At 39.9% G+C, this 72089-nt stretch overlaps 2 protein-coding genes and 1 long non-coding RNA gene across 7 annotated transcripts; all 3 read left to right on the forward strand.

Moving 5' to 3' along the window:
* Positions 1 to 318: 318 nt before the first annotated feature.
* Positions 319 to 22338, forward strand: LOC119733454 (PIH1 domain-containing protein 2-like). Its single transcript, XM_038207016.1, has 4 exons — positions 319 to 523; positions 4099 to 4279; positions 5059 to 5190; positions 22166 to 22338. The coding sequence occupies exons 2-4, from the start codon at positions 4100 to 4102 to the stop codon at positions 22238 to 22240; spliced, it is 387 nt and encodes a 128-aa protein (XP_038062944.1). The 5' UTR covers positions 319 to 523; position 4099; the 3' UTR covers positions 22241 to 22338.
* Positions 22339 to 24024: 1686 nt separating this feature from the next.
* On the forward strand, positions 24025 to 48652 carry LOC119732802. Its single transcript, XM_038206406.1, has 16 exons — positions 24025 to 24203; positions 24848 to 24883; positions 26153 to 26188; positions 26531 to 26767; positions 29556 to 29792; positions 30907 to 31161; positions 39308 to 39343; positions 39522 to 39569; positions 40038 to 40823; positions 41743 to 42120; positions 42218 to 42364; positions 42677 to 42913; positions 43850 to 44104; positions 44318 to 44785; positions 48005 to 48247; positions 48438 to 48652. Exons 1-16 carry the CDS (start codon positions 24038 to 24040, stop codon positions 48650 to 48652), a joined length of 3780 nt encoding a protein of 1259 aa, XP_038062334.1. The 5' UTR covers positions 24025 to 24037.
* A 15034-nt stretch (positions 48653 to 63686) lies between these two features.
* Positions 63687 to 68198, forward strand: LOC119733398. 5 transcript variants are annotated; one of them, XR_005271812.1, is made up of 8 exons: positions 63687 to 63876; positions 64411 to 64504; positions 64811 to 64907; positions 65253 to 65326; positions 65818 to 65962; positions 66851 to 67116; positions 67665 to 67737; positions 68034 to 68198. It is a non-coding gene; the product is annotated as an uncharacterized LOC119733398 (long non-coding RNA). The 5 variants fall into 5 exon arrangements; XR_005271810.1 differs by having other exon boundaries at positions 65249 to 65326; positions 67661 to 67737; positions 68034 to 68197; XR_005271809.1 differs by having other exon boundaries at positions 65249 to 65326; positions 68034 to 68197.
* Positions 68199 to 72089: the final 3891 nt, after the last annotated feature.

Below are 72089 nucleotides of genomic sequence, written 5' to 3' on the forward strand. Positions count from 1 at the left end.
CGGCACTCTAAAAATTTCTAAATGGGCGTTGCGGGGGGGGGGGGAGGGGCAGTTATCGCTTGATGAAAAAAAATTGCACCTGTACAAATTTGCATATACATTCCACAAGGGCTATACCAAATTAATGAAGGGAACTCAGTTCAAAATAAAATTTCTTTTTAGCAAACTATTGAATTTTAAGACGATCTTTTCCGAGATACAGGTCTCCAATATTGTTTTATATAAAAATTGTGAGAATTGAAAAAGATGGTATGCAAACATTGTGAATTAGAATAAAAACGACTTTTCCCCAAGCTAAAAAACCTGAAACTACCCCAGCACAAAATGTGCCTGGTAGTTTTCATTGGTGAGTAAGGCGCCGCAGAAATAACTGGTTCGCACTTCCCAATGCTTTTTGAAATCATTGCAATAGTACAGGGACCAGGGATTTGTTCACAAACCAATCTCACGTGGTTCGTTGCGCGTTCTTAAATTGGCGGGGCACGACGTGGAGGACTTGCGAAAAAACGTCACAACAGTGAAAGTAAGTTTGCCAATTTTGGCCTGAAAAGTTAACCATTTGGCTTTGGAAAGCTAGGTGGAAGTGATTGACCTACTGTAGATTCTTCTGAAGTTATAATTTTTTTTTGCGTATGGAGAACTTTTCCACCCATATGTGCAGAAAATCAAAGCCCTGCATGCTCTGCGGTCACGCACAACGGTGCATTTACCCGGCGACCTGCACAACCCACTGCGTAGACCGGACTATACATAACTCATAAGCAGCCGGTCGATCCTCAGAACAAAAGCGATGTCTGATTTGACAAGAAAAGTGCCCCTTGTTCTTCTCAACCAATCAAAACGTTTGTTACATGAATGGAATGCTTATTGTGTTATTTTTCAGAAGCCGTGTGAGCAGAGGCGTAGCCAGTCATTTTTTCAGTGGGGGGCGCGGGGGGGGGGGGCTGGGACATTTCATGGGGGGGCGTCATGTTGATCAATGATAATTTTTTTAGAAACTCAAAATCTCAGTGGAGGGGGGGGGGCGAATGGGGGGGGCGACAAGGTTTTATGGGGGGCTGTTGCCCCCCCCCCCCCCCCCGGATTCACACTTGTGTGACTGGGTTCACACTTGTGCTGTTCGAAAAAGTAAACCCGCACCCTCAAAAATCGGGGAATTGTGCTGTGACCTCCATAGGAAACCCAAAATTTCCACTGAGTTACCCATTTTTCAATTAAAAAGTGCACATAATTATTCGCCTTTAATCATGAAGAAGTTATATTCATGTGAAAGAGGAAAATCTGTATTTTGTGATGCGATACAAGGAAGTAAGTTTAACAAACATACTTTCTGGATATTAATGAATTAGTTTGCTCAGAGCGCCCAGTCTTCCCACGTAGACAGAGCTTCACTAGTGGCGAGTGAGCAAATGCTCCATTGTTCTCCATATGGGTGTCACAGTGGGGGGGGGGGGGGGGGAGGGGGGGGTTGACTTATATTTTAGGAATTTGTATGACAATTTTTTTGGGGGGGGGGCAGAGCTAGCTGGGGGGGGTGGTTGTCCCCCACACCCCCCCCCCCCCCTGGATCCACGCCTGCATTTACAATGCATGCTGGGCATGGATAAAAACATGAATTTTAATCAGACTGTCTTTTTCATTGACATTCAAATTTGGCAGTTGGAGTATATTTAGCCGGCACCGGCTTTCTTTAAGCGAACGATATTTTGCCGAATAGGCACTGAACATCATGCGCAGTGACATATAACATAGTACCTTCGCTTGTACCCCCACCCCCCTTCCTGCAAACAGAACGCTTGTCAGGGCTGACGTCATTTGAGCTCTCATTGGATAGATTTGCGTGACCTGTGACGTACATGTAGAACGCGTCACACAAACTAACTTCCGGTGCCCATCATGCGTAGTGCGTGCTAGCTGCATGTGAAGGTTAGTCCCATAAATGTGACAGTAATACTGGACTTCCTACTCTGATTAATAGGGAGGTAGACCAGTACACCGTCACATTTATGGGACTAATAAATTACAAAGTCTAAATGTGAACAATAGAAACTAGACAAAGTTTTACAATGTCAGGTACATGTACCAAGTGTGGCCTTTATTTACGGAGGTAGTCCGGTAAATTGGCCACATTTATGGGGCCAGACATTTGAGCAGCTATGAGGGATGACACCTTCTTGAATGTTTTGTTTATTATTTTGTGGAAAGAGGGCATGATGTCTTTGATTTATTGGGGAAATTATGGAGTCGATGACGAAGACAACCAGAAAACAGGCTCAAAAACCAAGGTGGTCACAGTGAAACTCGATGCAATGAAGGCTCGCTGCTGAATATGCTGATTGGCTGGATAAAAATTGATATTTTTTTAAAGATGTTATGAGCCAATCAGTATCGGGCTTTCATTCTGTCTGGCTTGCACACGTGTTGTGAGAAGTACAACGTGCACTTCGTCTCTGATTGCAAAAAATGGGGAAAGTCACATTTTCTTTGAAAGTGGGTTTCAAAATTACAACAAATGTGAGTAATACGAAGACAAAAGACTGCCCTGCAAAAGTCACTTTGGTACTGAACAGTCATTGCAAAAGTCAGTTTTAATTAACCGGAACATAATGAAAAGTTTTGGACATTTGCTCATCCCAACACTGCGTGTACAGGCTCAGTATATGTGCGCGTGCGTTGTTGAGAGACCAAAACAGGCACATCTTTAAAACCGGGCAACGTACAAATCTGGGGTGATCAGAACATGAAAGAAGACATCTTCAGCTTTCTATAGGGATGAAATTTGTCAATGACAGTGCTCGGCACATAACGACCATTTTAGTTTGAAAAAACACATCCACGCTTTGTGCTCCTATTCAAAAGTGCACATCCACGAAGCGTAAACTAGTTTTTTAGCACGCATGTCAGGGTGTTTTTTACCACAGCGTCAACACGGAAAGTTCAACCTTGGGATGACGACATTCATAAAGTTGATAAACTTCTCTAAATGCTGATATAAGAAACATGCTAATTGGACAATAAATTCCAACTACCATTTTGGCTTGAAAAAAAATAGCCCGTCAGTGTTTTGATTAGTTAGCCCATGCATGGTTAGCCCACAGTTAGCCACCCACACGCACGCGCGCGTGTGGATATTGTATATAAATGTGCGTGCCTATTGTGTAACGTGTGTTCTGTAGAGTGTGTATGCAGCGCCCCGCGTATTTGAGCTTATGTCCGTTTGCCTATATCAACTTTCGATTATGTTGTTAAAAATAGAGGTGTCCTGAAGATAACGATTACCCAAGTCTCAGTACACAATATTAGCCCTATCGGAGTTACAACTGCGTGTTTGCACATCACATGATAACAATGGTCTGTGGATAAACAAAGTGGAAAGACTTCCATGCCCCACCTGGACATCACTTGACACCCTGTGCACAAACCCTATGAGACTGTTTTGAAGAATTCCAAGTGTTTTCTCAGTAAATGCTTCAATGTTTTTCCTGCAAACTTTGACTTTTTAGGACGTGTTATTGGAAAAATGAGTGATGTCCATATATATGTACCGGTATGTATGATGGAATTCTTTCCTAGTTATAGTAAAAAAAAAGAAGATGAAAACCCTTGTTGGCAGAAAAGTTGGAGTATACACATGATCAATGCAAAACATCTTACACCATGGTGCCGTTAACAAACAAGCAACATTTCGCATCTACTTCAAAACAAAAACTTTCTTTGATTTCTGTGGTACACCGCTATGATTTTGCATGCGTATGGTCAACTGTTCATCCATAGACCCTAATCGTTGTCATGTGATGTGCGCACATGCAGTTGTACGAAGGACATTTACTAGGTCAGGGAGCCAGACGATGCTGTAACGATAGCAATTGCCACAACAGTAGCCCCTCCATTATTTTTAACATTTGGACATGATCTGGCGGTAGTACTTACATGGCGTTTCAAATAATTAACAACCTAACAATTTGCCAACAAAAACATCAGATTTTACCCTCAAAACGGCCACAAAATTACTACATATGCCACCTGAGATACAATTACATTGCGAATATCGTGCAGACGCCATTTTCAAAATTGTCCTGCTGTCTTTTCCAATTTTAGTATGGTGACAGGCGTCCAACATGACCTGATGAAGCAGACACAGTACTTTTGGTCAATGCTGGATGAACTTGCAGAGACCGATGAAGATGCATACAGGAAGTTCATGGCCACAAACCTCCAAAGAGGACAGCAAGAATTGACACCGGCCAAGCCATGGATGTGTGTCAAGACCCGTATCATGGTAGGTTCATATAGGTCCAAAATATCAACAATTATCCAGGTTGGTAGGCAAAAAATTATTTTTGTTTGTAACTTTCTTTTTTATGTTTGCTTGTCAGTCTGTTATACTTTGACTTTGTTTATTCTAGGGTACATTGCACCTTCACCACAGACACACAATCAAGGAATCATTGGAAAGAGGACACATTGGCATTTCACATGATCTTGAACTTATTTCAAATATTTATTAGATTTTTTATAATTTACATTTACATCTGGGTTTCCTTGTTTTGATACACCCTGTATTGAGCAGAGCAACACGAACAGCATCAAAGTTTCAACTATCAATTCTGAGACAATGGGAATTTGTCCCATCCAATAATGTATACTGTGGTGACTAGCAAGCTCAGACTCTAAGGCCGTTGGATTGATTTGGTTAGACTTACATGTAGCAGGCGTGGCACATTGACAAGCACCTGTTGTGTGTTGTTTAATTGAGCAGTTGAGCAGGGTGTTAGCCAAAGTACTGGAACTGGTCATAAGGTTAAGGTGTTACACCAAGAATTAACTAATATCCCATGTCTGGTTTTGCCGTACTGAATAATCCAGTACTGTACAGCCAAGCCACTACTTCAGTAGACCTCATGCTGAGCGGCCATCTTAGAGGACAATGCAAATGTACTGCTTGGATAGGCATGACAACTAGACCTCTTTATGTGGCCAATCTGCCTGTACACCATTCAACAACATTTGTAGGCCTCTGTAGGTTTTGTTTTTTAAAATGTATTTTTTTTTGTATAGGAAGAATTGACTGTTCTAGTCACAGACAATACGAGTTACGTCTGCCACTACCAGAGATTATACAAGAAGACGTATCCACAGCCAATTCAGCAGACAACGTCATCACCCACTGTTGCCATGCCAACCAGGATGGTAAGTTAATACTTTCACACTTTTTATATCTGAATGCTGCAGATGAAGTTGCACATGTAGCCAGTCTCTGGCAAGTTGGATCAAGGACCAATGGTTAACTAGTGGTTAGTTTGTGCCGTACCTAGCGCATGCGCAGTGAAGATAACGTAGTGAACGTATCAATGACTCTAGTCGAACTAAGTCATGTCAACGACCGTGAGAAAATGGCGGTTGCACAATTTTTCAACACTTGACGTTTCTGTTTATATGTGCACAAATTGTAGTAATTGTGTACTTGATACAAAAGTGACAGAATCGTAAAGTTACACGGAAAAACTATGACATGAAAATGAAATTATCAGCTCTCATAGTTTCCATTTTCCCGCCATTTTTGTTGATAGTAGGTCCCCTCTGCACTATGCTATGAAAATTGCTATTGATAACCAGTTATATCATGGCACGACCAGCCGCAGTAGGTTGGTCCTGAATAGTGGACTAGACTAGTCGTCCACTAGTGCGTTTGACCAGAGTTAGTCGAACTATGGTTAACTACATGTATGGTCAAACTTGCCTCTTGCAGAGAATATTTTTCTGATTTTAATCGAAAAACCGACTTTTGGAATTTTCCAACAAAATCTCCAATTTGTTAACAATTTGTTCCCACAAAATTTGATTTGTTTTACGATTTTTCCACAATATGTGACTTTATTTAAATTATAATTTCAAAGAAAAGTCGACGAAAAAGTCAATGACAATGGCACATAAAAATTATCGCGAGCGTAGTTTTACTCTCTTTCACCAGTCGTAAATGGAGTGTTTCTACGGTAGAAACACCCAGGTCAACACTGATCGGAACCCTTTCCCGGCTGGATTAAAGGTGAAATATTGACGTTTGACATGGAAAAATCACTGCGTCAGTGCGTTACACTAAGTGTGGAGCGTGCTTGCACAATGTAATATGTCTTCATGCCACTTGATTGAGCCGCATGAGATCCCAACCTCACCATGTGTAAAACTGGGAACCGACCTCTTCATGCCACTTGATTGAGCCACATGAGATCCCAACCTAACCATGGGTAAAACTGGGAACCAACCTCTTCATGCCACTTGATTGAGCCTCATGAGATCCCAACCTCACCATGGGTAAAACTGGCAACCAACCTCGTCATGCCACTTGATTGAGCCTCATGAGATCCCAACCTCACCATGGGTAAAAGTGGGAACCGACCTCTTCATGCCACTTGATTGAGCCACATGAGATCCCAACCTCACCATGGGTAAAACTGGGAACCGACCTCTTCATGCCATTTGATTGAGCCTCATGAGATCCCAACCTCACCATGGGTAAAACTGGGAACCGACCTCTTCATGCCACTTGATTGAGCCTCATGAGATCCCAACCTCACAATGGGTAAAACTGGGAACCGACCTCTTCATGCCACTTGATTGAACCTCATGAGATCCCAACCTCACCATGGGTAAAACTGGGGACCGACCTCTTCATGCCACTTGATTGAACCTCATGAGATCCCAACCTCACAATGGGTAAAACTGGGAACCGACCTCTTCATGCCACTTGATTGAGCCTCATGAGATCCCAACCTCACCATGGGTAAAACTGGGAACCGACCTCTTCATGCCACTTGATTGAGCCACATGAGATCCCAACCTCACCATGGGTAAAACTGGGAACCAGCCTCTTCAATGCCCGGAAACGAACCATCGGGCCATGTCTTGCACTTTCCTGAGGTGACTGATATCTTTAATTTGGTCTTTACGCATCCAAGGAAAAGATCAGATGACTTCCTAGTACCACTGGAGGCCATTGCTTTAAGAGATCAGTAATTTTTAAACTTCAGAGATTGCGACATGATACCAAGGCCATTGTGATGCGCCCCCTCTTTAGTTTCGGTCAAGTTGTTAGAATCAAGAGAGTTATTTTCATCATAAACAACTTCTTTATCTGAAACTAACTTCTCTTAAATCTAACAATAATATATTTTGAAAAGTATCTTTCACAAAAAATAAAACTGTCCTTTATCCATGAATCCTTTGTTGCCTTTAAATGTCGCTTAATAGTTTGGTAAGTTCAATCAAACGTGTGTAACTACACAATAGCAAAAAAAAAAAAAAGACTGCTCACAAAATTGTTATAATCTGCCTTGCAGTGAAAAATATTTGGCCTATTATCTTTTCAGTGTTGTTTTGCACTTAAAGGGATGTTTCTCCCAACAATTTAAGAGCTAGCTAACAGCATGCAGTTTTCATCTTTCTTCAGATCTAATGTCCAACTTTTGGTTTCCAGTATTGTGTCCTTACACATACATGTGTACATGTATGGTTAGTGGATAGGCTGTGAGTGATATGAATGCTATACACAGTGGTATTGTGACTGTAAATGGATTAGGAACTTATCCACGGCTGCCCTGGAAATGCTTCACCTTATTTCTATACGGAAACATTTCCAAAATAAACTGTTTAAGTTGTAATTTTGAGGCTTCATGCGGCTATATGCTTATGCACTTTTTTAAAGGGTGTCCATGGATAATTTGAAGTGTTTTGTTTTGTTTATTTTGGTTGTCATAGTAGGGGCTAATATTAGTTCTTTTAGATTACAGACTACAGACAATGGCAGCCTTTTTAGACAGATTGATAATATGCAGACGGTTAAAATTCATTGCTTGGCATGGGGTCTTGGATCTTGGATAGGTTGGCTTGCTTTTAAGAGTGTCCATGGATAATTTGAAGTGTTTTGTTTTGTTGATTTTGGTTGTCATAGTAGGGGCTAATATTAGTTGTTTTAGATTACAGACTACAGACAATGGCAGCCTATTTAGACTGATTGATAATATGCAGACGGTTAAAATTCATTGCTTGGCATGGGGTCTTGGATCTTGCATAGGTTGGCTTGCTTTTAAGAGTGTCCATGGATAATTTGAAGTGTTTTGTTTTGTTGATTTTGGTTGTCATACTAGGGGCTAATATTAGTTGTTTTAGATTACAGACTACAGACAATGGCGGCCTATTTAGACTGATTGATAATATGCAGACAGTTAAATTTCATTGCTTGGCATGGGGTCTTGGATCTTGGATAGGTTGGCTTGCTTTTAAGAGTGTCCATGGATAATTTGAAGTGTTTTGTTATTTTAGTTACGTCTCACTGGTTCAAAGTATGAATTGTAGGGATCTGTTTTGTTATTCTGTGTGTTTGTTTATTTTGGGTTTCCTAGGGGCTGATATCAGTTCATATAGATTACAGACTACAGACAATGGTGGCTTATAAAGAGATGCAGGATGATTGATGATGCAGACGGTTCAAATGTCATTGCTGAGTGGTTTTTGGCACGCTATGGGGTCTTGGATTTTTGAAACGTTCACCTCCAAATACTCCTGTATTTTAGCTGCTTTAACTCGCTGTGCTGGCCTTGCATTGAGTAAACGTAAAATGTCCTCACTGAGACTTTCAGGTCCAACCCAACTGGACAAGCTTAGTCTTGAAGCAATAACTTGTACCTGGGACAGGTATTGGTATATATCCATTGGACTGGTTCAGGAGTTACATATCAAATAGAAGGCAGTTCATTTCTTACAATTCTTGCAATCCCCTGAGCAGCTTATGACAGTGTACATGTGGAATCCCTGGAGGCAGTTTTCTCGGTCACCTGTTGTCTATTATTTAAATGAAGAGTGCTGTTGTTTTGACGATGGTTTTTACAATTTTTAAAATGTTAAGAATTACTATGCGATGATATCTAGGGCTATATTTTAATTGTTGTTTTGACCTTTTTCCCCCCATTTGGCGTTGGAACTTTGTCAAGGTCAATTATGTCAGAATGTACCAACATTTATATCAAAGTTTATGTTAAATGAGACTTTAAGGGTTAGCATGGTGGGCATGATCAATGAATGGGAGGTTGCAGTAACACCATGTGATGTCTTTGTGAGTTGTGTAGTTCTAAGAAGATCGAACCAGTTTGTTTAGGCCTAACTTGCCATTTTGAACAGCATGCTCTGTTTGTCATCAGGAGACTGCTGACGAACAGAGCGTACTGTTTGAAATGTCGAGTTTAACCAACTGGTTCTTCTCAGAACCACACAACTCACGAAAGATATCATTCATCACACTGGTGTTACTGCAAACCTCCCATTCATTGAAAGTTATGTTTCTTCGTTCCTGTTCGTTATTACAATATTGAAACAGCAAAAAAACTTAATGGTAACAAAATAGACCCGAAAAGATAAAATCCTCTTGAATGAAACTAACAAAATACTGACGTACAATCACGTAATGTTATCCTATCACTTTTGGACGGCTTTACAGGGTCACTGCTTTTTAAGCATACGTGCATTCTGGTCGGGGTACAACTTGCCATGTGACCTGCCAATGGAACCACGTCACATGACACAGTCCCTGGGAATCAAACTTATGTGTCATCCACCAAGAGTGTTCTTGGTGTCACCTACATGTAGAACGATCCAACATCCCTGGGAGTGACGTACGTGCCGTTTAAATTGATGGGTTCCTGGTACATGTATCACGTGACTGGTGAACTTTGCAATATCCCTGGGAATGAGCTCACGTGCCGTTTAAATTGATGGGTTCCCGGTGTCATGTGACTGGTGAACTTTGCAATATCCCTAGGTATGAGCTCACGTGCCGTTGATGTGCTGAATGGATTCCTTAATTGAGTCAAGTACATTTGTGTAATTGTTGACCGATGCCACATCCAGGGAGTGAGAGAATGCGCCGTCCAATTGGGGACCACGGTCCCTGGGTATCACGCAATAGGTTGATAATAAGATTCTTTTAAATTAACAATGACCTAGAAATATCTGTCAGTTTCATTGGTGGATATTGAGTGCACATGTACACAAAGAGATCACATCCAAAGAGATAATGTGCAAATGTCGATACCAAAGCCGTCCTATATAAGATTTTGCATGCGAGGTTTTCATCAGATTGAGGACATCGCATTCAGCCTTTGCATGCCTTTGCTGGGAGTGTGTGGCCTAGTGGTTAGGGTTTGTGACTCATGATCAGAGGGTCCGGGGTTCGAATCCAGCTGCTGGTCATATACTGTGTCCTTGGGCAAGCCACCTCACCCCCACTTGCCCCTCTCCACCCAGGAGTATAAATGGGTACCGGCATTAACTGGGGAGTAACCTGCGATGGACTAGCATCCCATCCAGGGGGAGTAGAATTATTCTCAGTCGTTTCGTGCTATTGAAACCGGAGATAAACGCCGGCCTGATGAGCCACATTGGCTCGCGACAGACTTTACTATGCCTTCATTTATGAAGTCTACTCGCAAACATTGAGCTGTACTTGGACTGGAGTTTTTGCATTCTTGAGAGTGTAGCCTTTCGTTCTGCCCAGAAAGGTAAGAGTTTAAGCTGCTTTATCCGATGAGAAATTCAAATATTGTGGTTCGTTAGTTTCATGTACACAATTCTGAACTTGTATTTGGAATGTCTTCTTCACAGTTTGGCATCAGAGCATGGAGCTGTAATCAGAGTGATCGTAGACATTCACGTACTCGCGTAATTGCCAGAGAGACTTTGGTGGTACGATAGATTGTTCCTCCCATCAAAAGTAAAGCGAGAATCTGTACGGGCAGCTTGCAAGAATATAACCCTTTGAGGCAGAGTAAGAGAGCAATGGTTTTGTTTCACTAGGATAGACATGAGTAAACCTATTGTGCTTTCATAAGGGAATTAATAGGTGCTTTGCCGGTTTTTAAACACTATGTTTAAGACTGGTTTGGAGTCTGGATGCTGATAATGACCTGAGCCGAAGGCAAGGGTAATTAGACACCTCCTATATGGCGAATGGCCTTGGGGGTACTGCGCAGAATGCAACTGTGCTGGTGTAGTGTGAATTTTGGACTACATGTATGATGTACAGACTCACTGATAGTGTTGCGTATGCCTTACTGAGGATTGTGAACGTTCAACCAATAAAAGGGTAAAAGGGATCGGTGTTTAAGACCGGCCAGTCAGTGTTTTATCAACCGTTTAAGATGGCCGCATGACGAGCTATCATCAACCAATAGAAATGGGTAAACTGTCTAAGGTGTTTTTTAATTGTTAATAAATTGCGAGTAAGACTTGTAACCGTCTTGAGACACCCACGTTGTAGACATATAAGAAATCTACACAGCTTGATATTTGAGAACCAAAATTTGTACCTTGGAATTCCTTCTCAAAATAATTACATAACCATCATTTTTAATAGTAGTAATAATGTTTATAAATACTTTTACAGCATTATAAGTATCATGATTTTGAGGGGGGGGGGGGAATGTTTTAAAGTACGCGAGAGAGCGCATTCCAAATGAAAGTTTCTCTAACTTTGGACAATTTGGATGATTGCAGTATGACTAAAGTGGTAAAATAGCTTTTGGGGCACGTGATACTCCTGTTATGTCAGCTTTAAGTTACTCAAGTAAGGCTATACTACATGTAAACATTTCAAGAAAATGTACAACATTTACTTTTGCTGCAAATTTCAGAAATAAATGGATTTGGAGGATTAGTATGTTATAGCAGTGCGTGAAATTACAGTCGGACATCGGACATTTTCCGACCACTTTCATGGTTTGTCCGACCAAATGCAGATGTGCTCGGACAAAATGTCCGAGCGATGTATGTATTCTTTGTGGAGTTGTCTTTTTCAGAAATAAACGCTTGCACTCAAAAGTATTTTGTTGTTTATTTCCGATGATCCGGTCTGTAATACTTACCGTACGCTGAGCGGCTGCTAACTACATGTACGTGTTGTCTTATATTCACGCAATAGATGCAACGCGTTTACACCCCAATCATTACACAGTCTAGTACAGCGGCGTGCACAGCGATAGATTGGCATTCGTACGTACGTGCCGTTTGCCAAAAAATAGACGTGAAATCAAGTCGATAAATTGTGTTTCGATCAGCAGTCTTCGTGTTTCTTCTACAAATCAGTTAATACAACTTTTTGTACTTTTCAAGACATTTTATGGAAATGAGCAGTGGCCGTTTGTGGAATTCCCAGTTAATTTCTATTGGGCAAAAGTGTTAAATTGGACCTGATTCAACCTCTATTCCTTGCTATAATAATTCGATCGAGCCTCTTTGGACATTCAGAACTGCAATTTCACCCAGTTTAAGTTATGTGTTCTGCAGACTTGAATCGAGTCTGTATAGTGACGAGTCGAAATATAGAGTATTATAAGGACATTGATGCGCATACATGTAATGAGAATTTAGCAAGATCAAAGTACGTTGTGTTGCGCGGTATGCTTTAAGTGCGTGATTGTTACTAAATTCTCACAGCGTGGCTTACTACAGAAACGAGCGGGTGAATCAAATTTGGAACGCTAAATGGCAGATCAAAACTTGACAATGGCAGAACACTTTTGATTGTGCTCGGACATTTTGTCTGATCACTTTTTTTGTCTAATTTCACGCACTGTTATAGTAAATATTGTTACACAGACTTGTTTCACGTTTTGGATTTGTACATGTAGGTGCTGGAAAAAACCACGAAATCGAAAACCAATCATATTCTTGAAGTCTGGTTCCCTGACCCCCTTAAGATGAAACAGAGCAATTTATAGACTTAAGGTAATTGTTAGATCAGAGAATCAGTGTAGCAGGCTTGTACCTCTTCACGGGTGTGTAATCAATTGCAAAGAAAATGCGGACGAACTAAATCTGAAAAACTAGGAGCGCTTTTTGAAGAAAGCCTGTTTTTCCCAACACTGGTCGGCCGACCAGCATTGGAAATATACCATTTTTCTTGAAAATGTCAGCACACCAGGAGCCACAACTTTACAGGATGCTTTAGACTGTCATTTTCTAACAGTAAGACATTTCATGATAATTTGAACCATTGTTTTTTGATGTTTGCAAATGTTGTATCTTCCCTTTAAAGCCCGAGTCCATCATTTGCAGCTATCCAAAAAAGTAACTGGCGTAATTATTGTTGAAAAACATACTGGTTGAAAGATAGTAAGGGAACTAAACTCCCTGTGAAGTTATCCTTTCTGGCAAGCTCTCATTTTGAAGAAATCAACGAAAGAAGGCATTTCCAACGGTGAGTCTTAAGAGGCACCGTAGGAAAATTTCAATTAGTAGTTCGTTTTGTTATTCGGCGCAGCGCGCACAAGCATTGGAACGACGCACAGGCGCGTGCGGTTGCTATAATTCGTCGGATCAGTGCGCGACATCGCGTAAAGCTGCAATTCAAAACAATTCGAAACATGATTTAGTAACTTTTGATTTGAAATTGAGATCCTAGAATGCTGTTTTTCTCGGAATATAAAGCTGAAGCTGAGCTGAAACTTCATCAAGTAAGTTGTTCAGTATCCTTCATTAGATTTTGAACACTTTTGTTGCTTCAAACGAACAAAATGCACTAATTACAAATGATGGACTATAGCTTTAAGAGTCATTTCGTGTAAATAATTCATTTTGAGTGTCCACGCTCAAAAAATATTTTGAGGCTGCAAAAATTCATTTTTTGCATTATTTTCAAAGGCCATCATGCCAAAACGCAAAGTAATGTCACAAAAGTAACTATATCACAACAAAGTATCATCCTTACCCTCACAAGAAAAAATTAGAAACACTTTTGAAAAATCATCTTTTTTTAGGCACTTCAATACAGCATGTTTTTACAAAAGTTTTACCTCATTTTCACCCTCCAAAATTGCACTTGCCTGGGCACTCAGAATAATTTCCCTCTGGGTATGGTTAGTTCAGACATTGGTATTTTCATATCTGATGAGAAAATCTTGGGTTATTGTATTGTGCAGTAGTGCTCCAAAAATGGTAGTTTTCACAAAAAACCTTAAAAGGTGTATTTTCAGTTTTGCCCTTTGTTTTGAGTAATATTGGAATTGTTCCTGAATCTAGCACATTTTCACAAACAGAATCACACTGCGTATTATTATTAGACTTGTGGATGAATAGTAGGTCGTATAGTTCCCCCCCCCCCACACACACACACCTGGCTAGGCCCTGCCCACTCCCCCTTTGCCACCAAATTTAGATCTTGCGTGTTGATTGCATAACAAAACAAATGTAACTAAATAATTTGCAGGTGAACACTTTAGGAATTACACAGCTTCCTTTTCACAGCCTCCCCTTCTCCCACCCCCGGGGGCATTGCTTGGGGTTGAGGGTGGGGTGTGACCACCCACCAATAACTTGGGTTTATTGGAAAATTATTGTCACATCGGCAAACATCATGTGTTTGCAAGCTACAATGAATAATAATAGCCCTATCCATTTTCCTCTGATTGAAATGCATCCATTATTTAAATGATGTCCAGTCCTCCCCACCCAGCTAGGCCCCGCTTCTTCCCTTGCCACCTAAATTGTAATTCAGATTTTGATTGCTGTATGTATTTGCCCAAATAGATATCAATTTGCAAGTGCACCTGTCAAAATTTACACCAACAGCTGTCTCACAGCCCCCCCCCCACCACCCCCTTCCTTCTCTACCTCCCCCTCCGCCCCCACCCCCACCCCTCCCCCCCCCAAGAAAATTTACAGGTATTATCATTGTTAAGGTTGCATATACATTGTACATGTATTGCCTTAGGGAAAGTGCACATTTTTATATGTACTATATGTAGGTGTGGTTATTTTTTCTTTTACAACATGGGAGTTGTTTGGAATATCTTTAAAGCGAGGGGGGGGGGGTGGTAAATATGGACACATGCAGACATGTTCACAGTACATAATGCTGTAAGTTATTGAACACAATGGCATTTATTTCATTATTTTCAATACAGGGAAGTGATCAGGTGATTTAGATAGCCTGGTCATTTTTTGATATTGAAATAATGTATGTACATGTACTTTAACACATCAGGTAGTGAAAAATTGATTAATTTAATTGTCTTGGCCTTACATGTAGTTACGGTCAGATCGATAACATATTAATAAATACCTTGGAGGGTCTATTAATGTGGAGGGTCTATTAACGGTGATATAAAGACCGGCTTCAAAGAACAAGCGAAAAAAATGGCCCCTGAACCAGCATTGATCCAGCGCCATGGAAGGCAATGATTGACCAAATTTACAACAGTCATACGGCAGCTTGTAACAATACAGCACTGCACATGCGCTCAACCACCTACGCGTGAGACTGACGCGCGCGTACGCAACACAGTTGCTATGGGTGTGCGCGCGTAAGGAAGTTTTAAAACGACATCGTACAGCTGTTCAGTATACTGAGGATGTTATTGACGAAAGCGTAGATCTACGATATATTTTCTTTAAACACTTCGCCCATCGACATATTTACCTTTTCTAAACCAAGCAGGTAAAAATATAAAAACATTGTTGTAATTTGTTTCGCTACAGCAGCAGAAGTCCAAACCCTGGATGTCGTACGCGTACGCAATGAAGACGTTGTCCAGCGCAGCCTGGGCCCGGCTGTGGTGTATATAACAACGCTTATTGAAGAGACAGGGTACCACCCATAAGTTAAAATATGGCCCATGAACATGAACACAAAAAAGTCTGGAAATAACGCCGAAAGAAGTCACAAATTTGGAGCATTTTAATTGTTTATTTCGTAAAAAGGTATTTACATGTATTAATGGGAATAACAGTGTGAGGATCCGGTCTTCACTTCGTCTCGGTCCATTAACAGCGGTCACCCCCAAACCCGGTCATTAACACGCAGTCAAGACCGGCTCCTCACACTGTTATTCCCTTATTATAATTCATAATAATGAATGACTTGATATGTACTGAATAACGTGTTCAATAACTTACATCATGTTTTTTCAGCAAAGCAAAAACAATTCCCATGCATTCCTATGAGAATTGTTTTCCTTTTGCTGAAAGAACACTTTTTTGTGATCCATGGACAGAACTTTAAAACAGTGTTTATGTTCAAAATTCCGTAACTGAAAAGTAAATGAGTGATCTGAATGATTCTTGTACTAAAAGAAGGCTTATGAATTGGGCTTTCATATCGTAGATTTTGAAAGTGCTACAGGCAAAACTTCATTCAAAATTGGTCCTGCCATTTGGGATGCATTGTTTTACTCACCCTGTAGTTCCTTTCTGTAATAAAGTAACTGCCGAAGCTTACCGAAGTTTGGGAAAAACAAACATACATTGTACTACTGTACATGGACTAACTATTGTTAAACACAACGTCAGTGAGTGGAATGCTGTGATTTTGTCTGACTCCATGTTGCAATGTAACTTTCAAAAATAGTAATTGTAATAAATGGGTTTTGTTCTAATGCAATATTGTCCCCAAATTTCGTCCTAATTTTGATAGGCTTATTTTTTACTGGCTAGTTGTTTAGGTCACAGCCTCGACTCCATGGGCGTCGCTAACCCCTTGCTGTGAGGAATACATAACGGGCATTTTTTTTTTTTTACGAAATCATCAATCAATCAATCAATCAACATATATTTCCATAATGCCAAAAAGAAAACAAGACAATGTTACAAAATAAATTAATAAGTAATATAATTAAAGTAATATTATTCTAAATATACAGTCGACTCTCGTTAGTACAAACTCTGTTAATACAAAATTCTGGTTATAACAAAGATAAAGCCTTGGTCCCAACTGTGCATTTATGTGCACAATGAATGGGACTGATGTTCCTCTTAATACAAAATTCTGATATAACAAACAATTTGGCTAGGTCCGAACTAGTTTGTTATAACGAGACTCGACTGTACATGGAAATATCTAAGCAAGAAAGGACCATAAAAAAAGGCAATTATGGGGGCATCTTCTGAAGCCGGGGGCTTATATGGCGATTCCATGACAAAACAAAACCGAAATGACAACTTGACAAATACAGAGCCATACAAACAATCGGACAAACGCAAATATAATACACATGGGATTAAAACATACTGGATATAATTATATATGGATGCAACAAAAACGATAATGCCATATTCAAATTTTCGTGCAACTACATGCAGTCAAAATCAAAACTATTCAAAAACGTTCAGGTAAACACAAGAAAGTGAACAAAAATGAATTGATCACGAAACAAAAAGAACAAACAAGTAGGCAGCCAAATCAAAATGTTCTTACGAAAGATAAACAAGATGAACAATCAAATGGCGAAAGAGAATTACACAAAGAAAATAAACTGTTAAGAGACATTCAAGCAATAGTGAACATATAAACATGCCAGTAAACAAAAAAAAAGTAGACATGAAAACAGTATACCTTAAAGAATAACGAGCATATCACATAAAGTAATTATTGCAAGGGGACTATAGAAGTAGTATAATAGAAGAAGAAAAGAAATAATTGTAAGTAGGAGGGAGACTATGATAGGTAGCGGGAGATGAGATATTCTTTGTACCCTGATTTGAATCCGCCCACAGAGGACTTTGTTCTCAAGGCTGTATCTAAGCTGTTCCAAAGACGAGGGCCATGGAAACGAGGAGTGTTCATGTAAAGTTGTGCGAGAGAATGGGACATAGAGATTATTTCTGGAACGTGTGTTATATTCATGAATGTCATGCACAGAAGTGAAAAAAGGTGGAAAAAACTTGAGGTAAAATTTTGTTAGTGTACTTAAACATGAAAATTCCTGTTTGAAGTTTGTTAATATCCGTGAGCGTTAGTGTGCGAAGTTTTGCAAATAGAGGTGCAGTATGATCTCGTGGTTGTGAGAGGGTGCAGAGTCTGATGGCCCGCTTCTGCATGACAATAAGGGAGTGGAGTTGGTTAGTACTGGATCGTGCCCACACAATATTACAGTAATTAAGGTACGGAAGAATGAGTGTATTGTAAAGAGTGAAAAGAGTTGTTGATGGAAGAAAGGTGCGAAGCTTGGAAAGAACACCTGTATTGCGGGAAACGATTTTGGTAATTGTGGAAATGTGGTCACTCCAGGTAAGGTGATCATTAATCACAACACCTAAGAATTTGGTACTGTGAGCGACCGATATTGGCATACCATCGATGTAAATGGATGGAAAAGAATCGGGAGAAGAACTTGCTTTATGAAAGAACAAACATTTTGTTTTGCTTGCATTCAGAGACAGTTTGTTGGCTTTAAACCACGAAGACACCTTGATAAGTTCTGCATTGAGGATATGTATTAGAGATTCAAAATTAGGATTAGAATAGGTGACAGGGTGTCGTCTGCGAACAACAGAAAAGAATGTAAAGAAGAAGAATTATTCAGATCATTAATATACAGCAGAAAGAGAAGGGGGCCAAGTATGGACCCTTGAGGTACTCCATGCGTAATGTCGCTTCAGCTGGAAGATGCTTTATGGACCACAGCAGCCTGTCAAGTAGCTCTCAAACCAGTCAAGAGTATGTCCTCTAATTCCATAGTAGTTGAGTTTGGAAAGAAGAATGCCGTGATCGATTGTGTCAAATGCCTTAGAAAGGTCGATGAAGATACCTGCGGTTGAAAGTTTGTTGGATAAAGAACTAGAAATAATGTCAGTAAGATGAATCAGAGCCATGTCCATGGAATGTTGTGGGCGGAAGCCGAATTGCTGATTGAAAAGAATGTTGGAGTAAGACAGAAATTTTGCCAAGCGATTATAAACAATTCGCTCAAGAATTTTAGAGAAGGACGGTAGAACAGAAATAGGGCGATAGTTATGAATGTCCTCAGAATTGCCAGATTTGTACACAGGTGTAATTTTGGCAATCTTCAGATTCGAAGGGACAGAAGCGGAGGATAGAGACAGATTGAATATGCGAGCAAGAGGTTCAGCTATATACATGTACCGTGTACGTAATGACCGATTTAACAATAGAGGAACGAATGTCATCAAACCCGCAGCTGGTGTCACTCCTGAGTGATTTGCCGATTTCAACGATTTCAGCGGAAGTGGTCGGGCTAAGAAAAAAAGAAGAAGAGTTAGGTTCGTGAAGATAATCATTGAATTGTGAGTTAGTGGATGGAATTTTGTTAGCAAGTGTAGTGCCAATATTAGTAAAGTAGGAATTAAATGAGATGGCATTGTCAGCGGGATTGGAGAACACCTGTTGTCCATCTGAACATTTCTCCGGAAGACCTATATTTTTGCCTTTTCCAAGGATTTTATTTATCTCTCGCCAGCATTAACCGGCTATTCAAAGCGTACTGCGTGTGTATACATGTATTTCGAAAACTGCACGCCCTGTGTGTAAGCGCTTGGGCGTTATCTCCTGCACGTCACGTCACATACAAACATTTTTCAAAACTGCGCGATGCCTGTATGATATGGATAAAGGACGCCTCGTTTTTAACCTCAGAAAACCTGTATCTTATGATGTAAAGTGACGACGAAGGTACGTCAAATCGAAATCTCATGTTTGAAAGGATTGATCCTAAAAAAAAACCCTTTCAAAATGTTAACCACTGCGTCGTGCGTTAGATACATCAACTGCAGTCCTAATTATTTGGCACATTTAGGGTGCATTCTAGAGTGTTACTCTTGCTGCTCCCGAGTGCAGGAAAGGGGTTGTTGCTTGCACATTACTCTCGGTGCAGGAGTATACTCCCGGTATGACGGAGAGCATACTCTTGCTAATTAACCTGCGGGTCGCACTCCTGCCATTCGTGCGCTTAGGAGTATACTTTTGTTGGCACGAGTAGCTCGCTTGAACGCACCCTAGATTACACAATTCCATGGGTTAAGATCACACAAGGTATATTGGGAACCAACATGGCGCAGCAAGATCGTACCTATTGAAAGGAGGGTGTTAAGGTCATGCAGAGAGACAATCTAAATCTGGCACAATAAACTTCAAGAAGGATCAACTCTTTAGCAGTCGTAATGTTAATTGATTTAGTAATCAATGCAGCTACATGTAGAAATAATTTGGGCCTACTAAATCTTGCATGATGTTGGCCTTTCCTTGGTTGGCCTTTCCTTAGTTTTAGGTCATACTTATGTGTTGCGTAGTGAGGGGGCGGGGCATCACTGTACAGTGCATTTGCCCTATTTCTTTCGATTTGGTTCAAAGATAAAATCTTGAAGTACTTTGTTTATTTCTGTAGTGTATTTATTCTGGGCATGTTTCGATTTTGAAGAAAAACTGACACATTACACACAAAATTACAGATAATGACACTTTACAAAGAGATAAACAATAATATAAATGACCCAAATTGTCAGGGTGTGTGATTTCTGTGTGAAATCCGTGTGATTTCCTGTAGTTTCCTCAAAGATTTTAACCTTGCGAGACCAAGATACGAGTCACAGAGGCATGCCGCGAGCGGCTCGCTAACCCATCTGTACACATACTTAATATGGTACAGGAACATTAGTTGGGAAAATTGGTCATGGCTAGGCTCTGACTGATACGATTGCTATATACGGTCATATGCTTATATGGACTAGTAAAATTATCAAACAACTGCACTGGAATCTGTCCATTTTATTTCTTAAAGAGAAGATAAAAAATGATATTTTTATCAACGGACTCTTAAAGTTGGCTTCATGCAGGTAAATAATTGTAATTACTGTACATGTATTTGAAGAGTGTCAAAAGGATGGTTTGAAGTGTTCTGTTTGTTTACTTTTTGTCTGGCTGGTCCAAAGTATGATTTTCAGTGATATGATTTGTATATTATTTGTGTTGTGGATTGTGGGTGGATACTTGGACCGATATCAGTTCCAATAGTTGACAGAATACAGACCACCGACACCGGTGGCCTTCATAATAAAGAGATGTAGGGTGATAATTGCAGACAGTTCAAATGTCATTGCTGAGTGGTGTTTGCTTACACTGCATCAGTGATGTGAATCTCATCACTACACTTACTGCAGGCACTCATTGATGGTTTGACAAGATTGGATATTTGCTCATCACGTACTACGTGCATTTGACGGTATTTGTGTCCTCAAAGTGAAACGATGGAAGTGGGGTTGGATGGGAGTTGAATCCTTTGATGCTCGGGGGTTGGGGAGACACAATGAAGATCCCTTCCAGACAGTCTCTTATGTTAAATGTACGATCAGCAAATAATGACTATTGACATTGAGGCACTGATACGGAGCATGAGGATAAATGAGGAGAGGGAAAACATGGGCGGGGCATGCCACTCCTTCCACACACTGCTGTTCTGGATGTTTTTAGAAATGCTGCACTACAACGAAGGAAGTTGCCAAAACCTAACATCACTTTTTCATGCATCAAGTATTCTGTCATTATATCCAAACAGTAACAGACTTGTGATCAACATCACTGCACTGTCGGCCACAGAGCAGATTGGCATACGGCATACACCTTTCGTGGTTCTAGATGAGTGAACTATGTGGCGGAGCTGTATGATTTTTTCATTGGTTCTCCTTGTGAGACTTTTAAATTCTATCTTCCAAAGTCTTTAGCCTACTGGTATTTCAACTCCCATTTGGACAGGATCTTCCTTGACCTAAAGTCTATTTCGTGTGGTCATGTTGAGGGTCAAAGGTCACATTGTGGTCACTAGTGGTAATTTTATTGAAAGTTACTTAATGCTTTTCCTACAGTCTTCAACTAAAGCTAGCCCAGGTTTGACGCCATCTTCTCTTTCCATTACAACCCCGAAGCAAGGGTCATGGGGCTTCGTGCTTTGGTATCATATCAAAAATATTGCAAAAGACAGTATCCACACCACAAAAAAAATGATCACGGTACTCAATTCAATCCAGAAATTACAGTTCAAAGTATTTTTCAAGTTTAAATCACTTTTTATAAGTACCCAATGACATCACGATGACGTTGCTCATAAGTTCAGTCAGTCATGGTGCCTACCGCTTGCCAGCAGGGGGGCTATCAGACAACCTTGTCTGTTTTGCGCTGCTCTCACACATCCCTCATACGTCTTGCCTCTCCACTCCAAGATGTCTGTTGTACACTTGCGTCTGGGGCATCCTCTCTTCCACGTTCCTTTCACCTTTCCCTCTATGAGCTGCCTCTGGTGACAATCAGCTCGGATTATGTGTGCCAAATATTGTAGCTTTCTCTCCTTTATGTCATGTATTAGTGTTTTTTTTTCCTGTTTACTCTTTCCAGAACCTCTGCATTTGTGATTGTGTCCTTGTAGGAGGTTTTCAGCATTTTCCCGGCACGGTAAAACCACATTTCTAGCACTTCCAGCCTCTTTATGGAGTCTTGTTGTAAAGTCCAGGTTTCTGCCACATACACCAGTGTTGAGATGATGTAGCAACAGATGGGTAGCCTTAATTCGAGGTTTAACTTTCTAGCTGTGAGTACATCTATTCAGAAAATTTGTTTTGGCTATGCTAATTCTTTTTCAAGTCTCTGTTTCACAACGCCCATCCTGTGTGATTGTATGGCCAAGATAAAGGTATTTGTCCACTTGCTCGATGATACAACCATTGATTTGCACTCCAGTTTGAGGAATTAACCTGTCTCTGCAAATTCCTCAAACTGGAGTGAAAATCAACGGTTGTATCATCGAGTTTAAAGGGAATATACATCATTTGCTTTTGCTGTAATTTTCAGAAATGGATGGAATTGGGGCGTTGGAAATATATAGCAAATATAGTTACACTGGCTTTTTTGAGGTTTTGGGTTCGAAAATGCTATAAAAACCAAGAAAAACAATCATTTTCCTGTAGTCTGGTTCCCTGACTCCATACAAGAAGAAACAGAGCAGTTTACATACATTGGGGAATTGTAAGGTCAGGGAACCAGTCTAGCTGGCATGTACCCGTTCATAGGTGTGTAATCGATTGCAAACAAGTGCGATGGTCAATTGGGGCCAGTATTTGAAAAAAGCTAGTTTTTTCCAACGCTGATCGGCCGATCAGCGTTGGAAATTGACACAAAAATAGCACTTTTCTTGAAAATGACAGTATATACCAGGTGCCATGATTTTACAGGATGCTTTACACTGTCATTCACTAACAGTCCAGCAAGGTATTTCAAAATGATTTGGTAGTTTTATTTTTTGATGTTTGCAAATGTTGTATTTTCCCTTAAATGAAAATCATGATGTTTTTCTTGATGATGTCACAATGATGTCACTAAAATATTTACCCCTCTTTATCAAGACTGATCTTCAGTTTCAAGTTCATGCTATTATTAACCACTGTGAAGAAAAGTTGCGGTGAAATTTAATTATTGTCCCAATCACCAAAATCTGACACATTAATAGCCCGATCACCAAATAAAAGTTGCAATAAGTATGCAAAGGATGTGACTTCAGTACATGTAGTTGATTTTCCAGAGGAGAGGATGGGGTGTTGTAGTCAACTCATTTGAAGATCAAGGACTCTCTGAAACAGTGAATTCAAGATTTGCAATATTGAGTGATTGACATTTATTCAAAGAACGTAAAATAAAAATTAAGATTTTTTTCCATTAGGCCAAAAAAAAAAAATATTCCGTCTCTGGTCAGACCAAAGTTCCAGGAATTGACGCGGCGATGCGGCTTTTTTTTTTTTTTTTCAAGCTTGGATTGTACAGACAAGGTGGGGTACTATTTTGCTTTTTTGGTGTCCTCATGTACATTGGTGTCCTCCATAATTTGCCTTGGTGCTTTCGATCATTTGCCTTGGTGCAGTTTCCCATTCCTTAGAGCTCTTTGGTAAAACAAATTGGGGAGGTGCGAAAATAGAGGGCGCTGTTGGAGCTACTGCGGAACATTTTGGAAAAAAAAAAGATTGACGTGCATGATTAAAATCGACGCTCGCGCTGTCCAGAGACCGACTTATTTTTTTTTTGGCCTTATGTAAAGAATTTGCATTTGACTTTCAGGGTGGCGAGTGACACCAATCACTTCCTTGGATCCGCCCTCGGATTAAAAAAAAATCCATTCGTAAGATTGTAGTGTCTATATAACAGACAGCTCTAGCATGTAGCTCACTTACAATTCGTGCTTGTAACTTTCTTTTTAAAAGGTTGTTGACAAGAACAGAAATGGTAGAGTTTGGTAGCATCATCATGACTACAAATACGCCGTCTGCAACTGGAAGTGGTGGACATGACTTGGATGTTACTTACAAGATCGCTGGAAAAGTTGGAGGAATAGTTGGAGGGATTGGTGGCTTTCTGGTGGCTCTGTTGGCACTTTGTTTTGCAATATGTAAGTGATGTTCCTACTGGTATAATCTCAGGATTGAACGTTATTGGCTTTCCATTTTGTTTACTTGTTTTGTACTCCCCCCCCCCCCTTCTGAAGTGAATTCATGGCACGTCTGTCATCATTGAGGGGTTAGAGAAGAAATGGAAATCTTCCCACCGATTTGCCTTGAAACCAGATGCATGTAATCAATATCCACATAAGCTATTACAAAACATGATATGGACTCATGAAATTACAGGAAGAGAGCTCATGATTATGCGATTTAGTTCTCTCGTCTTCTGTACATTTACATATATCCAATGTTCTCCAACCTGTAAAAATACCTTGGTGCCCCGCCATGCTTTCTGAGGCACACACCATGCTTCAAAAACCTGACTTGCACAGCGAACCGCTCACAAAGAAGTCAAATAACGTCCTTTGTGCTGCTTGTTAGTATGTGTGCATGCTTGTAATAAATGTGTAGTGTCCGCTTTGGTGAATCGCTGCACAGTCCAATAATCCATGCACGCATTATCACACCGCTAACGGCTAAGGACGTCTTGGGAACCAAGACTACGACAGTGGTTGTGACCTTAACCATAATTGTTTCCCTGAAATATGAGATTCTTCCAAATAATGACATTTTTTTGGTGGTGTTATTGCAGATCAATACATTGGGAAACGCCGTAGTCAATGTGAAGGTAAAAGGATATTGGTATTTCGAAGCAAAAAAAATATATCAATGGAAATTGAAATATAAAGAAAAATGCGCGATTTTAATATTAAGAATAAAACGATTTCAGATCTCCGCCTAATTTTAATCACTATTTGCTGTTATAAGCTCCGTGCGCTAACTAAAGAGGGCGCGTTTTTACCTCTTTTGAGAGTTTTGTGGACAGGACACACAGCGTGCGCATACTGTACTGTACTGGTTCGTGCGCAAAGTACGCACGACTTCCTGAATGTGCAAAAGCTATAGCCACTGCGTCTTCGCGTGAGCGTTCAGGCGTCGTCGGCGCGTAAATACGTTCAAATTCAACTTGTGATGGTCTCCGAGACTAATCCCCGCCTCCAATAACTTTGGATACAATCGAAATACGCAGTGGATAGATCGGGAACCAGTCTAGGTCACCCCAACTCTACTTTTCTGGCCGTTGATGGGGTACACGAATTTCACTGACAAGAAAGGTGGTATCTTTTTGTTTTTGATGTTTTTTAAGCAGACTAGCAGATTTTTAATTAATTTTTTGACATGAGACAGAAGAATCGATACGAATCGGAATTAGTACTTTAATTTTTTTGTTGGCTGCTTGCTGCCCGCCAACACTGATGAGACAAGTTATATCTCTTTCTCTTTGATTATTTAATAAAACACATAAGTAAAGACATTTACTAGATTTGAACAGACAACCTCTGAATCACCGTTCCAGTGCTCAGTGCTGTGTATGTATGTTTGAGATACCTTCATTTGTAAATGTTTTTTTTTCACAGTACAGTATTATTTTTACTCTAAAGACAAATGCAGGTACATTAAATATTACTTCCGTTCAGAAACAAAAAGTTCAGAAACAAAAACACCCCCAAGTTCCAGGCAAGTTGTCATTATGCATAGTACTATACCTCATACATATTCATGATCGAGAGCTGAGTTCTCACTGGTCCATTCACCATTACGTGTCAGCCGCTAATTTTGCTGTTTACCAAGCGCATGTATACAAGGTTTCACAGACAGGTTAAATGCACATGCGTAGTAGGCAATCGCACTGGTTACCAGAAAAGAAAAGAAAATCAGATTAGTTAAGTAATTTTACTAGAGTGAGATCTGAATCACCGTTCCAGTGCTCTATTAACTGACCAATTCAGCCATAGTTTGCGTTCTTCTGATTTGTATGTGTCTTTTCACAGTACAGTGTTGTTTCTACTGTAAAGGCAAATGCAGATCGATACATTTAATATTATTTTCTTTTCAGAAACAAACTTGGATGATGACCACCCCCAAGTTCCAGGTAAGTTATAAAGCCTAAGACAGTACTTTTTAATATTCCGCTTTGCCAGATAAAACTTTTTATGAGTGGACGAATTGGAGACAAACTATGTATTACATTTTTCATAATGTCTACAAAAGAAAAACACTGCATGTGCACCAACTTATCACAGTGAGTCAGTGTTCTTCTCATTTTGATCTGAGACAGAGAGAATCAATAGAATCAGAAAGAGAACCGCATAAGTGTCCAAAGTTGCCGTGCTGAACATAAGCTTAAGCATTTTTACTCATAAACAAGCTGTTGAACGAAGTAAGAAACATGAAATGTTGTTTACCGTAAAAATTGATTCATGTCTGTTTGCAGATATCAGTGAGCCCGTTCTACGCAAGATCTCTGAGAGGCTTGGCTCCGAATGGCAGAAGCTGGCTACACATCTCGGTTTAAGCGCTGCAGAGATCGAGCGCATGGTGATGGATGACCCAGGCCAGACGGAGAACCAGATCTTCAACATGCTGGTCAAATGGAGGCGCAAACAGAGGGAAGTGTTATGCACAGCTCTGATGGAGATGGGCAAAATGGACATAGCCGAAGACATGATAGGTAGGTATTAAAATGAACCACATCAAATCGTTATTTTTATGACATTAGTAGCCTTGGTACATACCGTATGATTGCATGACGTGGCAAAACACCATTTTTTATGGCCATCAAAATAGCTTGGTACGTCCTTATTGAAGGAACCCAGGGAGAATTAACTGTATTGCGCTGCATGTACCCAGAGCTCCCAACATGTATGACTTTGGCGTCCTTTTTACTATTTTCCACCCATTTTACGCTTTTACGGTTTCATTCTTCAAATTTACGATTGTTGACGATGTTGTTTTAACAAAAATATTCATTGAAAAAAAGTGCCATTCCCGCCTTATATTCACATAAGGAGTTCGCTTATAAAGTCCGAAGGACGGGTAGCCAGTCTATGACAGTGACAATCTGCGCAGGCATGTTTTTCTGCACAGGCATGCTTTTCGTGAAACAACTCGACTTGCTTGGACGGTGCGGCATGCATGATGGGCGCCGTGCATGTACACATCGCGGCTTGGTTTGCGCCGGTCGAGTTGTCCCACGGGTCTAGTTGTCCCACGGTCTGGATGTATACGCCGGCCATCTTGGTTTAACGTTACCGTGGAATGCTTCGTTTCATGGAGTTGTTTTCCTGTTTAGTCAGTGGTAGTGTATGTTGGAAATATGTCTACCAAACAATCTAAAATACAGCCAAAGCCACGGCAGATATTTTTGAAGCATATGTTCAGATTATTTTGGTATTTGTACGCTGTGCAACGCAGATTTTTGTGTGAGTCACGCCAGTCGAAATGATCGCCAGAAGCACATCGCAATGGGTAAACATGATCAGTCAGCAGAAAATGTTAAAAACACACCGAAACTCACCATACCAGCTTCAGCTTGGACACATTTGTGTAAAACGCCGAGGTAACATTGGAAAAAATATTAAAACCTGACGCCACTTACGCAATTGTGTACAAAGTCTATGGAGAGTCAAGAACATTTGAAATTTTTCTCAGTCCCAGATTCATGTCTTATCATCATTTTTTGCAATGAATGACCTTCATTGAAATTATGAAGAAAAAATTGGCGTCAGGTTGCAACATTTTTTCCCAGATGTTCCCCAATAGCAAAATATTGCCAAACAGTATCAATGTGGACAAACAAAAACAAAATTCATTGTCAGCGTTAAACAAGAATAGAATGAAATGGGTTACACTCTGTGGGAATTACTTAGTAGTATCATACTGTTGTGACGGGATTTGACTGCCTTTTTGTTTAAATGGTGACGCGCCGAACAATACCGGCGCAATGAAAGTACTATTTCTGAAATCTGAATGTTGGGAGCTCTGTGTACCTATGGTATACCTGAAATTAATATATCACATTTGTGATGCCATCAAGCTAAACGAGTCGTTTGTCAACCCTGGTCATTTTTTTTTTACAGATTCGAAAAGATCACAATCGCAGCAATAATTTTGACCTGAACGGTTCATAGTTTTTTAGCCCCAAAAATTGTCATCACCCGACACATAACCTTGTGCATACACTCTTGAATTACTATACTCCCAAGGACAATGCTTTGTGTTTCCCTTTGTCCCTTTAATATAACACTCTTCCATAGACTAAGCACACGAACCTACTACAGAGGACCTTTTTGAACAAAAGACCCAACGTCCAAGGACTGAAAGAATCCTTTTTTCTCCCTTTGTGTGTCCGTCCTAGGGGGTAATGTAGAACAAGAACACCTGTGCACTTTAATAATAACCTTTTTCGTTCTAGTGACTGTCCCTATTGCCGAGTATCATATGTGTCTCAATATATGTTTTGTAGTTGGTCGCCATACTCTTTACAAAGGTGTTTCTTGTAAGGTTGAAATCTTTTTGCTTCCACAGTGATAGAGTTACTGGTTGGGATAGCATGAGATATGCAAGATTGTATAATTTTCATGTTTAGCCTGATTTTAAAGATCTCCTGTTGAGCCTGAACCTTTTTTTTTTTGGCAAAAAGTTTTGGTTTTTTTCATGATCAGTTATCTTTATTCATGTTTCCATTCTCGCTCAGATCTAATGTTTTATGTGATGTAAAGCTCAGACAAACTCTTTAAACCTCAACTCCCTGACCTCACAGCATCCAGCTATCTCATCACACAAACCAAATTACTCCCGGGTGGAGAACAAATGCAATGTATCTCACTCATTGACAATCTCTGATAAATAAAAATCATATCGGAGCAACCACCGCATTGTATTCTGAGCATATTACCACACACAAAGGGCCCCTTCAATGGCCAAAAATGTTACCAGCTATTTCACAAAGCAACCGCCCTGCAAGGAACTTCTTTTTTCTGCAACCAGTTTTAGTCAGTGATCAGAGTGTGCATGCGTCAGTTGGTAATGGAACGATTCTAGGGGAATCTCGGATTTCCCTTTGAAAAAAAATCACTCCACTCGAGTTTTCAAAACATTTTGAAAAAAGTTTTGTTATTTTATTTCAGATTATTTATATCATGGAACTTTGTTTTATGTATCAATTATTTCTGGTGTTTGAATGAAGGTCAGACTATAAACGGCGAGGATTGAAAATGTAAACACACAGTCGTAAGAACCATTGCAAGTTATTGACCATTGCGGGCATGCTATCTCTATACACAGTTAGTTCCATTTAATGTCAAAAAAGCTGGCAAGTTATTGTACCAAGCAACTGTCCCATAAACTGAACAGTAACTGGTACAATGCTTCCACCTATGAAGCATAATCGGAACACACTGGAGATCTCCTGGTAATAATCGTTTCTACCGTATATATTGATTCGTGTCTGTTAGCAGATTTCAGTGACCCTGTTCTACGCAAGATCTCTGAGAGGCTGGGCTCCGAATGGCAGAAGCTGGCTACACATCTCGGTTTAAGTGCTGCAGAGATCGACAACATCATGATGGATGACCCAGGCCAGACAGAGAACCAGATCTTAAACATGCTGGTCGAATGGAGGCGCAAAAAGAGGAAAGTGTTATGCACAGCTCTGGTGAAGATTGGTAGAACGAACATTGCCGAAGACTTTATAGGTAGGTATCAGAACTAACCACATCAATTTTTTTTGTCATGACATGGTACATATGACGAGGCAAAACATTGTGTTTTTTTATGGCCATCAAAATAGTAAGGTGTGCTTATTTTATAAGGATCTGTGGATAAACTGTGTTACTTTACCTATGGTGTACCTGAAATTAAAGGCGCCATGACATGAATTGTACTTGGGAACACAATTTGTGCACTGCTATTCCGCTATTTTTGTATGAAAACTGTTTAACATCCCTTTTGGTTACATTTGGTGAAAAGTGCACTTCTTTAAACATATAATGTTCCATGCTTTTCAGGACAACTTAGGGCGCTATTGCTGTGATGTCATTTCAGGAAGACACTGTTAAATTGATAGGTTTTCGTTCAAAATGTGAACCCATTACTTGGTCATTAAAAACATTTGTATGAAAACTTTGTTCATTGGCCTCCTGCCATGTACTGAAACATCAAAAAATCACCAAAGGAAACAAAATTGACAACAGCAAAATATCCCTAATTCTGGCAAATCATGGTGCTGAAATAGCTGTAACATTGAGGTTTTTGCCTCAATGCAATGACATTACACTTTTGCTCATTAATATGCAAATTTTAATAGCATAATGGGACACAAAGGCCCCTTTTCAAGGATGGCTTTAAAATAATTACATTACATGGGCCCTTTTATAATGAAACACTTTTAATAACATGAACTACTGTCTGTTTAAGGCTCACCACTCCTTTATTATTAACCAACTTTCGGTCCTAAGAACATTTGAAGGGGAAACACATCAATTTTGAATAATTTTGTCCAGAACAATTCATGTTTTAAAAATAGTCTTGACCCTACACCTGACCTTGTGCACACCTATTGCTGAGTGTCAGATGTGTCTCAATATTCTATAATTAGATGCTGTACTTATAACAAGGGTGTTTCTAGTAAGGTTGAAATCTTTTTGCTTCCTCAGTGATCGAGTTAATGGTTTGGATAGCATAAGATATATGCAAGATTGTATAATTTTCATGTTTAGCCCGATCTTAACGGTCATAATATACAAGAAATATACAAGTTTTGTTCAGAAACGTTCTTTACTGTATTAAATAATTTGTGTCTGTTTGCAGGTATCAGTGATCTTGATCTACGCATGATCTCTAACAAGCTTGGCTCTGAATGGCGGAAGCTGGCTACACATCTCGGTTTACGCGCGGCAACGATCGACCGCATCGTGATGGATGACCCAGGCCAAACCGAATACCAGATCTTCATCATGCTGGTCAAATGGTGGCGCCAACAATCCACTAGCACGGATCAGAGGGACGAGTTATGCACAGCTCTGATGAAGATCTGCAGAATGGACATAGCTGAAGACCTGATAGGTAGGTATCAGAATGAACCACATCAATCGTTATTGTCATGACATTAGTAGCCTTGGTACTAGCTCTGGCGATACTGATTTTTTTTGTAGCCATTTTTTCCGCCCAATATCGGCGATATGGCGATAAATCGTCAGCCAATTGAAAAATTTACATTTAAATAGCGATCTTCACAATACTCCAAATGTAAACGCACAGACAGAAAGGTAAGAAGTTTGGCTGACCAGGAACTTGCTGAAACAGATTTTTTTTTCCCCCCACGTATGGGCCTAGCGCAAATTATTCTGATTACGTTTTCAATTTCCCTGGAAGTCATCCGCATCGTTAGTCACCGCGAACCCGACATGTGCAAAAACAGCTCCCGATGTCCGTACACATGCGTGGACTTTTTCGGAGGTCCGGAATTTGGGAGGGTAGTAAAAAGTAATCAACGCACTGGAGACTCCACTCATTCAAAGATGGCGGCGCCCTGTTTCCGAGATAAATTTTTGAGGGGACAAATTAAAAAGCTATCTCCGCTTCAAATGCAGCTTGGTTCGTTTTGAATAGTAAAGTTTATTGGTCGCATAATTCTTTCTCCATGCGTTTCAATGACCTGCGGCTGAATTCACCCTCACCGTACGTCCCAGCGGCACTTTGCACGGCCTGGATTTGGAATGGGCTTGCCCGTGATCGTAGCGATCCCCGCCCGCCGGCCACGTGGTGATGGTGTATCCCGCCTAGCCCGGCCGGCCACACCGCACCCTGCTGCGCCTGTACAATTATTGGTTAAACCCTCTCACGTGACTGATTCCTCACCAAATTATCACGCAAGGGCAATACTATACCAATATAATGAGTCCGTATTTCACAAGTGCTAAATTCACCTACACCTGTCTCTAAGCAGGCTAAAATAAATAGGCTTCCTTCCTTCGTGAAAAAGCTTATGAGTGAGCTTACCCACGTTTGATCGCATCACATGTTTGCAATCTTGGCCAACTTAGGCCAGGTAAAAAAAAAAACAGTTCGGCGTCCGGGTTTGTGAAAAAAAAAGAGGCAGTGCATTTATTTTCAAGATGGCCGTCATTCTTTTCTAAATTTCCGAAAATTTGGTTTTTACAATGTTCAAATACACAAAAATTAAGTAGACATAATGGACAAGACTTATAGTTTTCTAGCACGGTTTTACAAGAATGAAAAAAAAAACACTGCTGCGCCGGCATTCTTGTCCACGTGGCCTGCATGCCGCTACGAACTCACGAAAAAAACGAAAAAAAAAAAAATATTGACGTAACATTTGATTTGTCTATGCGAATCAGCTTTTCTATCATCTTATATGAATTTTTACAGCCACTGGAAGCGGCATACAGCTCCCAAAAAATTGAGGCTTTTGTGTCAAATCCTTTAAAAAAATTAGAAAACTTTCAGAACCATCTTTCAAAAATTTGTCTCTGTTATTATTTTGTCGTTCCCTGTCAAAACCAATACAGTCCTAGATCCTTCACTTACGTTGTTCCAAAACAACCAACAAGCGATGATGAATCGTTGCTTAGTTTCGAAAAACAAACTCTAGGATTAAATACCGGTATCGGAAATATCAAATGCAAAAGTCCACATGCATATGAGGTGAGCAATCATTGCTATAGAAATATTTCATGCCTAAAAACGTAACAGTTGTGAACAAAACACCAGACGAGTGTTGGGTGCACATGTACTGTGGAGCCGTCACGTGACTTGAGCAAGCTATTTGTCATCTTGGGGAAATCTCTTGTCATGCTTGTACTTGTAGCTGAGCACGTGCTGACTGAAGGGCCGAACTGTCATTTGATTGGCAAGTTGGTTGTATTTTCCTCTATCCGCGGCCCAATCAAGTGATGTTTTTTGTGCGGGATATAGTGGGATCCAACCTGGCGGTTAATCCTTATTGTCGGTTATAAGTTAATCCTTATGGATAAGGTTGTTGAATATGGAAAACATAAATTATGACGGATAATTGAGATATAAAAGACAGCTCATTTATTGAACATTCACAACTTATTCATTATTTACGCCCTATACTATAGACGCAAAACAGCAGTGAACTTTGTGGGCTTACGTTTATGAACACATTAGTATATTAGGCCAAAAAAAAAAATAAGTTGGTCTCTGGTCAGCGTGCGCGTCGATTTTAATCATGCGCGTCGATCTTTTTTTTTTCAAAATGTTCCGCGGTAGCTCCAACAGCGCCCTCTATTTCCGCACCTCCTCAATTTTTTTTACCAAAGAGCACCAAGGAATGGGAAATTGCACCAAGGCAAATGATCGAAAGCACCAAGGCAAATTATGGAGGACACCAATGTACTTGAGGACACCAAAACAGCAAAATAGTACCTACCTTGTCTGTACAATCCAAGCTTGAAGAAGAAGAAAAAAAAAAAAAAAAAAAAAGCCGCGTGGCCGCGTCCTTCCGGAACTTTGGTCTGACCAGAGACCGCATATTTTTTTTTTGGGGGGGGGGCCTTATGTACATCGATCAAAAGACGTGTTCAAACATGAATGGCTGTGCTGGAGTCTGCCGACGTCGCACGTTCTCAAAATTCCCTGGTGTTAAGCGGTCGTTATCAAAATGATGTATATTGTGCAAACGGGACCAGCAAGTTTTTAGTCCGTTCTTGACTGTATGAGCTGCTCGGCGGACTGCAAATTTTTTTTATCCCAAACGACAACCGCATATGGGTGTACGCTATGGCGTTTTGGACTTTGTTTTTCTAAAAACATGAGAAGAAAATATAAAATAAGAAGAAAAAATGGTCTCCAACATTATGAAATTGGGACTTTATTTCCCTTTAATAAAAAATCCTCTAAAGTCTCAGATTAGAAAGGAAAAAAATGTCGGGGACAAAACCGTAATTCCAACCTTATATCGACTGAGCTGCTACACTGCTCACCAAATCACATGAAATATAATGATTATATACCTGCGCACGTATTATGAAAGTATCGTAGAGGGCGCTAAACAACCATGTATGCGGATGTAGTTTGGGAAAGCCAGCGAGCGGCTAGAATATTTTCGCCGTTTTTTATCCTGCAGATTTGGTTTTGATTTACGTACGTATAGCAGCAACATGAGGTAAAAGTTTTAAACTCTCGACAGTAATCAGTAAAGTTGTGGGGGAAAAAACTAAAGTATCGTCAATATCTTTTAAAAAAATGCGAGTTGGAAAAAAAATTCGGCGATTGAAAATTGATGTCGCCGATATCGCGATATTCCGATTTTTATCACAACGTATGCGATTCCGATTTTTAGCTGTTCCCAATTTCAATTGGGAACAGCTATTGTTTTCGTTAAAGTTTTTTTTCTTCCTTTTTTTTTTTAGCTGTTTCGGTGTTCACACAGAAACAGCTCTTGTTTCTGTTATTTTTTTTTTTCTCTTTTGTTTTTCAGACTTTTTTCTCATAGGATAACACGTGTTTTCGTTCTACAAGTCACTTTTGGCTTTTTTTCAAATCCCATCGACTTCAAACCTGGCACACACTTAGACCACCATCTGAAGATGTGCGCCGAAACTTTTCGTCATGCTGACGTCATCACGTGATTTATTATAGATTTTTGAATATTTAATTTTTCCCATAGACTTTGTACACAGAAATTTAAAAAAAAATGTCAATTTTCAGAGGGCATTTTCGACACTTTGCCAGTAATTCATTTACACCAATCTTTGTCCAAGCAATGACCCTAATTCAAACATCATTGTGTAACGATGACGTCATGATGACGTCATCCGGTGTTTATTTATGGGCAATTAAATTGTGACACATTTAAAAATGCATAAGAAATCAATCGTACCCGTCCGCAGCATTCTGTTGCCGGCAAGTGGTAGAGTACGTTGAGGTCTTTATTTCATTCAGTGTGCGTAAAATCACGTGACCCTTGCTTCCGGTCGAAAAAGGCCCAAACCGGAAGTGGCTTATTATTTAAAAGTGGTAATAGATATGATCTTGCTTTTAACGGTGTTAGTCTCTTGGCTGATAGAATTCTTCAAATCATCTACCGATGACGTCATGCAATCTTCGAGCGCCCTCTAGCGACAGGTTGAATATTTTCAAAAATGTATTTTGAATAGATGTCTGTGGCGAAGTTTGTCGGAATCGCCTAAATATTGGTGTATATGATGACCTTGACCCACTTAAGACGTGTGCAAAGTTTAAGGTGTATGACCTCATCAGACCGGAAGTTATAATGAAAAGACCCTTTTTCCTTAAAAAATTCCTGAAAAATCAACCATGGCAGTTTTTATATTAGTTTTTACTTTAATTGTCTATTTAAGGGTAGGTCTAAAATATTTCAAAGCTTCAAGGCAATAAGCAAACTCGGACATGCCCTGCGCACGCTTAAAACTTTAGGTTGACAATAACTCTGCTTTAAAACATGCACAGTCCACAATGTACATGTACATGCACGTACGTTGTACATATGGTATGTCAGTCAGCCCGCGCGCAGCGCACGTGTAGCTGAGGTCAATCCTGTCCACAGTGACCGTTTTAGCCGATTTCCGGCTAACTTTGACAGATTTCATGTTCATGCATAGTCAGGGACGTAGGATAGACACTTTTTGTATAGAATACGCATGTACATGTTCATTCGACCTGGATGAAACTCCTTTTACTCCTTAATACGGCAGTCATTAATAAAACGGTCGAAACAGCTCAGTGTTTGTCCACAAACACATTTCTAGTTTTTCTTTTTTTTTCTTTTTCCACTTTTCCCCATAGGTTTTGTACACGTTTTTATTCTACAAGCCACTTTGGCAATTATTTTAAATCCGATCAACTTTAAACTCAGCATAGTTATTAATCATCATATGAGAATGTGTGCCGAAACTTTTCGTCATGCTGACGTCATCACGTGATTTATTATGGAATTTTGAATATTTAATTTTTCCCATAGACTTTGTACATAGAATTTTTTTTAAAAATGTCAATTTTCAAAGGGCATTTTCGACTCTTTGCCAGTAATTCATTTACACCAATCTTTGTCCAAGCAAAGACCCTAATTCAAACAACATTGTGTAATGATGACGTCATGATGACGTCATCCGGTGTTTATTTATAGGCAATTGAATAGTAACACTTTTAATATTTAAAAATGCATAAGAAATCAACCGTACACGTCCGCAGCATTCTGTTGCCGGCAAGTGGTAGAGTAGGTTCAGGTCTTTATTTCATTCAGTGTGCGTGAAATCACGTGACCCTTGCTTCCGGTCGAAAAAGGCCAAAACCGGAAGTGGCTTATTATTTAAAAATGGTAATAGATATGAACTTGCTTTCAACGGTGTTAGTCTCTTGGCTGATAGTATTCTTCAAATCATTTACCGATGACGTCATGCAATTTTCGAGCGCCCTCTAGCGACAGGTTGAAAATTTTTAAAAATGTATTTTGAATAGATGTCTGTGGCGAAGTTTGTCGGAATCAACTAAATATTTGTGTATATGATGACCTTGACCCACTTAAGACTTGTGCGAAGTTTAAGGTGTATGGCGTCATCAGACAGGAAGTTATAATGAAAAGACCCTTTTTCCTTAGAAAATTCCTGAAAAATCAACCATGGCCGTTTTTATATTAGTTTTTACTTTAATTGTCTATTGAAGGGTAGGTCTAAAACATTTGAAAGCTCTGAGGCAATAAGCAAACTCGGACATGCCCTGCGCACGCTTAAAACTTCGGGTTGACAATACCTCTGCTTTGAAACATGCACAGGACGTCCACAATGTACAGTACATGTACATGTACATGCACGTACGTTGTACATATCGTATGTCAGTCAGCCCGCGCACAGCGCACGTGTTGCTTAGGTCAAATCCTGTCCACAGTGACCGTTTTAGCCGATTTCCGGCTAACTTTGACAGATTTTATGTTCATGCATAGTCAGGGACGTATTATTGATAAAAACAAATCATAATGCGGATAAGCCCTATCTTCTGTTGCAAACAGACATAGATTTCTACTTTTTGTCTATGGGTCCAACAGATAATCAATATTGGGAACAGCTCTGTGGTTGTTCACAACCACAATTTCTAGTTTTGTTTTGAAAATGGTATCGCGACGATTGTCGTCGTATCGTCCAGCACTGCTTGGTACAAATAATTGCATGATGAAGCTAAACACCTTTTTTCTGGCCTTAATACTGAAGTTTTACTCAGGGGCGGCGGAACCAGGGGCTGGGGGGCACTTGCCCCCCCCTCCCCCAGATTTACCCAAGTGCCCCTTTTGCGGACATAAATGTGCCCCCTTGATCATTAATGTGCCCCCTCGAGATGAAAAAACTTGCCCTAAAAGTTTCTGAAAATTTGTTTCAAGTAACCATTTCCCAAAATGGTATTTTTGATATGAACGATGAATATGAACACCAAGCCCCAAAACCCTTACAATGTTCCCTGAAAATGGGCACATAATGTGTAGTTTGCATAATGGCCGGTTTTGAAGAGAGCCCTCTATTTTGGAAGATGGTACCAGCTTTGATTTTACGGAGGCCAAGTGTCTGTTGAAAAATACGTGTCGACCTTTCAGCACGGATGTGCAAAAAAAAAAATGCTGAGCAAGTGCCCCTTTTTGGTGATGCCCCCCCCCCCCCCAGTTTGAAAACCATTCCGCCGCTGCTGGTTTTACTGTGGAATCGAGTTTCTTAATTTAACTCTTTTCATGTTTGGTTTAGTTTCTCTGCGTGCATGGCCCCACTTTAGGAGGTGTGGAGAAAGGTAACAGAACATGTCTGAATGTCTGAATGCATCCAGGAATTTCCTTCAGGGTGTAGTCTTTTATAATCAACCAAAACCCAACCGCTTATTAATCCCCAGTAAATTCCTGGGAATAATTAAGGATGCATTCTGACATTCAGACATGTTCTGTTACATGTACCGGTACCTTTCTCAACACCTCCTAAAATGGGGCAATGTACGCAGAGAAAACAAAACCAAACATGAAGAGAGCTAAATTAAACTACAAAGCACTGTACAAATCAAGCCAGGCCAAATTGGGGAAGGTCCTAGCTCTAAAATCCTGTTGGCACCAAGGTTGTCAATCACTTCTTAAACGTAGGGGTTGTTACATACACGTGTATCTTGATCAGAACTAATGCGAGTGCGAAGCCTATTCTAGATGCTCTGTGGTGCGATCTGAGGTACTTTCTAACCACTTTAACCAGTTAATAAAAGCAATAGATCATCATTTAAACATTTTTGAGTGCCATTGAATCAGAGATATAGAATCAAATATTGGCCACATTCTTTTTTATTCGATGACGAAAATAGTTTTTTTGGGGGGAATGACATTTCCCCCTGTCCCCCACCGATCGACCCCATGGTTGGCATCGTACTTCAGAATGACAGACTTTACACGTAAATTTTATAAGTAGGGGCTACATGTATGCCTACATGCTGTACAGCATCAGTTGGTGAAATTGAACATTCTGAGAGAGACCCTAAAACTTTTTATAAACTTTTCTCTGCGTGTGGGTGTGTGTATGGGGGTAGACCTATTTATGTGTTTTATGATGCGTGCACTGCGGTATTTTTTCGTAGGCCCCAAAATTTTTTGTAGGCCCTATGCACAGTGCCTACTGTGCCTGTTGGATAATAAGATATCGGATAATGTTCGGCGTTGTTGAATTACAGCTTGAAAGAATTGTAATAGATCATGTTTATCACTTCTCAATTGTGTGATTTGTTGGGGGAATCTTTCAAATTCAATCACGTGATATGTTCACACATGAGCATAAAGGTAAATGACCTTAATAACACGTAAAAAGGAACAATTGCACCTATTGCCCTGTCCCCACAATGGATGATCAGAACAATAGCTGGCACAATGCTTTCCCCGTTGAAGGGGGCCTCTGAGTGTACAGAGATAGAATACAATAGTTTAAACCACATGCGGTGGTCAAAGATTATATTTTACTTATTCACTGCTCAACAAGAAAGGTGTATCTCTTTGTGTTTTTAATGTTTTAGAAAAGTAAGTTTAATTAAAAAAAAATCAGTGAAGAAAGTTTGCTCATGTGACCTTCGAAAAACCGTTCCAGGGCTCTATTAACTGAATTATTAAACCCTATGTTGTCAGTACCTCTTTCCACAGTGCATTGTTATTCACACTGTAAATGCAAATGCATGTAAAGCTCATATTATTTTATTTCAGGAAGAAAATTGGATGATGAGCCTCCCCGAGTTTTAGGTGAGTTAAACAGCCTATTTTCGGACAATGTATCAATGTATTTGTTCATAGTTTCAAGATCATAATTGTCTTGTCTCACTTGGAGGCAATCATTCCAGCTTGCCAGTGAAAAATGTTTTTAAAGCAGACAGGGGCTGGATTGGAGACTAAGCTGTATTACTTTCTTTCATAATTTTAGAAGAGACGCCTCCACCAGCAGTTGAAGACATTCCTGTTAACCATCCCGGTGAGTCAGCATATTTCTAATTTTGATCGGAGACATAGGAATCAATAAGTATCAAAATGAGTATTGTTTTTTTTTTTGGCTGCTTGCTTCGAGGCGACACTGACGAGAAATGTTGTATCGCTTTATTGTCTTTGATTTTTTTTTAAAGCAGAATATTAAAGTAATTTACTAGAGTGAGATTTGAACAGACAACCTCTGAATCACCGTTCCAGTGCTCTATTAAATGACCTATTGAGCCATATAGTTGTCCTCTCCTTATTTGTAAATACCTTATTTCACAGTGCAGTGATAGTTATTTACACTGTAAACAAAAATACATGTTTCCCATTTAATTCAAACAAATTATCCGTGGACCATTTGCGGCAATCTAAAAAGTATCCTTCCAAATTATTGTTAAAAAGCTTACTTGGTTTAAAGATAGTAATGACACTAAACTCCTTGTGAATTATTCCTTCTGACATTCTGAAGAAAGTAACAAACAACAGAAAAAGCAGAAAGGAACTACATCATCTGCGGGACAGATGCTGAGTCAGGAAGATGTTGGTCATCGTGACAAATCTCAACCTGATGCCCAAGATGGAGGGGCTAAAGAACAGAGCAAGTCGGAAGGGACTAAATCATCTGAAAGACAGGAACAGGAAGATGTTGGTCATCGAGACATACCTCACCCAGAGGATCAAGAAGGATGGGCTAAAGAACAGAAGAAGCCGAAAAGGACTACATCATCTGAAGGACAGAGACCAGGACAGGAGGAAGTTGGTCATCAAGACAAACCTCAATTAGAGGTTCAAGAGGAAAGGGCTAAAGAAGCGAGCATGCATAAAGGCACTACATCATCTGAGGGACAGAGACAAAACCAGCAAGAGGCATGCGGAACATATCCGAACGTTCAGAAAGAGACGATGCAATCATCCGAGGAGTATGGACTGAAAGGGTCAACATACAAAAAATCAGGTCATGGGCAAGTGGGTGTTACACCAAGTAATCAGTCAGAGATACAAGAGACAGTGGTAAGAGAAATGACATCACAAGACCAACAGCTAATGCAGGGTCCAAAGTCAGTTCAAGACATCGTACCTGTAGGACAAACCTCATCCCGATCACCTGCTGTACTCGGACATGGACCTGGGCAACTGGTTTCCGTTGATTCCATGAGTGTCAGTGGCAAAAATTGTCCTGTCTTCTTGGGAGCGGTTAACCAACCGACTTTTACCTTGAACGTTCAAAGCTTGAAGGTTACAGGAAAAAGTTCAGGTATGTTCCAAATATCAATGTGTCATTTCTCTCTCACTCACTTCCTTCCTAGTCTTTTATTCTTTCTCGCTTTTATCGTACATCAACGGGAAAGCCAGATACTCAGTAGCCAATCACTCAATAGCGAGATATGTGTAAAAACGTGTATCTCCTTAATTTTATAAAACGACCAGATATCCAAATTGTCAAACAGTGACAGTGAAAAGAGTAAAATATATGGAACTATACATACTAGCAATGGATAAAATTGAAAAAAAAAACCAGTGTGTTAGATAAGTATAAGAACAAATTTTTGTTTATGTAAACGCACTTAGACCTGCTTCTTGATTTGATTTTGAGGCCTGTTGGTGTTTCTGGCTCGGGTCAAAACCACATTCTGAACCTTCAGTCTATAGATTACAAGCTCAGCTTAAACTGAGGCTGATGAAAAATCAGAATGCAGTTTAGACACCTCAAAATGAACATGCAATTCATTGCCGAGTGGGCTGACGTCATATATTGAAGTTAGCCCAGTCGGAAAGATTCGTGAATTAATTTTGAGTTTTCATAAACTGCACTCTGATTCTTATCTTTTTTTCCCTCTACAGCCAAAAACAATGTCTCAAAAAATGTGTCCGAGCAATTAAAATGACGAAATTGGCGCGGCCTCAGCCATAATTTATACAAATTTGGTTTAATCCGTGCATAATGAAAAAGAGAAACAGATTTGAAGCGGTCCCCTGGTTTATGCCTACTAATATTATAGAGAGTATTAACTAGCATACGTGTATATAGAAGTCCAAGTGTCTTTCCCATGGGAAGTAGGGATGCTAGGAAGCACAACTCGCTCCACCTTTACACAAAGAGTACATGGCCTTTGCTATATCAAACTACTTTTGATAATGAAAAAGTGTCACCTGATATCCCCCCCCCCCCCCAGGGTTTCCAAAAATGTCAATAGAAACAGGAGTAACAAGGCAGGGTGGCGAGGACCGTCGCTTGACTGATGCTCTCGGGATAGCCAGGACTGCCCTACATGAAATCTCAGCTATCCTGAACTCATGTGACGGAGAGCTTGAGAAAGTAATATCTGGGTCTGTGACATTTGTTGTTCGCTTCAAGAGTCGGGAGGGTCTGAACAAACTCTGGAGTATGTACACCACTGGAGAACTCGCCAAGAAACTGACAGAGATTCTCATCTCGGATGAACTGACAACTGAAGATAAGAGTGACTTGGCTATCCAGGCAACTATACCAGAAAGCGACTACGATCGGGCCTGCAAATTCTTTGACGAATTGGAAAAGGACCAGCAGAAAGGTAGCCAAATGCTGTAAAATTAAAACTGCAATCTGACTCCTTTTCTAAATTATGTTTAAAAATAACTCTTTCATTGTCTGAAATACTTTTTTAACAGATGAAGAGGACTCAAGCAGCATGGAAGAGGTACAGCATACACAACTTGGAGAAAGCAGCACAGCAACAACGGCTTACAGTAGCGATCCAACCGAATACGCTGAAGACAGATGTGAAGAGAAGGTGAAGACATCGTTTATGACAACAGGTATAGATAATCACAAATGGATGAATGGTTAGATAGTGGCAAAATATAACATTAGTTAACGCTGGCGATGAGACAGAGGAAAGGGTAATATATGAATGTATATTCCTTGAAAACACGGGAGGATGATCCCATGAAATTGTTGAGCAACAATCCGTTCTGTTTGGAAAACATTGCATATGGTTGGACATTTAGCTCCAATCTACGCTAAAATCTGATCTGAGGCACAATCAGTAGGATCAGAAGGAAACTTTATTAGGTTTTTTTTCACAGAAGCTTCCTTTGCCATATTAATTGATACGTGTCTGTTTGCAGGTATCAGTGACCCTGATCTATACAAGATCTCTGTGATGTTTGGCTCTGAATGGCAGAAGCTGGCTACACATCTCGGTTTAAGCGCTGCTGAGATCGACCGCATCGTGGAGGATGACCCAGGTCAGACAGAGAACCAGATCTTCAACATGCTGGTCAAATGGAAGAGAAAACAGGGGGAGGTGTTGTACAAAGTGCTGATGAAAATGGGGAGAACGGACATTGTCGAAGAGCTGATAGGTAGGTATCATTAGACATTAGTAGCTTTGGTACATATGATTGAATGACAAAGCAAAACACTTTTTTTCTGGCCGTTAAAATAGCTATGTTTAATCTACTTTACATATGGTATTCAAGAAATCACATGAAACATTTGCTAACATGAATTAACTATTTAAGGTGCATGATTCTTGTATTATTAACTAAAATTTGGTCCTAAGAAAGTTTGAAAGGGGCAAACAAGCAATCGCCTTAAAACTAATTTGCATTTTTTTAAAATATTCATTGTGGACAATGGTATCACCATACAGTTGTGTGTGTGCAGTCAACCGTGGCCCACGTTTGTGCAAAACTAGTTTATGAGACAGAAGCTGGCAAACATTTCCATATTATGCTTCAAATCCAGGCATATTTTCACAAAAACCAATGCAAAGTATGTTACTCAATGAGACAATGACATTTTCTCTGATAAATAAAAATTCAAATCGAAAGAACCATTGCAACATAAGGTATAGGCCATTTCGAGCACACTACATCAATACAAAGGGAGCCGCATTTAACCCCTTGCACGGGTTATAACGGGGACATTCCTCCACACATAGAGCAAGTGGCCCTCATGACTGCACAGCCTTTGTGTGGTAGCGGGACTGCACAAAAGCAGCAGCTGTGGAACTACCCACTAGCCGTGTGCCACGGCATACCACAGCTGGCAACTGCATTCCAATGAGGATTAGCGGCCGCGGCCATGACCGCTTCCCAAGCTCATGGGGTTAATGGCGAATATGCTGTACTAGTTTAAATCGTACCAAGCAATTGGCCTGTTATCTATATAAGAATGTGTTATTATCTGAAACAGTAACATCAATGCTTTGACCTTTGAAGTGTAATCGGAACATAGTAAAGATCTTCTTGTAATAGTTATTGTTACCCCATTAATTGATTCATGTCTCTTTGTAGGTTTCAGTGACCTTATTCTACACAAGATCTCTGGTATGCTTGGCTCTGAATGGCGGAAGCTGGCTACACATCTCGGTTTCAGCACTGCAGAGATCAACCGCATTGTGGAGGATGACCCAGGCCAGACACAGAACCAGATCTTCAACATGCTGGTCAAATGGAGGCGCCAACAATCCACTAGCACGGATCAGAGGGACGTGTTCTTCACAGCTCTGATGCAGATCAAGAGAACAAATACTGTCGAAAACCTAATAGGTAGGTATCAGAATGAACCACTTTCATTGTTTTTTTTTTTCATGACATTAGCAGCCTTGGTACATATGATTGAATGACGAAGCAAAACACCTTTTCTTTTGGCTGTTAAAATAGCTTGCCGACCAGCGTTGGAAAAAAACTGGCCTTTAAGATAAGTTTGCAGTAGCACCATGTGAATAAATCTCTTTTCTGAGTATGTGTGGTTCTGAAAAGAACTCATCCAAGACCTCACCCTCCAGCCGGACGACATCATGGTCAGCTTTGATGTCGTCTCCTTCTTCATCAGCATACCCACCTCAGACGCCTGCACCATCGCCAAGGACAGACTTCAAGCAGACACCACTCTCCAAGACCGCACCGACCTCACCCCTGACCAGCTTCAAGATCTGCTCATCACATGTGTCAACTCATCCAGCTTCAGATGGCGGGACAAATTCTTCGAACAGTCGGCTGTAACCTCAATGGGATCTCCTATATCCCCGGTTCTGGCTGACTTAATCATGGAAGAATTTGAACAGACCGCCATCGCAACAGCAGATCACCAACCCAAGGTTTGGCTCCGGTACGTGGACGACACCTTTGTCATCTGGCAACACGGGCAAGGCAACCTCCAGCTCTTCTTGGAACACTTCAAAAAGCTTCACAGCAGCATCCAGTTCACCATGGAACAAGAAAGAGATGGTATCGTTTCGGTTTCCAGTAACACCATGTGAGCTATGTGTTCTTTAAGCCTGGTAGTGAGGTCTCTGCCAGTCTCGCCAATGTACACTTTGCCACATGAGCAAGGAATTCGGTAAACTCCTGCTTGGCTTCTCGGGTTGTGCTTGTCTTTGTGGGTGTACGATTTCGTTTCGAGTTTATTGCGAGTTCAGTAGTAGACCTTAATATTGGCTTCACGGAGGATTTGCTGGATCTTGTGTGATGCATGGCCAATATACGGAAGGACTGCAACCGGCATATCGGGTGTGTTCAGGGTCTGAGACATGCTCGAATCCGGTGCGATGCTGTGATTCTTAGGTCTGTACCCATTGTCTCTTAGCACTTTATTGAGGTGCTTCAGTTCGGATTGTAGGTGTTCATCATCACTGATGATATGTGCCCTTCGAAGTAGGGTGCGGTTCACCGAGGTTTTTACTGATGGTGGGTGGAATGAACGAGCATTGAGGTATCGGTCTGTATGTGTAGGTTTCCTGTACACAGAGTGTCCAAGTGAACCATCGGCCCGTTTGGAAATTAGTACATCAAGGAAAGGCAATGAATCGGATGTCTCAGTTTCCATGGTGAATTGTATACTCGGGTGTTGTTGGTTGAGATGGCGGAGGAAACCATCGAGCTTGTCCGGGCCATGCGGCCATATGATGAATGTATCATCTACGTATCGAAGCCATAACTTAGGATGGAATTGAGTTGTTGCCAAAGTTTTTTGCTCGAAATCTTCCATGAAGATGTTAGCCAGGACTGGGGAAATTGGGGACCCCATAGGAGTGCCTGAAGCCTGTTGGTAGTAGTTGTCTCTCCATTGGAAGTACGTAGACTTTACGCAAGTCAGGAGAAGATCATAGATTTGATCTGGCATTAAGCTGGTTCTTTCCGTGAGTGTGCCATCTTGTTCGAGTATCGACTTGGTTACGAGGCATGCTTCTTCAGTCGGTACATTAGTGAATAAAGATTTGACATCAAAACTCACTAGCATGTCTGCGGATTGTAATTTAATTCCCTTTATGGTGTTGATGAACCCTGCTGAATTGGGTACATGGTGAGGCGTTTTTCCCACGAGTGGGTGTAGGAGCTTTGTTAAGTGTTGTGCGAGGTTGTAGGTTGGGGAACCTCTTGACGACACAATAGGTCGGAGCGGTTTGTCTGGTTTGTGGATCTTCGGTTGGCCAAAGAATCTTGGGCATTTCGAGCTGGATGGACGAAGATGCCTGTATAATGGAGTCGGTAAGGCCTTAAAAAAAAAAAAAGTTATGTTGGCGTAACGGGCCAGAAAAAATAGGCTAGGTAGGTCGGGTTTTTTTTTTTTTTTTTTTTTTTATAATCCCAGCAACGAAAATGACATTAAGCCGGTAGTAGTACACGATAACAAAAGAAAACAAGGCTCATCATCAACCTTTCTAAAGGTACATATCAAAAAGCGGAATCCAAAATCAGACAAAATGTTAGCCGTTTCATCTGCATCGACATGATCGACATCTTTATATGGACCCGATTCTTTCTTTGAAGTTTGTATTTTTAGCACGGTGTAACCCGCTTTTACACCATCGGCACAGCTCTGGGCGATTACCTATACCCCCAGTTCTAGACTCAAATTTATCCGCATTAAACGGTCGAAAATGACCGAAGATCCCCATTTGCATTTGATGGAAACCTGTACGCTTCGGTATAGGGCGCCATGATGCGCGTAACACCGGGCCGAGGGCCGGCCGGGTCGCGTCGGCCGCTGGGGTTGCAGAATAGTTTACCATTTTTAGAATAAATATATATCAATTGTTATCGTGTAAAATAGTGGAAAATTAATTAAAATAATTTATATTATAATGAACTATTTTTTTAACATGGAATAAATAGCGAAGTATTTTCAATAGTGTATGTAGCAGTTCGCGCCGTGTAACAGTCTAGGACGAGGCTATACATGTACTGTACACGTACGTAAATGTGCATCTATCATGCATGCATGGTGCATCGATCTCCGCACGCGCACTGCCTGTACGTAGGCCTGCGCGATCTTCTGCATGTTCGTTGTGTCATGGAGAGGAAGGTGCAAAACCGTTGTGCACTCCAAAGTTCCACGCGCGCTATCGTCATACAATTGAGGAGAAACGGTCAGAAATGGCTTCAAAACGTATTTAAAATTCATTTCTATAGATTTTAATTATATTTCTTCCCTTCCAAAAAAAAAATATCCAGGGTCGGCCGCATTTTTAGGGTCGGTCGGGTTACGCCAACATAACCCTTTTTTTTTTTAGGCCTAAGGCTGAGCTACGATTTAAGGAGAGTAGTTTGGCGGCAACTTTCCTTTCGACTGCTGGAATGGGATTTTTCTTGAGGCAGGTATAGGTATCTGTGTTGAGGATATCCTGAACCTTATGGTCATACTCCGTGCGGTCCATTATGACAGTTGCATTACCCTTGTCTGCCTTTAGGATGTGTATCGAAGAATCATTGCGGAGGCTGTTGATAGCCTGGTGTTCAAGTCTTGTTATATTGTTACGTGAGGCTCTGTCCATTCTCTTCTTGCCAAAAGAAATGAGGCGTTGGAATTTTCGGATCTGTTTCCTTTGGGTGGCATGAAAAGTGTGGGATACAGATTTATCCCTGCTTCTCTTTATTTCTTGATCGGTTCGGTATAGGCAACATCGGGTGGAGGCAATTTGTGATCGAAGTAGGGCTTTATTGGCAGTGTGTATGATTCGAGCAGAATTGTTTTCTTCGATAGGGTCTCGTAGGCGGAGTACTCCTTGGGACTACGTTCGCATCTCTACATCTCTTCAGAAATGTCAGGTTATTGATCAGTTTGCAACGTCTTGTACAAGAGCGTTGGTATAACTTGACAAGGTTTTTCGTGCGCTCCCCGTAGAGCATACTGAAATAAGATGTGAGGCTTTGCATGGTGGGGTATCGGTATCGTTTCGGTTTGTGGTAACACCATGTGGTAATAACTACTGCTTAGAAGATATTAGTTCTGAGAAGAACTTGTCCTGCTTATTATCAACTTTGCTAAGTGGTTTTTGTTCTGTTTAGAACAGTCCTGCTGTAAGTTCTAAAAGAACTTGTCTTTGGTCTCAACGTTTCGACTAGCCTGCTCTAGTCATCGTCAGGAGACTGAAGATAGTTGGAGATGCTACTCCTTAAGTAAGAAAGAGATGGCAACATCGCATTTCTTGACGTTGAGGTGTCCAGAAAGCCAGACGGAAGTCTTGCTGGCAGTGTCTACCGCAAGCCCACCCACACGGACAGATACCTGCACAGCAACTCTTTCCACCACCCAAGAATCAAGTCCTCCTTCAACCGAACCTTCGTCCGCAGAGCGTACAACGTCTGCGACGATGAACACGTACCTCAAGAACTTCATCACAGCACTGCAATGCAACGGATACCAGCCCAGCCAAGTCAAGACGCAAGACCCAAGAACCATTCCCGGCCGTAGGGTCTCCTATACCCCAAGCCAACTAGTTAGGTCCCCTAGTTCCATCACCCTCCCCTACTTAGGCACCACTTCTCATCACATCTAGCGCATCCTCCAAAAGCATGGAATTCGAGTCTTCCAAACAGCCCTTCTGAAGATGCAGAACCTGCTGACTTCACACAAGGATCGGTGTGACCCACAATGCAGACCTGGGGTGTACAGGATTCCATATCAAGGACCACCCAATCACCTGGAACCAAGCAGAACTACTCACTAGCATTGACCGCCGGTACCCCCGACGCATCAGAGAAGCCATCAAGATCATCAAGCATAACACTGTTCCCCAAGACATCGGTTTCCACATCAGCAACATCTGGCGCCCCATCCTCAAGTCCAAGTCCGATGGGTCTCCTATACCCTAGGACAACTTAGGTTTAGTTCTCGCCTATGGGTCACCTATACCCTGAGCTCCTTCCCCTTTGCCCCCTCACAGTGTACTGACATGCTCCAGTGATCATCCAGCATCCTTCAGTCAACTTGCATCCTGTCTCAGCTTCACCGGTTTCGAGCTTCACCAGTTTGCATCCTTCTCACGCCTCACCGCACCCATCCTTATAACATCGCATCATCGTTGGAATCCCTCATTCTCCTGACGACGAGCAGAGCATACTCACAAAAGAGATTTATTCACATGGTGCTACCGCAAACTTATTTTAGTATCTTTCCACCATGCAAATCTTCAAATCTCATGTTCGATATTGTTTTCTTCTGCTTGCATTACCCCCTCCTCTTTTTTTGTTTGGGGGGGGGGGGTGGTATTGAGAAAGGTAAGGGAACAGGTCCTTATGCATCATTAAGTATGCCCATAGCACTGGAGATTAATAGGTAGGTGGATTTTGGTGATCATCCACACCCCAAAGAAGACATTTCTCGTGTTAAGACTTAAAAGTGACCTCGAAACAGCATTATATATTGGCAAAAGTTGCACTTTCATCGTGCATATGATCAAAATTTTCGCGTGCATTTCGTCACAGCTGTGTTGTGATCTCGGGGATGCGAAATTAAAATAATAATCCTGAATACCGGTACTTAAATTTTAATCCTAGGCAAAAGTGTACATTTTGCCACACTAAATGGGAAACTAAAACTAATTCAATTTTTATGTGAAATAAAGTAACAAAAAATATTTTTAACAGGAGCGGAAAAAAAATTATAGGTGGTGCGAGGACTTGAAAATATAGACCAGCAGATTGTTAGGCTTTGTTGAACTGTAGCTTGAAAGAATAATTGTAATGAATCATGTTCATCAGTTCTCAAATGAATTACTCATTATAATTGTATGATTTGTTTTAGAAATCACCGGACTCCAGGGGCCGGTTACCTTTGAGGATTTACAACAGGAAATTATCGACAGCTACAAGCAAACTGCAATGACTATTCCTGTACACCCTGCACTGCAGACACGTCATGTGGGTATTGAGGAATTCTTTGTTCCTCTCCATCTAATAAAGAACATTCCAGGCAAAACAAAATCAGAGAGGTCGGTGACATTACCAGAACGAGATAAAGTGCACATAACTCTCAATTCATTGGATGATTTGTTAAATCCAGAAGTTGTTAAGGAAATCAAGATTCTTCTTATTGGTGGGGCCGGGACGGGTAAATCAACCCTGTTAGTGAAGGTTGCAAACTTGTGCATCACACTCAGTTCAAAACCCCTTCTTGGTAGATTCGATCTTGTGCTTTGGATAAAGCTGAGGCAAATGCAGCAATCCAGTTGCGTCTTGGATGCCATATTTGACCAAATTCTAGTACGAAACACCAAACTGACAAAACACATAGTGAAAGGGTTTATTGCTGATCATGAATCACGCATTGCTTTGCTGTTGGACGGAGTAGATGAAATTGCGTCTCATGTTTTGCAATCTAAGGAGGGCGTGTACAGGGTTCAGGATATCTTACACAACAGAGTCCTTACAAAAAGTTTTGTGCTGGTCACCACCCGACCACACATGGTCGAATCAGTACTCAGGTGTCACCCAAAATTTGCCCAGGTGGAAACAACTGGCTTCAATCCACAAGACAGAGATCAGTACATCAGATTAAACCTTCCTGATGATGCTGACATGGGAAAGGCATTGGTTTCATATCTGAAAACCAATCAACATCTATGGGAATTGTCTGCAGTTCCAATCGTTTCCCAGATGATGTGCCTTGTTTGGAAGAATCAAAAGTCATTGCCTGAGAGAATTACTGAGCTGTTTGCAAAATTTGCAGAGGTTCTTTTCATTCGCCGCAATGAAGAAATGGGTGATCAGCACATGATGTCCATCATTGACGACTTGGGGCGTGTTGCATTGCAAGGGTTACTAGACTCTAGCGGGGAAAGACTCGTGTTTGATGAAACTGAATTTCAGAATTGTCAGTCTTCCTTCGCTGAGGGTTGTCATGTGGGTTTTGTTCAACGTGAAATGTTCACATGTGGTCTGGATTTAAAAGTGCTGGTCACTTTCCCCCACAAGTCCATCCAAGAATACTTTGCAGCGTGTCACCTGGAAAAATTGCTAGAAGATGACGAAAACAATTTCCGTCATCAGTTGAAGCAGATTGGAGAAGGCAATGTTCTTGCGATGGAATACCTGCTGAGATTTTGTTGCGGTAGATCAAGGCCGGCTGCTGGTCTGATTCTGGATCACATACGAGAGATGCAAGGTGACGAGAAGAAACTGCAGAGATTGGCTCGGTTGTTTTTGTCTGAATCTGGTTCAGAAGAGTTGGCTACCAAACTAGTCAGACCAACTGTGGTAGACTGCAACAGTAACGAAGACCTGAAATCACTGAGCTACTACTTACAGCATGTCACTCCGCCACTTGAAGGTACATGTTTTTCCATGCATGTAAGAAAGCAGGTGCTTACCCTTCTCAAGGGAATTCTTCTGAGTGACAGCATGGAGTCAGCTAGGCTGATAGATGTTTACTACTACTTGCCTGAGCAGGAGGAGGAGGAGTTTAACCTTCTTGAGGAAACACTTGGTGAGGTAGATGAACAGCGCCGTGCTCAATTATACATTGTGGTTGGCATTGAGGCAAAGTCATGGTTTGATGTGGGGCGTGTATCACACAGCTTTTTCTGCATGCAGAAACAAATAGGCAGCCTTGGTTTGCATATGTTCCAACGATCACTGGATGAGGTTGTTGATCTATTGAAGGCACTGGAAGGATGCAGGTTGTTTTCGCTCACTCTGTATGGCACCAACCTGCATGCACGGGTGGGAGATGTCAGCCACATCCTGTCATCCCTTATAATCTTGCAGCTCAGTGCATGCACGTTGGTAGATGATGATGTGAAGGACCTGATCAGCATCCTTCCTGCTGGGCATGGTTTAGAATGGCTTCAGCTTGATGGCAATGCATTCAGTTTGGATGCAGTGAGGGCTCTCACCCATCATCTCCAAGGTCTCCCTGAGTTGATTGGGTTGTTACTTCGTAACATCAGTCTCCATGCTGTGCTCGTCAAACAAGTTGTCAGTCAAAACCTCCCTCACCTGAAGGAAACAAAAGAGGGAGATTTCCGAGCCTAAATAATCTCCCACCAAGTCATAACTCTCACCCTGTTCCCTATGAATGCACCACGCTCTCAAGGCACATTCAATTGAAACAAGTAGCATGTATCATGGGTCATTTTATGTAAAATCAATGCTCTGCAACCCCCTCCCCCCCCCCCCCCGCAAAAAAACTAACAATCAATAACAACAAAAACTATATTTTCAGAGGACAATAGGGGCTCGATAATGAATAGATAAGTCAACAAACAGGTTTCAATACAAATAGATGTATTCGGAATCCTCTTACATTATGAATACAAATATACCCAGCATAGTTGTTCATTCTACTGAACCCCCACCCCCCCCCCCCCCAAAAAAAAAAAAAAACAAATTTTCAATCCATCAATTAATCACTCAATCAATGTGAAAAGTCAATCAACAATTCCTGTACAAAATGATTCATTGAAATCTTCAAACATAATAGCACTGTACTAAGCATTCTGGGTGTCACTTGAAAGTGATATTAAATTGACCTTGTATCTTGGGTGACCTCTGAGTACTATTATAAATCCACAATCTAATCGTCAATTAAACAGGAGAATCCACCTCTCCTTTCCATTTCTTTTGAAAAATATCTTGTATCGCATCATCTTAGGGAAAAGTTGTGTGAGATGTCTTCAACTTTTGTGACAAAGGCCTCCTCCTACCCTGTTATCCGATCAATGTAGTAATATGGCATTCAAACAAACTAATGTGACCACACGCAAATGGCTGCACGACACCCTTTCATAGACCAGTGCTGTGCAAAACTTAGTATACAGAATAATACCCCAAACCTCGGGTACTTTTGAATTGTTTTGCGTTTGCCTTATGTACAAATTCGGAAAATTCTTGCAACTTCACGCCTTTTAAACAGACGTTTCTTTTGAGTGTTTGTGCTTCATTCTTTATCAAATCCTTTCTGTACATTAATGTAAATTATGCATAAAATGGCAAAAATTAAGATTCCAGTTTGCTAACTTTTGTAAAGATCTTTAACCTTGACTGTTTATGTAATAAACCTTTAAAGTGGTGCAGTTGTGTAAGGACAGTATAACGTGGATTTTGTTTACTATTCAACTATAGGCCTATGTCCATATTGAGAGTTACTAAACCAGTGTTCATACTGTCAAACAATTCATGTATAATATATAGGCCTACATGTAGAGTGTTGCATTGCCAAATGACGCATTTTTGTCAGAAGACAGTCATGTTTGCTCATTCAGGACCAATCATTGCAATTGTTGTATATGCAAAAATGTTTCTGTGTTTCTGATTATGTTGAAATAGGTACAAGTGGACAATTTGCTTGTTTTTATCATTGCAAGCCTCTTCAACGTATTGATTGACACTAGATTTGTTTGTTCCAAGTATGATCAATTTTCTCGTACCAAAAATGACATTTTTGTTTCTAACAGTTTTGATATTTTGCATTCATCCCAAAAGTAACCTACCGAATTGTAATCAAAAAGCTCACTTGGATTAAAGATCGTACTGGTACTAAACACCCTGTGAAATTATTCCGTCTGGCTTGCTGTCATTAAGAAGAAATCAAGAAATGTAGGTGATTTCCAATGATAAGTCAATTGACTGATTTGCAAAATAAGAAATCTTATAAATCGCGTTTATTAATCAAAGTTTGTGCATGGATATTTCACTATTTTCTTGAAATATCCAAAGCTTCAACATGTTAGGTTTTGAGTATTCTTCTGTGCAACAGTGATGATATTACATGTATTGGAAACGAACAAAATGCATGAAATACAAATGTTCCCATATGCCTTTAAGCCATGGTTTACAAACTACATAATTGTGATTTTTATCTTGTGATAATTAATGTGCAACTCTGTAAGATAAGGTCATCACTCGGACACGGACTCCAAGTCAAGATAATCTGCTGACTTCTGGATAGTTTGGTTTCAGTCATAAAAATAAACCACAAAGGAGAACTGACTCGGTGCATTATAATAACGTGAAAGTTGAACAAAGAAATTGACTGGAGCTGGTTTGATACCTCCGGGTTCCTGTTCCGGTACGGTAATCCGGAACGGTCATCTTGCTGCAGTCAATTTGTTTACTTAACTTGAAAATAAGATTTGAAGGTTTGCATGGTGGAAGATACTAAGACGAGATAAGTTTGCGGTAGCACCAAGTGAATAAATCAGTCAACTTGCATCCTTCTCAGCTTCACCGGTTTCGAGCTTCACCAGTTTGCATCCTTCTCACGCCTCACCGCACCCATCCTTATAACATCGCATCATTGTTGGAATCCCTCATTCTCCTGACAACGGGCAGAGCATACTGTTCGAGACGTTGAGTCCCTCCGGTTCTTTTCAGAACCACACATACTCACAAAAGAGATTTATTCACATGGTGCTACCGCAAACTTATCTTGTCTTATAACTTGAAAATAAAAATTAAATATCTGATATTTGCACGGTTTGGCGGAAGTAAGTTTATTGGTTAACTATGAGTAGAGAAATGTTGGAATTTGTAAGTCATTTGTTATTATTTGTCTTCTTTTGTTTTTCCAGATATTTTGGGCAAAGTTTAAGACGTCCAGGATTGTTATTTGACATTGTGTACTTTGTATGATTATTATCGTGTAATAAATCATTGCATGCAATGACTTGAGTCAATCAAGGAGAAATCTTTGAGGTTAGATGATTGTTGTGTTAGGCCTCCATTCCTCCCTCAGTGATGGACCAATCTTCCGCCTCTGAATTCTACAGCTGGGTCACCACTTGGGTTTTGTAATCAGGCAGCCTGGCTTCATAATGAAGATATCAAAAGAAATTCCTTAGAAAATATATCAACACAATCACAAATTTACTTCATGCAATTACAAAAAAATGATTAGACAGCTAAATCACTGATGGATCCAGAAGCATTTATTGTTGGGGGATTAAGAAATAGCCGACAGGCCAATTGTTGCCAATTCCTTATGTGGAGGGGCGGGGCTAGATCGTATTTTATGGGAGGGGTGCAGTGTTTCCTTTCTTTTCATTATTTGTATTATCAAGTGGCAACGGGGATGAATAGACTACAATTTCGTATAAAAAAACAATCGTCTTCACTTGTTCCCTGGTGGATTATCTTAAGAGGCATTTCTGGTGGCCCCCACTTCGGTCTGCAAGAAGACGGCTTCTTTGATTAATTCAAGACAACTTTAAATAAGTTGAAGTTGTCTTGAATTATTCATTGTTTCATTACATTGTTTTGGTGTGGACCTGTTCTGTTTTGCTGTTGTGGGCTTAGCGACACCACGGTGACTCTTATTTGAAAACAAAAAGCCTTTTAAATATTTTTCTAGCACCCAATGAACACCACAAAATAGAACTTTACCAATCAACCCCCCCCCCCCCCCCCCATTCAATTCATCCCCCTTTCATGAATGAACGATACTTGTTGTCTAGGCCCCACTACCAAAAAACAACTCAACTTTAAAGAACAAAACGCACTTTTTGTTTGAATTCCCTAGTCCCTTAATATAAGCTGTCTATATTATTTATGGTTGGAGGTGGGGTTATCAGAGGACAAGTTAATTTCGCCGCAATCCAAAGCCCGCCCTCTATGGCTGAATTTATTAAATAGAGGAATATAGATATTAAATATTAAATATTGAATGGAGGAATATTATTGAAATAGAGGAATATGGACATCGCAACACTCTAAAAATGTCATTGGGTGTCGTGAGGGGGGGGGGAGGGAGGGAGGGGACCGCAGTCCAATTTGCATATACATTCCGCTCAGTCCTGGCTATACCAAATTAATGGTAGGGGTGAACCATCGATCACTACAAAAATTAGGGGACTCAGTTCAAAATAAAAAAATCTAAGCAAACTATTGAAGACGATCTTGTTCTTAGATACATGTCTCCAATATTGTTTTATAAAATTTGAGAGAATTTGTAAAGATGGTATGCAAAAATTGTGAGTAAGAAAAAAACCCCGACTTTTACTCCCAAGCTAAAAGAAACTGAAATACACCCTACAAAATATTGCCGGGTAGTTTCAGCGATAAGAAAGGCGCGGCGCTGCAGAAATAACTGGTTCGCACCTCTCATCAATGCTTTTGAAATCATTGCAATATTACAGGAACCAGGGAATGTGCTCACCAACCAGTCTCACGTGATTCGTTGCGCGTTCGTAAATTGGCGGGGCACGTATGGTGGAGGACTTCGAGAGAACGTCACAACAGTCGAAGTAAGTTTGACAATTTTGGCCTGAAAAGTTAACCATTTGGCCTTAAAAAGTTAGGTAGAAGTGACTGAACTACTGAAGATTCTTCTGAAGTTGATGCAGTGGAAAACACGGTTCGAAATCCTAAGTTTTTAAAGAAGGAATTCTGTCAGTTATTTTCTCCATTTTCTGAGAATCTGAAAATGGGCGTGGTTTCAGAATTTTGACTGCGGAGGGGGGAAGCAACGGGTTATATGGAAGGGGGCAGGAGGGGCACAAGGATAAAATAAACATTTATGACATTTGTAATGCGTGCTGGGCATGGATAAAAAACAGGAAAATCCCCAGACTTGTCTTTTTTATTGAAGTTCAAATTTGGCAGTGGGAGTATATTTAGCCGGTGCCGAGTTTCTTGAAGCAAACGATATTTTGCCGGATAGGCACTGAACATGCGCAGTGACTTAGACATTTTTACCATGATAAATGTTAGTCTGGTTCCACACCAACATTGTCATTGTGACTTTGTATTCACGAGACGGAATCAGACCATTTTACAATTTGGGACTTTTTGGACTTTATTTCCCTTTAATTAAAAAAAAATCATTCAGAGCCAAGAATTAGAAAAAGAAAATCGGTATTAATTAAATGTCGGAGTTCGAGTCGATTTAAAATAATAAAAGAATATTCTTAATTTTTTGGGATGAATAAAAATTGAAAATGTTGAGAGATTGGAATCGAACCCTGCTGTGCTGGGGATCTCTCACTCATAAGATTCACATGCTATCCACTAGGCCACAGGTCTTGCACATGCACAAACAATGTTGGTAATTCAATACATTTTATAATGTAGGCCTACTTGTATACACATCAAAAGGGGGCGCTGTATAATCTATCTGGCTAAATATCGTTTACCGTACTGAAAGAAAGCCAGCTAAATCTAACCTGCTAAATTATTATACACTTCCTTCAAATGTCTATTTTATTCGCCTGCATGTCTCTTGATAGCCCCATAAATGTGGCCTATTTACTGGACTGCCTCCGTAAGGCCAAGCAAAAAAAAAATGTGTTTACGGTAACGGCCTGAGAAAAATCCAGGTAGGTAGGGAAAAATCCAGGTAGGTAGGGAAATAATTCTATTTTGTAATTTTTTTTTTCATTTCAGTTCTGCATGCCCATGCATGTTCTTTCGCAAATAATTGTATAAAACCACTATTCAAGCATTGAAGATATTCAATCGATACATTTCAATCCAAATTAATTTGTATCGTCGGCCAGGGTTCTCCCCAGGATTTTTTCAAACATGTGAAGGAAGATTTGCTGTGATCAACAACCCGAAAATGTTTGAACTTAAGAAGCTCTCTGGTGCATTTTAGAGCAAATCTGGGGGTCTTTATCTTAAGATTTGTTCTTGAAATTCAGAGGAGATCTTGTAGGTCACTAATATTTTTGTAATTAAAGAAAAAAAATCAAAATTGTTAACTTAAAAAAATTAACATTTCACAACCTGTGTTTCATTGCTTCCTAACTAGAAAAGTATGAATTACATTTACATGTAAGTTTCAAATTAAGAAATTAAGGTGGAGAAAAAAACAACTTTTGCTTCTGATTACATGCCTTTCAAAATAGCGTCAGTAGGTCGAAACATTATTTCGCCAATTTTTTTGGGGTGCTGATTAATGGAGCATCATTCGTACTAATCATACAGCAAGGAATCATGTTTATTTTGTGCCTGGATTATTTTCATTTGCGCCACGAAAATTATCAAGACTGGCTATCAAAGGTGATTAAAACTTGCCTCACCTAATTAAAAATATATTTGAGGTCGGTGATTCCACTTTATGCTTAACATACATCACGGCCGCTGGCACCACCAACATTCCGCCTGGCTGGCCGAACATTGCGCCGTGCTCACGGCCCACGTGGCCGAAAATCTTGCACTACTGCAGAAACACGCTACGATGTTTCGCCACAAGTTCGAGCTTTGCAATCTCGTCATTTTAATAGAATACACAGAAAGTAAAGATCACATTCTGTGAATTAATTCGCAGAAATTCTCTTACTCCAGCGATGTTTGTTTGGTAATATTTTTACTTTCCAATTTCGGTCCACTACATCATCATGCTGTATGATACGAAGTATGGACCGGAGAGCTAGAGAGGCAGTAGTCACTGGTTCCGGTCCTTCATCATAGCATTGATTCCGTTAGCTGGCGAAGGGAACCAGTGTACCATACTGTATGTTAGCTGGGTGCTGCTGGTGGTCGACAGAACACATCATCGTGTGCATTTTGATCACACATGCATCAGAAAAACAGGATTTTGGTCAAGATTTTGAAATAATGGCGTATGTAACGATCAAATTGTGCATTTTAATGGCGTGTATGATAATTATATTGCGCGTATCGGGGGCTAAAAAATGTGATCGGCATTTTTTTGTAGGCGTATTGGGCCGGCCGCAATTCCAGAGTATCGGGCCGACACGCAGTACGTACGTTTGTACGTGGGGAGAACCATGCCGTCCGTCAGCCAGCCAGGCGTACCGGTTCACCCCGATGCGTTTGTGCAAAAATAATCGTACTTCGTAGTTTGAGAATTCAAGTTTTGAGATCGTCGCGATTTTTGCACGTTTAACACAGGTATGTTTGTGTCAAATCATGGTCAGATTCAAGTGTGGAAAATGTTTTTTGTTCGTGGCAAATAATTAAAAGTACTTGAAATGTTTGAAATTTGTCAATTATCAACCTTCAAAATGGCAATAAAAAGTTTGAGGTCGGCAATTTGGCCGAAAAAATTCCAGGTCGGTCGGGTGACCGTAAACACACCATTTTTTTTGTTTGGCCTAAACATAAGCCACACATCCACGTGTACAAAAAACGTGTCGACTTTGCCAAATTTTGATTTTCACATTTAGGCTTACTTTGTAGGTTTTTTTTGCTTTAGAAGCATTCTCACCCTCTATATAGGCTAATCAGAGAGTGCTGCCTTTTTCAGATGTCTAATTTTTGTGAAATTTCATGTTGAAATTTTGATACGCAAACGTGTGCAAATGTATCTGGAAATTTCACGAAAAATGGACATCTGAAAAAGGCAGCACTTTCTGATTAGCCTATATAGAGGGTGAGAATGCTTCTAAAGCAAAAAAAAACCTACAAAGTAAGCCTAAATGTGAAAATCAAAATTTGGCAAAGTTGACACGTTTTCTGTACACATGGATGTGTGGCCTATGTTTACGGAGGCAGTCCAGTAAATAGGCCACATTTATGGGGCTAGTCTCTTGAATGTTCAATACTGAATGGTAGCTCTCACAAGTCTGCCATTGAAAACTGATAAGTTGCACTCTTGTTATTTACAGGTGGTTATCATGACAGTCAGACTCAGAGCCAATGAAGTGGATGCTGTCAAGAATGCTTATGTGAACCACGCAAAGCTGATCTTCAACTGAAGGAATGCCCAACTTTCAAAGTCCTTGCCATTTGGTTTGTCATGGTTAAACTCTGTTCATTGAACTAATATGCTCTAGAACAAAGCTCCAGTAAAGTCTATAGGGCCAACTTCTTGGGGCATGGAAATAATCTTATGAGTTATGTAGTAAAACTGAAATCTGAAATGAGTGATTTGATTCCAAATACATTAACAAATGTTTAAATCTTCGTGATGTTTAGACCCCGAGCACGTAGATGCTTGGAACTAATTAAGTTCAATTTTAAAATAACTTGAAAAAAAGTTGCACAGTAAACCTAACCTTAACATTAGGTTAGTGCTCATAAAAGTAAATTTAAACTTCAAATATGTATAACTATGTTTAATTCACTTTAATAAATAAATCAATATTTGTTTAGATTTAAGAATGTTCAGTGCCTAAAACTATTAAAGTCTTCCACTTGATTTTAAGTTAATTTAGAAGCATCAGCAGAACCATAAATGTAACCGTGAAACCTAAGGACAAAGCTCATAAAAGTCAAATTTAGCTTTAGATGTGAGGCAGCTCACTTGGGATGGCAATCCAGTTTTGACTACAATGTGGTAGCATTCAAGTATGCCAAAGTCATTTTTGTTTCCACTGTTCTGTGTAAAACTGTGGACCCTTGCAGCATTTGTTAGGTCATTCAATCATCTGCATGCATCCATTGACAGACAGTCATATTAACCACTGGCACTGACGACATAAACCACCTAATTAACCACTAACCAGACCTGACAAAATGTTGCAAGGACTGGGGAAATATTCTATGCTTCTTGGGAACTTGAGTTCACTTGCGCATTTTCTTCTTAGTTTCTCAAAGCTGGACTGCCAGTAAAAACAGCTCTTAGCATTTACACAATTTATTGAAATGCAAACAATTTGAGTCAACTTTTACATTTGGCAGAAATAATGAGCACAAACAAGAAAGGAAATGAAAATGCTTTCAACAAATTCTTTCAGAGCATAATCTAAAAAAAGGACATATTTAAAAGACCAATCTTAAGGCCAAAAGAAAAGTCTCCGGTTTCTGGTATGCGCGCGCGTCGCCGTAGCCATGCGCGTCGGCAAAATGAAAAGGTTTTTTTCCAATGAAAGATGATGTCTCAAAACCGCCAATCTCACTGGTATGACTGGAATCCTGCTGCTGCACAATTTTAACCCTAACCCCCTAGGCCCTTGTTGCTTACAACCATCCTCAATCCTCCAAAATCCTCCAAAATTTTTCAACTCCGCCTAAATTTTTCTAAATTGTCAGACAGTCCTGCCTCAAAATGCATTCATCCTCAATCCTCCAAAATCCTCCTCATCCCAAAACTTTGCACTCATGTTTAAATGAAGGATAACCAACGCCAAATCCTTCAAAATCATCAGACAGTCCTGCCTCAAAATGCATTCATCCTCAATCCTCCAAAATCCTCTTGTGCTTCATTCACCATTCATCCTCAATCCTCCAAAATCCTCATGTGCTTCAATCACCATTCATCCTCAATCCTCCAGAATCCTCATTTGATTCAATCACCATTCATCCTCAATCCTCTAGAATCCTCCAAAACCGTCAGGAGGATTTTGGAGGAGTGAGGTGGGTTAGGGTTAACGTGTTTTTGGATTAGGTTATGGTCGAGAATAAGCTTTATGTGGCCTCTCTGGACTCCCATATAATTTGCACTAAGTTTAGTCGGGCACCATTTGCAGTCATCAGCCGACATTTGAGGCAAAAAAATCAGGTAAAAAAAAAAGCCGCGTAGCCGCACCACTTTTTGGGCAAGCTCCATACCAGAAACCGGAGACTTTTTTTTTTGGCCTAATGTTAAAAATGGACAAAATTTTTAATGAAATTAAATTCTCTGAAAATGGTATAAATGATAAATAGCCAAACAATAAAGGATGTGTTCAATGTAAAAATGCAATTTAAAAACTACATTCATAAAAAGAAATGTTTAAAAGGATTAGTTAGTATAAGGCATAAACCTGAAAGAATTTTAGTTTTAAACTATAATTACAAACAAAGAAACTCACATTTCTTGTTTGCCATAACCACATGATTTAAAAATTTAGGTATAGGACATTTACTCAAGTTGGCCCTTGACATACTTGGGACAATGTTCAGTACGGAGCAGTAAAATGTGAGAGTCATTATGGAGAAACTCTGAAAATTGCCTCCAATTATAAGTTGCCCCTGGATGAACTTTGGACATTAACAGTACAGGCAATACTGCTGCACATCTGACCAGTTTGGAACAAAGGATGGACATGACTGTTTGGTTGAGTATTGCGTTTCTCCAGTGCGGACTCGTTGCAAACTGGAACATAACTTGATACCATCGCCTTGGAAGCACAACTGAAGAACATGCCTACCTTGAACTCCATGCAATATTGGAAGGTTGTTTGGACACTTGTTTGGAAGGACGATGTGTGTTTGGAAGGACGATACTTGTTTGGAAGGATGATGCGTGTTTGGAAGGACGATGCTTGTTTGGAAGGACGATACTTGTTTGGAAGGATGATGCTTGTTTGGAAGGACGATGCTTGTTTGGAAGGACGATACTTGTTTGGAAGGACGATGCTTGTTTGGAAGGACGATGCTTGTTTGGAAGGACGATGTGTGTTTGGAAGGACGATGTGTGTTTGGAAGGACGATGCTTGTTTGGAAGGACGATGTGTGTTTGGAAGGACGATGCTTGTTTGGAAGAACGATGCTTGTTTGGAAGAACGATGCTTGTTTGGAAGAACGATGCTTGTTTGGAAGAACGATGCGTGTTTGGAAGAACGATGCTTGTTTGGAAGGACGATGCTTGTTTGGAAGAACGATGCTTGTTTGGAAGGACGATGCTTGTTTGGAAGAACGATGCTTGTTTGGAAGGACGATGTGTGTTTGGAAGGACGATGCTTGTTTGGAAGGACGATGCTTGTTTGGAAGGACGATGCTTGTTTGGAAGGACGATGCTTGTTTGGAAGGACGATGCGTGTTTGGAAGGACGATGCGTGTTTGGAAGGACGATGCGTGTTTGGAAGGACGATGCTTGTTTGGAAGGACCAACTGGAACTTTGAGGAACACTGCCTATTCTGATGTGGGAGACGTGGAATACTGGTGACTTTCTGATGTTGGGAGAAGTAGAATTTGCCATCCTCGCTACCTGTGGATACCTGTATCACTCAGAAACCTCGGAGGTACCCCCCCTAAAAAAAAAATCATTGTTAATTGTCAGATACTTAAAAAAGATTTTGCTGATGCTATAGCAATGCATCATTTAACTAGGTTTGGGTTTGTTTCACAAATTAACACATGTTATGGGGCATGACACTATAGGTCATTCTAAAAACAGATTGGTTAAATAACCAATGTTGGTTAAAATGTATCCAACCAGCCCAATTAGTTCAACACATATTAAACAATTGTTGATTAATTCAACCAATGATTGGTTCTGTTAACCTATCTGTTTTTAGAGTGTAACAAGGCAAATATAATGAATCTGGTATTTTATAAATTTCAGCTTTTCATTATTTGACCAAAGGCAATACAAGGAAAATACTTCAAATTAAATGAACATTAATTTATTTGCATTGATTTTCTGCAGATGTGAACATGCACAAGAGACCCCTGGATTGTGAAAGTGTACAGTTTGCAAGTGGAGTCGTTCGATAGATTGTTCGGAATCATCGGCACAGGGGGACAAGGTTGCATGTTAACTGAGGTGAGGTAACCATTTTCTTTGCAGGGCCACATGCACTTGTCCCCCCCCCCCCCCCTGGATTGTGACAGTTTGCAAGTGGAGTCATTCGTTGGATTGTTCGGAATCATCGGCGCAGGGGAACAAGGTTGCATGTTAACTGATGAGGTGAGGTAACCATTTCCTTTGCAGCTCAAGGCCACATGCACTTGTCCCCCCCGTATTGTGACAGTTTGCAAGTGGAGTCATTCGTTTTGTTCAGAGTAAGTCAAACCACAATTCTAGTATTTTTCATGTGCAAGCAATTTGAATTTATCCTGATTCTATAAGTCAAAACAACTGCAGTTCGCCTTTCACGAGGGGACGTGGGTCCTACGCAGCGGCCTGGAAACCCTAGGATGCCGTGCCATAAAGGAGCAGGTAGTGCGTCCCTCTTTATAGGGGCGTGGCCCTGTATTCACAGCCGGCAAACGCTGCTACTTCCTCAGAACGCATGAACCTGTAATGGGGATGGACTGAGGGGGGCACGCATATAGGTTAGGGTACTCTTCTGATCCTTCGGGGTTGGGGGGGCGTACCGGACAGTCGGCAACTGTGCATGGCCCTCCGGGGCCGGCCTTTTGCCCAGCAATGGACCTGACGATACTGAAAGCGTGTTTGGGGCTGGTATCCTGGGACCTTCACATGGTGGCCCTGTTTAAACCAATCTTACCAGGATGTGCTTCCAGAAGGGTTACATCTAAAAACAAGGTAAGATTTTAAGAAGGAATGACTTTTTGAAGAAATTTGAAAATCTAATTAGCAACTTTTGAAAAATAAATTCTCAACAAACATCAAAATTATTGCCAATCAGTCAACATGGACTTCAATTTTAGACCCCAAAAAACATTCCATTTGTTTCTTGGATCATTATTTTTTCCATCTAGTAAACCAAAGCATTCTGTTGGAGAAAGATTTTAAAACCTTTTCTTACAATGGAAAACAATCTCCTCCTCTTTTTCTGACTGGAGTTCAGAGTGGGTAAACAAAGGCCTTTTTTTGTTGAAATTAAAATTGATTCCACCTCTCAAAATTTCACTCCAGTTTTAACTTGGCATTCTGAATCTATAGCTTAAAAATTCTGGGCGCGCTAAAAAAAGAGAACAAATAAGTAAAACAACACAAACAAAATTGCTTTTGTGTTTATAATTGGAAATACAAATTTGTGGACAAGATTTGTGTGCAAAATGTACTTTGAAAACTTGACCACTTGAATGATTGTTTTGTTTTTGATAACACTGCAAGGTACAAGCTACCACGGATGAGAAGCTTACTGGAGAGAAGAGGGAAAGTAGCGATGAACCAACAACTTCAGGGGAATCCGATCGTCCAATCCAAGGTGAGCATCTGATTGCAACTGATCCATTATAGACAGCAAAAGGAATGGAGAAACATCTTCAAAACGGCTGCAATTACGATCGGACATTTGTCTGTGAACAAATCAAATTCTGTACTGTGAAGTGCATTCTAAATTAATGGCTTTTGATGCTCTGCATGAGACGGTTTGAAATTGATTTTGTCAGGTCTGTCTGTTTCAAAATGCATCGACAAATTGAACAGTTTCAAAACTGAACAGTTTCCAGTTTAATTGATTAATATGAAAAGGAAATTCACCAATTTGCCACTTGATAATGTTGTTTGCAAGTTATTTTGTTATTGCAGTTTAACCCTCCCCCTCCCCACTGGAGATGAGAGGCTGTAGAGGAATTTGTTGTGATGACAATGAATCATTCTAATCAAAGGTGAGCAAAACATCTGACTGAAGATGATCAATTCAAGACAGCAAAGGGAACGGATAAACCTAAGAAAAGGCTGAAATTATGATGGCACATTTGCCAATTCAGAGGTCCTTGTCAGAGCAAAAAAATACATGCTCAAGTCAGATTGTGCATTTTTGATATGCTTGTCAATGCGACATGCTTGCTGGCTCGAAATTGGTTTTCGCAGTGCATTTTGGCAAATTTATTTCAATTCCACCGTTTGTCAAGAATTATGCTTTCTGGTCATTCTCAGCCCTGATCATTTATTTCCTTCAGATATCAAACATGAATTTCTTGTTTTTCTTTTCTTCCTTTCCTGATAGTCAGTATGGGCTCTGAGAAACACGCAGGAGACAAGATCTGCCGCAGTCATTGTTAGCAAGAACTACCAGTTTAATAAGGTCTATGATTTTGCACTTGTGCTTTGAAATCAAGGAGCAATTGTAGTTGACTTCCAAGGTAGAGAGTAGACTCTCTGCTGTTGACACAAAGATTTACACATGTGTATTTGAAGGACAGTTTTGCAAGTTGTGAACATATTTTTCAAACTACGAATGATTCGCTGATTGTGCATATGCCCTGAAAGTGTCCACTGGTTCCACCTCAGAAATTGCTTTCAAATGTGGTCATCCGATTATAGTCTCCATAATCTCTTGAGATCAATTCAAGTCTGCATGTCCTCTTGATAGTAACTACAACATTGATGTCTTATTTTGATGGAAACAAAATCTTCTTTGTAGTTGAGATGTTCTCAAATTCTGAAATTGTCTGATGATCCACTATGAGCCCTGTCTGATAAACACTATTCTAAGACCCCACTGTTCTCAATCCAATTCAAGTTGACTTGACTCTGATATGCCTTTTTGTTTCTATCTCACATCTCCCTCTGCAGGTGGACCACACAGACAGCACGATAGCCTTGCAAAGGATAGCGTTTCTCACGAGTGGATTTACAACTGACTGACCAATCAACCTTCATCAGAACTTTCTGAAGTAGTGGTGCTGGGAAAGTGGTGCTGGGAAAGCTAGGTTTTCAGGTTTGAAATGGAATGTTGTTCTAGGTTATGACTAGTTAAATGTTTGGTATTTTGTAAATGTATTTATTTTAACTGCATGTAAACACATAAAATTGTGATATTTTCTCCAAGATGTTTGATACTTGTGTAACAACAAAAATGGCTCACTAAGAAAAATTCTGCTTGAAATTATTATGTCACGATATACTTTTAGAAACTGGGACAAAAAAGAAAAGGAATCAAAGAAACCAAATAGACTTCTCAAATTTTGAATTTAGTCTGAAAAAAGGAGATCTTTCACACACGCAATACAATTTGTATCCTTAAATAAAAAAAGTTCTTTTCAATACATGAAAGCAATCTCAATCTGGATCAAACAACGAATTGAAAAGTTAAAATGAATTTGCCAAGGATAAAAATAAAACTTTCAAGGATAAAAATAATAAACAATTGGATACAATTTTTGGAAAATATTGAGAAAAACTAAGGTTTAGATAAATGGACAGCAAGAAAAAAAGTAAAAACCAAACAACATTATTGGAAAATGACTGTAAAAGCACAGCAATGATCTACAAACCAATGACTCCACAAGCAGACAAACCCAAGCAGGAAACAACTCCAGTTAGGAGCAACTTATAATGAAATACTGTGAACTATAAACTGCTGGTCTGCTGGCTACTACTAAAACGTGGCTTGTAGGGCTGTCCATTTTCAAATAATTTAGTATTTGATGATTTCCAAACTGCACTTAACCGAATGTTTGAATATTAGAAACTTGCCGATCAAGTGTGACACACGCAAGCTGCAGCTGCCTTCCTAGCTGGTCAACAATTGCATATAAAGCATGCTGGTTACAAATGACATGCGTTGATAGTATTGTCTCCTTTTCTTTGTCTGTGGCATCCATAGGGAGGTTGCTGACAGCCAGGTGATGACCAGCATCTTTCACTAGTAGTCTCCTGGTCTTCCACTGCATCTCGAATTTCTTGCCACCACAGACGGATGTTTCAGTGAAGTAGTTTTGCTCCAACCTCTCTGCCATCTGCCATGCGATGGGCGCTAGAGCACATCCCGTTGAGGAAGTCGGTAGCTAGGGGTGGAGGAGCAAAGTTCAAGTTAACAAAGCTGATGTTTAATGGTAGCTACTAGATATCCTGGATGCTGACTCTGCCTAGGTAGGTGATGTTGAATACGATAGAAATCACTAGCGAAAAGTTCTACATGAACAGCATGTGAAGTGACAGTCTCTAAAAAGAGAAGTGGTTCTGAAGATTTGAAGATTTAGTCAGTGATCTGTGACTGTCATCAGGAGAATGCCTAAACCTAAAGACAGGTGATCATTACTATAACCTGCTTCTTTGATGACAACCTTTGCAGACAATCCAAATTTCTCTTCTATACTGAAAGAGTGATTACTCCAGTGATATGAATTGGCCTACGACATGACTTCATTCATTAACATTCCCTGGTGGGGCTCCTGTAGCTATTTTTTTTATTATAGCACGTTAGACAGCTCTATGAACACAAAGATCAATCATAGACTGTTCTGTAACTTTCCATTCTGTTTGTCACATGTAGAAAATCTCGCTTGCCTCTTAAAGTCAGTCATTTGTTCCGGATAATAAACCATCTGAAATCAAATATTGTCTTCACCCTAGCAGGTATTTGTTTGCCACCATAACTAATCTATATTGCATTTCTTGTACATTCTTTGATAAGACAGGACCTTAGTAACCTGAGCAAGTCATCAGACGTCTGTTATCAGAACCACAAGAAGAGGAACACATGTGTTTCAGGTGAGCTAAGAACTTGTTCAATATACTTGAGTACTTGCTTTTGCAATATTTTTATGTGAATTATGGGTTGATAATAAATTCATACTAAAATTTTGACGTAGATGGGTACGCAAAGGAAGCTAAAATTCTAAATTCTATCTTCAAAACTCCTCCATACATATAGTTGTTCTCCCAAATCAGTGCAGCCTCAAAAGCTACAAAAGCCTGCAAAAAAAGTAATCATAAACTGCATGTATACAAGTATGCTATTTATATTCCATTTCCCTTTTTAATTTTTTTTTCAACTTGAATTTCAGGTTTTCCTGCTCTTACCAAGAAGACGTTGCTCTTGATGTTGGAATGCCCTGAAACTGCACCACTTTGTGATGACATCAAACATCAGAGAAACTACATCCAAGGTGCCTTGGGTCTATTTAGAATGTACTGGGCTATTAAATGTAAATGGTTTAAGGTATATGGGCAATTCCATGCTGGTGGAGACACAAGACCAAAAAAAAGTATAAGTTCAAGTTTGATTTGCTGAAGTGACACAATGTAACATTGCGTTTGTTAAAACTGTAATATAGTTTAGTCCCATGCGCGCACTATTTTCTGAGTTACGGTACACCGTCACATCAGTCTGCAAAGACGTCATGATGCCTTATGGATGCACTGGTAAGGAATTTTGAATTAGTCTTTTGCTTTCTATTCAGTAACATTTCCTCTCAATTTGCTATGTTACCATTTTGAGGGGGTCTTTGTGAAAATGGGTATTATTTTTAAGTTTTCAGTTCGAGTCAGATTTTGTTTGTAATAAGAGATACATATTGAATGATTTGAACGCCATCAAAAGTGATTTTATGTAAATGGCTACATTTCCTAACCAATGAAATATTCTGTTAGGCCAAAAAAAATAAGTCTCCAGTTTCTGGTATGGAGCTTGTCCAAAAAGTGGTGCGGCGACGCGGCTTTCTTTTTTTTTTTACCTGACTTTTTTGCTTCAAATGTCGGCTGATGACTGCAAATGGTGCCCGACTAAACTTAGTGCAAATATATGGGAGTCCAGAGAGGCCACATAAAGCTTATTCTCGATCATAACCCCATCTAAAAACACGTTAAAATTGTGCAGTAGCAGGATTCCAGTCAAACCAGTGAGTTTGGCGGTTTTGAGACATCATCTTTCATTGAAAAAAAAACTTTTTCATTTTGCCGACGCGCATGGCTATGGCGACGCGCGCGCATACCAGAAACCGGAGACTTTTTTTTGGCCTTAACTTTCCTTAGCTTGAGTTCTTAGAAGTGTTCAAAAATAATTTGTCAGACATTTTTGTTGGCCAGCCATGAAATATTGTAATAGTATTGGCCATGTGTAATGTCATGCAGTCACAATCTTAGCTTAACATAGTGTCAGTCACAGTCCAAACTCCATAATTCAGAAATGAAATGAAAAATATATTTGTTTTGCTTTTGGGCACAAGTAGTCTATCATTTTCCATTCTGGTGGGGTGGGGTGGGGGAAGTCTTCCTGTGAGAACTGAATTATTGTTCAGCACCAAATAGTTTGATATTCATAACTCCTCATTACTAACGTTGGCTGATATTACATTTGTTGATTTAATATTTGTTGTTGGTTCATTGGATATCTTCGGAAGTGCTACAGAAACAGGAATTAAAATTTTGTCAATGTAAACATGAACAAAATACTAAAAGTTTTGTTGAATATTTCATATTTTGCAGAAAAGATATACAGGTACACCCAAGTTGCAACTTAATTACAGCAGCACAGAGAAAGACACAGCAAAAAAAATTGGAAGAAAGGATTGTTTGAAGACCACAAGAGGAACAAATGAGAGGAATAAACAGAAAAGAAAAGAACATGAGGATTTTAGTAAGTGAGCAGGAATTAACACTTTGAGAAAAAAAGTAGTTAATATTAGTTTGGAATTTGAGACCTCAAATTGTTAAAGAAAATATTAATGTGACATGTATTAAATATGCAAGACTATTCACACAGTTGATAATGGAGATAACTTATATTTCTAGGTCATTTTGACAAATTTCTTATTTCATCTGGTTTATATTTGAGGTCCTGACAGTGTACAATTTTTTTTAAAGATTTTCTTTAAAAATCGCTACAAAGTTTGATCTGAAAAATTATTTCTTCTTGCATACAGTCACAGTTGGATATAAAAGAAGATAAAAGCCGAAACATAACAGTTTTTTAATATCTTGTTAATGTCCAATACCATCTAATTTCTCCTTTTGATTACAAATTTAAATTTTCCATGTACACACATGAACTATAAGATAAATAATATTTTTATATGGCTATGATAAATAAATGGATATTATAAGTGCCAACTTGAAGAGAAATTTTGAATTTGTTGTATTAGTTGTTTCCTGCATTGTTTTTAAATGTCCGGCATGATAAAGTGTACCGAATATAAAAATTTTTTTTTATATGTATCAGTACTTAAAGTGTACTGAACAGTGGCCTAGGACGGTCATTTTGAATTTGGGGGACTTTTTGAAAAGGGCACTTGCACATTCATGTGGAATTGTAGACACGTTTTTTCTTGGGACACTGCCTCCCGATTGGGGGGGGGGGGGGCTGGTACCGGTGTCATATGAAAATCGGACTCCCTTTTATTGGTTAAACCCTCTCACATGACCGGTCCCTCTCCTAATTATCTATGCATGAGCATGCGCAATACCACCAAGGAGTCCGTATTTCATAAAACCTAAATTCATGCTACACCAGTACCAATCTGTCGATGGTGCTGCTTTTAAAAATACGATGATTATACACACTAACAGGCGACAAAAGGCACTCTTTACAAAATATGGGGGGGGGGGGGTAGGCGCTGGTGAAAAAAAATGAATTTTAATGGAAAGGGCAATCTTTCAAAAATATATTGAAAAATGTATATTGAAAAATATTGGGCGGGGGGTTTAAAAATTGAGTAAAAAAAATTGGGGGTAAATACCTAACACTCTTAAGAGCTTCCAATTCGAATTGCAATTCGACATGTTGGGCACAATATCCAAAATGAGAAGTTGATACATATTGTAATTACCTATTTTAAGTAAGTGAAAATATAGAAATTTGTAGTCACAGTAGCTATGTCAACGTCACGTGTAATATTGTTCTCAATGCGCGATATTTATGTGAATTTGCATTGAAACGTGCCGAATGTCTCTTATGTCTGTCGATCAGCATGGAATTGCCCATATACTTGCTAAAACTATAGATTTTCGGGTTGCCCAACAAGTTACTGGGTGTTATCATATTTCTGTTCATGTATGTATTCATTATTTATGTAAATTGAAAAGTGCAACCCATGCAAAGTATTGTAGTAAGCCATTTGTGCATTACAACTTGTACACTCAAGTAGTCAATGTAATAATAAAATGAAACAATACGCCTAAAACATCAGTGCATAAACAATTGAGGTATTTGTTTGTACATTAGAGCTTGCTCCTAAGATTAAATGAAATTTTGGAAATGTTTAGTTGGACACCCTAGTTTTAGTAAATAAAAACTAGTCTCAGTGAGCAGCGCCCTCTTTTGCCCATGAATTGCTGATGGCTGCTTAATGAATGAATTAATGCATGATCCACTTAGCATGATGATAGTGCTTTGTTACAAGGTGTAAGATATGGTTTACATGTCAAAATGAAATAAAACCAAATTTGTGTGATGTAAAAGGCGCCATCAAACAAGAAAGTTAAACATTAGTAACTTCTTCTAAATATACAATTGATACTTTTTTGGTAAAGTGACATTTTGTGAAACTAAATTCCTAATGGGGAAAAGTTATGGGAGGAAAATCAGTGTTTTAAGGAAACAAGATCCCTACATATTTGCTCTCTAAGATATCCTTAAATTTATGGAAAGAAAAGGGAAATGGATAGTGTTCATGAAGTAATTTGAGCGTTCTAAAATAAATTGGCATGAATATCTAGCCAGATAGACAGTTAAAAATGTTAGACGGTCTATAGAGGGCAGTATGCATATACTATATGTAACCTGTTGTAATCAGAGTTTAAGTTATTTAAATTTAGTTATACTAGAAAGTATTCCTGAAATAAGGTGTCTCTCTGTATTAAATTGTGAAGTGGTTATAACTTTTAGAATTAGAAAAGCAAATATTGTGTAAGATGCTGTAGGCAAAAATCACTGACAATTTAAGGATGGCCCTGAAGTAAAATGTAGGTGTGAACTTAAAAACCTCCATTTTCACATTCAAACAAAAGTTTGCCCTTTTATAGAAACAAATTGTGTGCCCCCCCCCCCCCCCCGCCCGGAAGAATCAATATTAGTAACCATTTTAAAGTAGAACTGGCTACTTAAGCATTAAGAAATCTAGAAT

Source organism: Patiria miniata, unplaced genomic scaffold (genome assembly GCF_015706575.1).
Source record: "Patiria miniata isolate m_02_andy unplaced genomic scaffold, ASM1570657v1 HiC_scaffold_25, whole genome shotgun sequence".
In the NCBI taxonomy this organism is placed as follows: domain Eukaryota; kingdom Metazoa; phylum Echinodermata; class Asteroidea; order Valvatida; family Asterinidae; genus Patiria; species Patiria miniata.

Excerpts from the sequence above, each read along its gene's own strand:
- LOC119733454 (XM_038207016.1), top strand. The coding sequence starts at position 4,100 with ATGGTGACAGGCGTCCAACATGACCTGATGAAGCAGACACAGTACTTT. Across the intron at positions 4,280-5,058 it reads GTGTCAAGACCCGTATCATG|GAAGAATTGACTGTTCTAGT; the intron begins GTAGGTTCATAT and ends TTTTTTGTATAG. Across the intron at positions 5,191-22,165 it reads TTGCCATGCCAACCAGGATG|AACCTCTGCATTTGTGATTG; the intron begins GTAAGTTAATAC and ends TACTCTTTCCAG.
- LOC119732802 (XM_038206406.1), top strand. The coding sequence starts at position 24,038 with ATGGTAGAGTTTGGTAGCATCATCATGACTACAAATACGCCGTCTGCA. Across the intron at positions 40,824-41,742 it reads GGTTACAGGAAAAAGTTCAG|GGTTTCCAAAAATGTCAATA; the intron begins GTATGTTCCAAA and ends CCCCCCCCCCAG. Across the intron at positions 44,786-48,004 it reads CATGGAACAAGAAAGAGATG|AAAGCCAGACGGAAGTCTTG; the intron begins GTATCGTTTCGG and ends TGAGGTGTCCAG.